Source organism: Arachis stenosperma, chromosome 5, assembly GCF_014773155.1.
Source record: "Arachis stenosperma cultivar V10309 chromosome 5, arast.V10309.gnm1.PFL2, whole genome shotgun sequence".
Taxonomy (NCBI): domain Eukaryota; kingdom Viridiplantae; phylum Streptophyta; class Magnoliopsida; order Fabales; family Fabaceae; genus Arachis; species Arachis stenosperma.
In genome coordinates, this window is record NC_080381.1 from 965,848 (window position 1) to 1,037,936 (window position 72,089).

The 72,089-nt window shown below is 30.9% G+C and overlaps 7 protein-coding genes across 13 annotated transcripts in view; all 7 read left to right on the top strand.

Moving 5' to 3' along the window:
• LOC130982465 (uncharacterized) overlaps positions 1-545 on the top strand; it is a 2,127-nt gene extending 1,582 nt beyond the window's left edge. For both annotated transcript variants that reach the window (XM_057906480.1, XM_057906479.1), the window contains exons 5-6: positions 1-20; positions 202-545. The exon at positions 1-20 is cut by the window's left edge and continues 109 nt beyond it. In XM_057906480.1, the coding sequence (XP_057762463.1) occupies positions 1-20; positions 202-410 (229 nt within the window). In that variant the 3' untranslated portion in view covers positions 411-545. The remainder of the gene's footprint in view (positions 21-201) is intronic.
• Positions 546-11,712: 11,167 nt separating this feature from the next.
• Positions 11,713-18,621, top strand: LOC130982865 (probable starch synthase 4, chloroplastic/amyloplastic). Of its 4 annotated transcripts, none has more exons than XM_057906985.1 (20): positions 11,713-11,909; positions 12,111-12,146; positions 12,231-12,270; positions 12,400-12,463; positions 12,555-12,683; positions 12,865-13,069; positions 13,195-13,329; positions 13,498-13,602; positions 13,780-13,878; positions 14,327-14,456; positions 14,716-14,766; positions 15,011-15,121; positions 15,613-15,722; positions 15,862-16,030; positions 16,610-16,696; positions 17,051-17,122; positions 17,380-17,493; positions 17,757-17,818; positions 18,180-18,276; positions 18,378-18,621. In XM_057906985.1, exons 1-20 carry the CDS (start codon positions 11,815-11,817, stop codon positions 18,495-18,497), a joined length of 2,031 nt encoding a protein of 676 aa, XP_057762968.1. In that variant the 5' UTR covers positions 11,713-11,814; the 3' UTR covers positions 18,498-18,621. The 4 variants fall into 4 exon arrangements, with proteins under 4 accessions (XP_057762968.1, XP_057762969.1, XP_057762970.1 ...); XM_057906986.1 differs by having other exon boundaries at positions 12,400-12,439; XM_057906987.1 differs by having other exon boundaries at positions 11,797-11,909; positions 12,363-12,463.
• An 857-nt stretch (positions 18,622-19,478) lies between these two features.
• LOC130982864 (TMV resistance protein N-like) lies at positions 19,479-25,837 on the top strand. Of its 3 annotated transcripts, XM_057906982.1 has the most exons (8): positions 19,479-20,094; positions 20,353-21,478; positions 21,652-21,936; positions 22,031-22,813; positions 23,000-23,603; positions 23,976-24,116; positions 24,383-24,520; positions 24,836-25,837. In XM_057906982.1, exons 1-8 carry the CDS (start codon positions 19,607-19,609, stop codon positions 25,822-25,824), a joined length of 4,554 nt encoding a protein of 1,517 aa, XP_057762965.1. In that variant the 5' UTR covers positions 19,479-19,606; the 3' UTR covers positions 25,825-25,837. The 3 variants fall into 3 exon arrangements, with proteins under 3 accessions (XP_057762965.1, XP_057762966.1, XP_057762967.1); XM_057906983.1 differs by lacking the exon at positions 23,976-24,116; XM_057906984.1 differs by lacking the exon at positions 21,652-21,936 and having other exon boundaries at positions 20,353-20,543; positions 22,461-22,813.
• Positions 25,838-28,791: 2,954 nt separating this feature from the next.
• Positions 28,792-35,469, top strand: LOC130982246 (probable sphingolipid transporter spinster homolog 2). Its single transcript, XM_057906160.1, has 16 exons — positions 28,792-28,969; positions 29,213-29,344; positions 29,439-29,540; positions 29,670-29,774; positions 29,877-29,952; positions 30,050-30,124; positions 30,408-30,510; positions 30,602-30,652; positions 31,617-31,662; positions 31,900-31,991; positions 32,160-32,236; positions 32,481-32,594; positions 33,242-33,361; positions 33,582-33,710; positions 34,410-34,488; positions 35,029-35,469. Exons 1-16 carry the CDS (start codon positions 28,920-28,922, stop codon positions 35,136-35,138), a joined length of 1,461 nt encoding a protein of 486 aa, XP_057762143.1. The 5' UTR covers positions 28,792-28,919; the 3' UTR covers positions 35,139-35,469.
• A 3,270-nt stretch (positions 35,470-38,739) lies between these two features.
• On the top strand, positions 38,740-41,521 carry LOC130983174 (mitochondrial carnitine/acylcarnitine carrier-like protein). The gene is made up of 3 exons (XM_057907361.1): positions 38,740-39,120; positions 40,011-40,402; positions 40,817-41,521. Exons 2-3 carry the CDS (start codon positions 40,011-40,013, stop codon positions 41,316-41,318), a joined length of 894 nt encoding a protein of 297 aa, XP_057763344.1. The 5' UTR covers positions 38,740-39,120; the 3' UTR covers positions 41,319-41,521.
• A 2,820-nt stretch (positions 41,522-44,341) lies between these two features.
• LOC130979487 (uncharacterized) lies at positions 44,342-47,064 on the top strand. The gene is made up of 4 exons (XM_057902944.1): positions 44,342-44,422; positions 44,528-44,695; positions 45,668-45,862; positions 46,903-47,064. Exons 1-4 carry the CDS (start codon positions 44,342-44,344, stop codon positions 47,062-47,064), a joined length of 606 nt encoding a protein of 201 aa, XP_057758927.1.
• An 8,788-nt stretch (positions 47,065-55,852) lies between these two features.
• Positions 55,853-57,027, top strand: LOC130979666 (abscisic acid receptor PYR1-like). The gene has a single exon (XM_057903153.1). It carries the CDS (start codon positions 55,933-55,935, stop codon positions 56,587-56,589), a length of 657 nt encoding a protein of 218 aa, XP_057759136.1. The 5' UTR covers positions 55,853-55,932; the 3' UTR covers positions 56,590-57,027.
• Positions 57,028-72,089: the final 15,062 nt, after the last annotated feature.

Below are 72,089 nucleotides of genomic sequence, written 5' to 3' on the forward strand. Positions count from 1 at the left end.
GATGGCTGGTGCTGGTAGAGGTGATTGCATCGTGGCATTTGCTTTTGTGGCTCATGCAATATATTTGGTCAATTGTTAATTCATTCATGTCATGGAACCATTTTCTGATGTCATGTCATATTTCATATCTCTGCTAACTAAGTTATATTATGATTCTGATTTTAGCAATAATATATGTCTTGGTTGCATTTTGTAAACCAGATAACCAATCAGGTTGTTCGGATTTGCTGCTTCGGATAGGCTCAATGGTCCTTAACAATGTGATTAGCCCCGGGGAAGCATCTGAATTAAGAAGATTGGTGATAAGCCACATGGTGGGTGTATATGATGATTTTAATGTTACTGCAAACAAAGGAGATTCTGAACTTCTTGAGGAACTTCGTCAGTTTTCATATGGAAGCAAAAAGTAAATCCTGCCATCATTTGGCGATTTTCTTCTTTCTTCTTTGATCCTCACAACAATTTTCTACCGTTTCCCTTTGTCAAAGATATTTTAAATCTGATTGATCTCTTTGTATCAACTTTATTCAGGAGTGGTTTTCATATTGTTCACATTTTCATATTGTATCACTAAACTATCACTCAAATTTTAGAATTTGGGATTTTTAACTTTTTTTTTTGAAACCTTAAATCCATAGCCACCGGAAATTCTTACGTTCAGATCTTATCACCTTCATGAACATCGTCAAATTAGTCTTACTGTCTAATTTCTACCATCCCTTTAAGTGATAAGATTAAACAGCCTGTACTTCTAAATTTAAAGCATTGTTTCATATGTACAGAATATAAGAACATGAATAATAGATTAGATAGTAAATTTCCAGATCCATGAACCTCAGAGATAGTTTAATGATAATAATAATATTCATACTTCCCCATCAAGCTCTGATACTAGATGGCCTGAAGCGGATCAAAGAGGGAAAGGGGAAGAAGGCGTAAACGAAAATAACAGTTATATGGGATATAGATAATTGGGAAATACCCAAAATCCCTCAAGATGAGTTATATGTTCCTGATGACAACAAAAGAAAATCAGACTATATTATCAAAACCGCGGAAAATAATATTCCTCTAGGACCAGACTCCGGTGAGGAATTCCATCTCTTAACCAAATAATCTGTCAGAGAACGTACCCGTCACTGCAAATATCTTTACATAGGGTGTGTCCAGGTCACTACAAATATCTTCACATAGGATGTGTCCAGGTCACTGTCAAACCTCTCATCAGAGAAGGTCTTAATGCTTCCATCCTTATGTGTCTCAGAGACATTAGGCACAACGATTTCCAAGATTCCTTAATCGGGACAGTAAAAACAAGTCTAGGGCATGGTCCGGTTTATGTCAACTGTTTTCCAAACAAAACAGTCAGTTTGTTAGATATTAACATCCTTGACTCTTTTTTTTTCTAAACATCCGAATTCATGGTCTTAACATGAAAGAAGGATCTATCCCAGTCGCTTTAATCTATAGGATTCAATACAAGGTCATGAACACTTGTAATTCTAGAGTCCTTCTTAAATCCAGTGATCGTGAAACTACTTTGTTTGTCACAGACATGACAAAAGCTAACGTCACAGTCCCAAGGCTCATAAAGTGGGATGAAATTGACCTCCCTCAGTCATGGTCAATTGATCGAGCTATTCCAACGTAACCTAGACAAACACCTCTCTTACGAGAAATAAAACAAGATGAGTCAGGAAGAGTAGAGATTTTCTTTGACAGACGGAACTCCTTTTCTTCAGATCTGAAGCAGGAACATCTAATGATTTTGCTTCAGCAAGAAAATCTTTTTCTGTGACTTCACAATCTCAGTTTTCAAAAATTTTTAGATCTGCAAATTCTGGAATTAATATTTCTGGCGTACAAAATAATTCAAACATTTCTCAACCATTTTATCAAACAGATGATGATGTTGATTTACAATCTATTGAATTTCCAACATATTCTTCTATGAATGATGATACCCATGGGTAGCACAGAATTTGTTATAAACAGAGAAGCCTTATGTAAAAATTTTTACTCTAAGGAGTACGATCTCCATAGAGAATGGTATTTACGTACATATACAGCTTCCCAAATTTCATCATTTAAAGAAAAATACTACAATTTTCTCAATGATATCAGAATGCATATTTCTTTCTTAGAATGGTTTCATGCTTATTCCATAAAAAATAATATTAATTATCCTTTTAAAAATAAAAAGATTTCACCATCTGCAAATGTTATTTCAACTTGAAAAATTAAAGATGGAAATTTGATCAGATCTGAGTTTCCTCCAAAAGGATCTTTTGTTATTTCAAATACGGAAGGACATAGTCCAGTTATGGCCTCTCCATTTAAAACAAAAAATGTAGATGAAGCTGTCGCCCCAAAAGATATTAAAAATCTCATTGAACAGTCAAATTACACTAATAGATTTTTACAATGTTTGGATGACAACCTTTCATCTCCAATATCTCTTTTGACTTTAAAAAATTTACCTGAAACCTCTACTTCTAAAACTATTGAAAAATCCCTTTTTAGACCTTTCAAAATGAGTAGCAAGGCGAAACAGAGTCTTAAAACTTCTATTTTAAAACAAGAATCCAGCGATTCTGAAGTCATGCAAAAGATCGACCAACTTTTAAATCATCTTAGTACTATCCCTGAAACTCCTACAAACTCTGGTGAATTCACATCTCGTATACAAACTCGCTCATCTAAGACCATTAATGCCCTCGGCCACGACTCTAATGAATCCTCTTCGGACCAAAGTGATGATTCCAACAAATCATCTCTCAAAGTTAGCCCCATCATGACCAATTCTATGACTAAGTGGGAGGGTTTAACCAAACCCTCTGCCTACAGTTATAATCGCTTATCTGCCCCTGATCTAGCTCTCAAAAAAAGAGAACTAGGTTTTGTCAGCTTCAATGCCAATAATGTCTATGAATGGAATATAGATGGCAAAACTGAATACAACATCATGAGCATGCTTTCACATATGACCATGGTAGGCACAGCCTATCAAGCTGCTCATGAAACCTCTGAGGAAGCAATAGCCAATGTTATTGTTTTTGGGTTCTCTGACCAGCTCAAAGGTTGGTGGGATAACTACCTTTTTTATGTCCAAAAACAGTCAATCTTTTCTGCTATAAAGGTTAATGATCAAAACGAACCCATCATTGGAGACGAGAGGGAACCTATCCCTGATGCCGTTAACACCTTAATCTTTACCATAGCTAGCCACTTCATAGGTGACCCATCTCTTTGGAAAGATCGTTCTGCTGAATTACTCTTGAATCTCAGATGTAAAATTTGTCTGATTTTAGGTGGTATAAGGATACCTTGCTTACTAGGGTCTATACCAGAGAAGACAGTCAACAGCCTTTCTGGAAGGAAAAATTCCTAGCAGGACTTTCCAAATCCCTTGGAGATAAAGTAAAGGACAAAATTCGTAGCTTAACTCCAGACGGGATAATACCCTATGACGAGTTAAGTTATGGCCAACTTTTTTCTTTCATCCAAAAGGTTGCTCTAAAGATTTGTCAAGATGATAAAATTCAATGGCAACTAGCTCGTGAGAAAACACAAAATCGTATCGATCTGGGAATTTTCTGTGAACAATTTGGTCTTCCTGCTTGCATCCAAGAAAATCTAAAAGACCATCCAATAGAAAAGTTTTTAAACCTAATCCTGAAAAGAATTTCAGAAGATCTAGAAAAGGTTTTCAAAACCCTAAAAATGAGAAAAGTTTTCAAAAGAACTTCCAAAATTATCCCCAGAAAAACTCCATTATTTGCTATACATGTAGAAAACCAGGACATGTTAGCAAATATTGTACGTTGAAAGGAAAGATTAATAATCTAAACCTTGATTCTCAGATTGAGGAGTAGATTAACAATCTTTTAATCGAAAGTTCAGATGATGATTCTGGACGAGAATCCTCGGATGATATCAATAATATCCAAGTTGATGATATTGGATCATCCTCAGATTTCGACGTCAAGCAAATTAATGTTTTATCCAAAGATCAAGATCTCTTATTTGATGCTATAGAGGCTATTGATGATCCAGAACAAAAGAAAGACTCTCTCTTGAAATTAAAAAAATCTTTACAAAAGGAAAAGAAGCCCAAAAACCTTGTCCTTAGTAATAAATATGATGTCAAACCCATTTTCAAAAAATTAGAAAAACAAGTTATTCGTCTTATAACCATTCAGGATCTCCATACTGAGGTTAACAACCTTAAAAAGGAAATCCGAGAAATCAAAAGAAATCAAGACAATCATCAACTCATTCTCTCGCAATTAATGCAAGAAGAAGAATCTGATGATGGAGAACTTGATTCTCTTGAAAATCAACCTGAGTTTTCTGTAAATCAAGAAAATGAAATTTCTAACGACAATAACGGGAAAGAAATCTTGAGAATAATAAATATATTCTCTTTTATGAAATGTCGTTTTAATATCCGAATTGTCGTTAAAGATTTTATTCTTGAAACCATCGCACTCTTTGACTCAGGTGCAGATTCAAATTGTATTAAAAAAGGTTTGATCCGCACAAAGTATTTTGAGAAATCTGCTGAACGTCTTAGCTCAAAAATGGGTGAAAGACTAAAAATCAAATATAAATTAACAAATGCTATTGTTGAAAAGGGTAATTTTAGGATTTCAACTAATTTCATCATAGCTAAAGACATAAAAAAATGATGTAGTTTTGGGGACACCTTTTATAATCCTTTTGTTTCCATACACGGCAGACTTTCCTGGAATTACCTCTTATGTGAGTGGACAGGAAACTTTCTTTGAATTTCTTGACTCACCAACCTAGAAATCTTTAAACCTAATAGAATCCAAAACCAAACAGATTTGTTTTTTAAAAGAAGAAATCTCTTTCAAAACCCTTGAATCCCAACTTTCCCAACCAAGGATTCAAGATAAAATCAAAAGTCTTTCAAACCAAATTGAAAAGTCTATCTGTTCAGATTTGTCTCATGCTTTCTGGAATAGGAAATAACACATTATTGATCTTCCCTATGAAAAGAATTTCAAAGAATCATAAATCTCTACAAAGGCTCACCCCATTCAAATGAATGAGCAGCTGCTGCAGCATTGTCAAAAAGAGATAAAGATCTTTTGGATAAAAGACTAATTAGTCCAAGTAAAAGTCCTTGGTCTTGTTCAGCTTTTTATGTCAACAATCAAGCTGAGATAGAAAGAAGAACTCCCATACTTGTCATCAATTACAAACCTTTAAATCAAACTTTACAATGGATTCGTTATCCTATTCCAAACAAAAAAGATTTGCTCAATAGGCTAAACTCGGCAAATATTTTTTCAAAATTTGATATGAAATCTGGTTTTTGGCAAATCCAAATCAAAGAGTCTGACAGATATAAAACTGCATTTACAGTTCCATTTGGTTAATATGAATGGAATGTAATGCCTTTTGACCTGAAAAATGCTCCTTCTGAATTTCAAAAAATTATGAATGATATTTTTAATCCATATTCAAACTTTGCAATCGTTTATATAGATGATGTTCTAATCTTTTCTCAAACTTTAGAAGAACATTTCAAACATGTTAAAACCTTTATGTACATCATCTAGAAAAACAGACTTGCAGTTTTCCAATAAAAAATTGTCCTTTTTCAAACAAAAATCCGTTTTCTTGGTCATATGATTTTCCAAGGAACAATAACTCCAATTGGGCGATCAATTTTATTTGCAGAAAAGTTCCCAGACTATATCCTTGACAAGCCTCAACTCCAGAGGTTCCTAGGATGTCTCAATTATGTCTCGGAATTCATCCCAAATCTTAACAATCTTATTAAGCCTCTTCATGATAGGCTTAAGAAAAATTCTCCACCATGGACAGACAAGCATTCTGAGATCATCAGATTTCTTAAAACCAAAGTTCGCAATCATCCTTGTCTGTACCTACCTATTCCTCATGCATTCAAAATCATTGAAACAGATGCATCTGATTTAGGATATTGATAAACGAATTTTTGCCGGTATAGAAATTATCAAGTAATCAATCGTAGTATAGTCTAAACCGACGCAAAATCCATCATCAAACAATTCTACAATCTATAACCGAGAGTATTAGTCCCGAGTCGTTCTTCCCTAGGAATGCTACAAGGATGCATACTATTGGTTAAGTGATCTTTCGTGGTTTGAAGAGTGTGGTATAAAAGTGCTAATAAAAGGAAACAACAATCAATCAATATCAAAAGCCTTGGCCAAGGTTGAACATTGGAAGTTTCATCACTATAGCTTCCTTCAATTGTGATAACAAAAGAGTGTTGCTTCACTTAGTTAACCCCTAATCATAGAGGAAAGTCAAGTAAAAGTAATTAACTCAAGTCACAAGTCCTAGTCTTACCCTAGGGAAGTCTAGCTTTAGTGCACTCTAAGTCAATTAGCAATTCTCAATTCTCAATCAACAATTGACATCCACTATTCAAGTGTCTCCAATGACTCAACTACTAGGCCAAGTGAAGGGATACTACTCCATTTCTAAAGTTGGCATTTTCTCAAACATGTGGAGAGCAAGAATGTAAGACATAGTAAAATTGAGAAAAAAGTTTAGAAGCAAAGTAATTCAACACAAGATATTAACAACAATTAAGAATGAACAACAATGAAAATGAGATCTTCAATGAATTAATAGAATCCAAAACAACAAAGTTAAACCTAAGATCTATGAGAATTGAACAATTACAAACACTAATGGAGATTAGAGAAGAGGATCTACAACATGAACAAAGTAAATTGAGAGTTGCAATAGATCTCACCAAGGAATGGTTGAGAATTGACAAAATGAAGATGAATCCTAGAGAGAGGTTGGAGTCTCTCTCTCTACAAATGTAACTAACTAAAAATATCTACAAAAGATGTAAAAATGAGTCTATGGATGTGAATGTGTGTCAATCCCCTTCAATCCTTGGCTCTTATATGCATTTTGGCGCCAAAGTTGGTTGCTGAATCCTTCCAAAATCGCCAGGCACGTGTAGCAATAACAGAATCACGTGCGGACTACGACACGTGCGCGCACGGTGCGCGTGCGCGTCCCTGGCTAATTTTGCGATGTTCGCGTGCGCGTGCTTGGCCGAGATTAATTCTTTGGCTTTTTGTGCTTCTCTCCACTTGCATGCTTCCTTCCTTGCTCCTTTGATCCATGCCTAGCCTATTTCATCCTGAGATTACTAGCAAACACATCAAGGCATCTTATGGAATCAAAGAAGAACTAGAATTCATCAAAATAAGGCTTAAAAAGCATGTTTTTACAATTAAGCATAAATATGGGAGAGATTACAAAACCATGCCAATTCATAGGTTAAATGCGAGAAAAGGTTATCAAAATACTCTAAATTCAATACAAGATAAACCCTAAAAATGGGGTTTATCAGATATGGTGGTATCTTGAAACAAAAATTGCATGATAAAGAGTATATCATTGCATTCACATCAAAGCATTGGAATAGTACTCAACAAGTCTATTCCACCATCAAAAAGGAGATTTTAGCCATACTTTTATGTATCACAAAGTTTCAGTCTGATTTACTCAATAAAAATTTTTTAGTCCGAGTTGATTACAAATCGGCTAAAGAAGTTTTACAAAAAGATGTTAAGAACCTTGCATCAAAACAAATTTTTGCCAGATGGCAAACCATATTAAGCATTTTTTATTTTGATATTGAGCACATCAAGGGTAACTTAAACTCTCTCCCTAACTTTCTCACACGTGAATATTTGCAAGGAGACAAGCAAGGACAAGATGCCTAAAAAGGCAACATTAGCCTCTGTAAGAGGCAGAGGCGTTCGCCTAGCCCTACCAGGGCCAACAAAAAAATTAGGGTCTAGCACCCCAACTGGGTCATTTACCCAACAACCTACCCAACAATCCTCTAAAGATCCAGCCCAACAATCCATTGAACCAGCAATCAATCAAGCCAAACAGACTAAGACAGACTATGCCTTCCCAATCGAAACCTTCTTGGCCTTACAAGACCAAGGTCTCACTAAAATTAACAAAAAATCTTGGGCTAACATTTGCAGTGAGTCAGATGAAGAAATTGACTTAACTCAGCTAATATCCCAAGTAGCCAACCAAAAAATAGTTGTACAGAAACCAAAAGAAAAGGCCATTGTCCAAACACCACAAACATCCTCAATCACTACCAAAAAACAAAAAAGCCCAAACCAACTACATATCAACAAACAAATACTCAAACATTATCCAAATGGAGCCTGAATTTTGGGATAACTCACCAAACAAAGTCATCCCAAAAATATTTCCTACTGGATTCCATTTCAAGTCATTTGCACCCAATAAAACTTGCCAATTTTATGAATTTATTTTAATAGATACTGACTCAGTATCTATTAAACACTACAAGGACAAAACCAATCCCAATTTCATAACCCATTCAACAATCCAAATTCTCAAAGTTTTGACCCCAAAGCAATTTGGGAACAATCTAAACAAAACTAAAAAATTTTCTCAAAACTATGACCCAATAGGTTTTAATTATTGGGACTACATGGAAGCCTGGACTAAAGTATTTTGGTTTCAAAATACTCAGTACAAACATTCATGGTTAATCTATTTTAAAAGAAAATCAAATTATGTTTTTCCAAATTGGTTCTACCAATGGTGGGACTTCTTTGGGCCAATCCCAGAAATCCTACCCTCACCTACCGATGAAGGGTATAAACTTTTTCAATCAAAATTTGACAATCAGGAACCATGTGTTCCTATAATGTTAAAATTTTTCTCAATCTTTTCACTGGCATGGATATTCTCCTGGCAGTACAAATATACGAAACCAGACCACCCTAAATCATTTCTAATCTTACAAAGGCATAGTTACGTGAAATGGTGATCTCAATTTGATTCTTCAATGGCCTATCCAGAAAAGGTCAGAGAATGGTTCAAAACCAATCCCAATAGTCAGAAGATCTCGGATCCAAAAACGGCTTTGTTTCTCAATCAAAAGGCTCAAATCCAGGCAGCCCTTGCAGCCTCATAATCAAAAGAGTCCATCAAAGGAAAGTTTCAACAAATCATTCGCTTACTTCAAGAAGATGAAGAGTCCGCATCTAAAGAAGAATGCGATGAACACGATCAAGATACACAAACTGAAGAAGATTGTTTCGAAGTTTGCCTCGGTGATGATTAAAACCCAAAAAATGTAACTACCAAGACAATATTTGAAACTGTTTGAAACCGGTACTGTAGCTATAGTTCAGGTCATACTTACCTACACTGTAGAAACAGTAGATTCTTCAATTATAAAAGGAGGCCTCGTTCTCATTGTGAGGCACCCTTCAATTTTACACAATCATAGAGAGAGGTTAGAGAGAGAAGCTCTGAGAGTTCCCTTGCAAGCTCTCCAGCTATTCTTCTTTCCCCTTCTTCCTTTCAATATAATCTAATAAAGTTTTATTCAATTTCTCAATTCCTTGTCTTTCATTTTTAGGCTTTCTGCATCTGCATATGTGTGCGGACTACCGCCACATCTAACTTCATACTAACTTGCACATGCATGCGGACTACCGCCGCATCTAACTTCATATTTACTTCCTTGTCTTTGCATCTGCATTCATATAATTGGCATTTTCGTTTATGCCTTCTTCCCCTTTCCCTCTTTGATCCGCTTCGAGCCATCTAGTATCAAAGCCTGATGGAAAAGTAGGATTATTATTATTATTATTATCATTAAACTATCTCTGAGGTTCATGGATCTGAAAATTTACTATCTACTATTCATGTTCTTATATTCTGTAAATATGAAACAATGCTTTAAATCTGGAAGTACAGGCTGTTTAATCTTATCACTTAAAGGGACTGTAGTAGTAAGACCCTTGAGATTGGGCAGTAAAACTAATTTGACGATGTTCTTGAATGTGATAAGATCTGAACGTAAGAATTTCTGGTGGCTATGGATTTAAGGTTTAAAAAACAAGAGTTAAAAACCCCAGATTAAAAAATTTGAGTGATAGTTTAGTGATAATATATATGTTTTTCTGAACCAAAGGAGGGCAATGATATCAGATTTTTGAAAATATGTTTAATCTATTCCGGTCACTCTCTAGACGTCTCTCCATTAGGGGATCTTCTTCGTCTTCTTCCTCCACCTCTTCACCCTATTCTCCCTCCAATCCTCTTACTGAGAAAGTAACTCAGTCCGAGGAACTTTCTCCCAAACACAATATCTTCGAAGAAGAAGTTTGATTTGAAGATATCAATCAAGCCATAAATGATTGGGAAATACCCAAAATCCCTAAAGATGAGTTATATGTCCCTGATGACAACAGAAAAAATCAGACTATATTATCAAAACCGCTGAAAACAATATTCCTCTAGGACCAGACTCCGATGAGGAATTCCATCTCTTAACCAAACAATCTTCTTCAGTTCATGTATCTTGATCTTGTTCATCGCATTTTTCTTTAGATGAGGACTCTTCATCTTCTTGAAGTAAGCGAAGGATTTGTTGAAACTTTCCTTTGATTGACTCTTTTGATTATGAGGCTGCAAGAACTACCTGGATTTGAGCCTTTTGATTGAGAAATGAAGCCGTTTCTGGATCCGAGATCTTCTGACTATTGGAATTGGTATATAGTAATTTTTATCGATCGACAACATATAAAATAAAATCAACCGTCAATATTTTTTTAAGAGAATGCGAAATTATGGTGAAAATTTGTGTGAATGAATAATTATTTATTTTAGAATGATTTGATATTTTTGTCGGTTGAAACTTGAAAGTGCAATGTAAATTATAGAAATGAAATTCTTGTAATAAATTTTTATTTGGCAGTAAAATAAATAAAAGATATTATTTATTTTGTATTGGCAAATAGTTTCCATTAAATTTTATTATTTATGAAATAAAAAAAAAATCGTCCCACCAAATTCATTAAAATAAAAAGATGAATTTATTTCTAACGAAGTCGTAAAACTAAAAATAAAAGTTAATTTGTTCCCAATTAATTGTACAATAGAATTTTTCTCCAATAATTTTTTAGAATTCCATGTTCCAAAGAATCACCTCTAGAATCTACTTTTTAATAACACAAAATTCTGTCATATAAAATTTAAAAATATTAAACAACCAAGATTTTCTCTTATAAACCTTCCATTTAAGCTAACCTAATCAACTCTTATTTTTAATTTTTTTTCCCTCTTGGAATTTGTCATAACAAATTTTTATGTTTGTTTGAGTGGAAAATGGAAGGAAAGAAAAGAGAGGAAAAAAATGGGAAGAAAAATGATTATTTTTTATTGTTTGGTTGAAGAGGAAAATTGAGGGGAAAGAAAATGAATGGAAAAAAAAGTGGTGGAGCCTACCAATTTTTTTTCTCTCTAACATTGGAAAGAAAATGGTTTCTCTCTACTTCCAATACTATCTCTTTACTTTTTTCAATATATATTATAATATAGGGGTAAATTTGTCTTTTTATAACCTTTTTTTCCTTCTTATTTTCCTTCTAACCAAACACATCTAAAGAAAATAAAAATTCACTCAATTTCTTTCCTTTCCTTTCTTTTCTTTCTATTTTTTTCTTCTCTATTTCTTTCCTTTCAACCAAACATAGCCGTAGGCAAAAATCGAGGCTTGAATTTTTGTTACGAAAATACAATTTTTACGGCTGAGAAAATTCAGAGCTGATGACATGTGAATGTGATGATGCTTTGTCTTTGTCGTTTGTGGTGGTGACTTCAACGAGGCACACATTATACGCCATGATCATTTATATATCATGTTACTGCAAGGCAATTTTTCTATGAAATAGTGGATGTGAATCAGTGATTGTGATTATGGCAACACTCTTCAACGCAGCTCTTGGGATTCCTTCATCTCCTTGCTTCTCATTTTCAAAACAAACCACTCTTTCACCTCTCCGTTGTTTGAGGTAACTACTCACAGTTCATGCGTTGTTGTTACTTCTTGTACCATAATTCTTGTGTCTTTTAATGATAATCTTAGTGGGTTGTCTTCAAAATCCCACTTTGAAGCCTCATTGAGTACAAAGTTGTCATTTTTCTTGTTTTGCATTGATTGATTGATCATAATTGAAGCATTTCATCTCACAAGCCTGTTTGATTCTTCTTAGGAACAATCAGGATGTCAATGGCTTTCATGAACATAGGTAAGTGTTATCTCTCAACATTTGCTACTTTTCTCAACATAGGTGAGTGTTAGTTGGAATTAATTTTGGTGATGTGTGTCTTAGGTTAGAGATTGAGGGTGATAAAAATGTGGAGAAATCTAAGGTATGTTGCTGTAGTTCCAATTATGTTGCATTCTTCACATTCCTTTCAGTTTCTCCTTTTCTTATTTTGCAAGCGTTCCACTGCCTTGCTAGTCTTGATATTTCCCTTATCAATCAACAATCTTTATAGTCAATAACCGGTGATGACCATGCAAAGCCAGATTTTTCGGGTATGTTCGAAGAAGCTCAGCAGAGTTAGTTCCTTCACTAGCTAGTATACCTATCTGTGCTCCGTCCAAGTGTTTAACAACTTATAGCCATTTTGTTTATTCTTATGGCATGCAGACATACTATACCTGAACAAGGAGCGGCTCAAGGCCATAGACGAACTTAACAAAACAAAAAGAGAAAAACAGTCTCTACTCAGTATGGTAAAGAAATTAACAGTGGAAAAGATGGCTGGTGCTTGTAGAGGTGATTGCATCGTGGCATTTGCTTTTGTGGCTCATGCAATACATTTGGTCAATTGTTAATTCATTCATGTCATGTAACCATTTTCTGATGTCATGTCATATTTCATATCTGTGCTAACTAAGTTATATTATGATTCTGATTTTAGCAATAATATATGTCTTGGTTGCATTTTGTAAACCAGATAACCAATCAGTCTGTTCGGATTTGCTGCTTCGGATAGACTCAATGGTCCTTAACAATGTGATTAGCCCCGGGGAAGCATCTGAATTAAGAAGATTGGTGATAAGCCACAAAGTGGGTGTATATGATGTTTTTAATGTTACTGCAAACAAAGGAGATTCTGAACTTCTTGGGGAACTTCGTCAGTTTTCATATGGAAGCAAAAAGTAAATCCTGCCATCATTTGGCAATTTTCTTCTTTCTTCTTTGATCCTCACAACAATTTTCTACTGTTTCCCTTTGTCAAAGATATTTTAAATCTGATTGATCTCTTTGTATCAACTTTATTCAGGAGTGGTTTTCATATTGTTCACATTTGCACAGAAATGGCACCTTTGGTCCCTAATAGATCTATAGCATCATATGTGACTGGAATATCCCGTGCACTTCAAAGAAAGGGGCATCTGGTTGAGGTTATAATGCCAAAGTAATGAAGAAATTTGTTCCTTTGATTTTCCTTTTTGCTTCTGTTACTTATTATTTATCCAAGTAATTGTAGCTTAATTCAGCATGAGGCTTTTGAAACTATTTTGTTGCATGTCCGTTATTCTATTTATAACGCTGATGTTTTTGGCTATAACTGATGCCCTTGTAGGTATGCTTCTTTGAACCTAGATGAAGTGCAAGGTTTGCGTAAACTTACCATAGAGGCTTACTCATATTTTAATGGTCAATTACATGAGAACAGAATTTGGACTGGGTTAGTTTGACTTTCTTCGTATACTCAATTACCTTCTATTTCATATAAAGTAAATTTCATAATATTTATGGTTGGGGACAGAAGAGTTACTAAAAGATATTTGAATTGAAGTTTTACGCCGCGTTTCTTCTTTAGGAGATACTGTTTTTCCTTTCATCTATGTTCTCTGTGTGACAGTGTTGTTCATGGCATTGGAGTCACGTTGATTGAGCCATTGCGCTACTCATCGTTTTTCAGTCGTGAGATGATAAATGGCTATCCAGACGATTTCGAAAGGTGAGTGGCCTCACATGTTACTTTTCATCTATTAAAGTTGCAAGTAACATTATAGGAATCAATGTCAAATTTACGCAGAAGTTTTAAATAGTTAAGAAGTAAAAAATTGGAACGATGATAGTTTGTTCAAATTTGATTTTTTCTAATTTTTTAGTTTTGAAAATATATATTTTACATTGTGCCACCACTAGCATACAAATGGATAATTAAATCCGAAAGATCAAAATAATGGTAGGTGAATGGAGTGAGGCCATTTAATATTTTTCCTTGTCAACATATTTTGCTTGTCACCATCTGAGAAAGAGATTGAATGGGCATAGCTAGTCTCTATTTGGTATTTTACTTTTTGGTTGAGAGAGGAAAGTGAAAATTATCAAAACAAAGAATTTTGGCCTCTCTAATTGTCAAGAATCATGGAATAGTATCTTATTGTTTCTTCGCTCTTCAGGTTCTCTTATTTTTCTCGCGCCTCACTGGATTATATAGTAAAATGTGGGAAGCAGCCTGATGTATTGCATCTGCATAACTGGGAGACTGCTATTGTTGGGCCTCTTTTCTGGGATATATTCGCTAATCAGGTTTCTGATTTTTAGTTAATTGTATCTTTTGAATATTTTCAACTGTGCCAAGAAAAGTATTTGGATAGTGATGAAACTTTTTTTCCCCTCAAGATTCAATAAAATTTTCACTTCAAGGACAGATCAGTTTTCTTGATTCTTGGAATATAACTCAAAAAATAAAAACTTAAGTCTTGAAAGCTGAAGATGGTTTTTTTTCCTGGGAACATCTTGAGATCATGCCATTTGACCCTAATGAGATTTCAATAATCTTTTTTAGGGACTTGAGAATACCAGAATTTTACTGACATGCCACGGCTTCAATTCACAGGCTAGTAGGTTATCTTAATCTTGACATTTCTTCCGTCTGAAATTTGCATTTAATTTGCAGGAAATTTACACACTATGATAATATATCCACCATGATGTCTTCTTACTTTCCATATTTCTATTGACTAGTGTAAAGTTGTTTTACATTGTCAATGCGAAGAAATTATTCTCTTTTGCTTATGGAGTTATGTTTTCTTTGGTACATGTCAATCTTATAGTTACTTGATGTACCATATATGTTATAGTGTACTGAGCAACCAGATAAATTGGCCTTATGTGGTCTTGATCCTGAAAGACTTAATCTTCCTGATCGTTTGCAAGACAACATCAACATGGAACGTGTCAATATTTTGAAGGTAAAGTTACTTAGTCTTCTCCTACTCTTGATCTTTTCAAACAATTGCAAGATTCTTATTGAAAAACTCATCAGGCTTTTCTTTTCTAGCTCTAGAATCAGATGAATCACTTTGATACCAAAAGTAGAAGGTGTACACATAAAGTTGTGCGTATAACATTCCTCCTTTTCCCATTTCACGAGGATTCATAAGAAGCCTAGAACTTTCTCTTCTACCTTAGTATTAAATTGTGAATTTAAAGAATCATTTTAGTTTGTATCTCATAGCAAGGCAGGGTCATTATTCTCTTGTAAGTGGGACAGAATAAATGCTTCTGCTTGCAGGTTAATTTATGCGTACAATCAACTTGTTTGCTAGATTAATACCCCGTCAAGTTGCGGTCATTAATTGTTGAATGATATCATATGATAAACCAAAAAACATTTTAGAAACTTGAAGCGTATATCCACTTTATGACTTGTCCATCACTGAGTATTCTGTCAAATTTGCAGGGGGGAGTCGTCTATTCGAATAGAGTTTTAATAATGTCATCTGTCCATCCGAAACACACAATGGTTCATAATCTGAGTCATGGTCTAGAACCTACTTTAAATATTCATTGGTAAGTATCTTGTTGTCACACTTCTCCTCTCTTGTATAATGATGAGGTGGGAATGTTCAGTATCCTTGCAAATCAGTATGAAATTGACAGTTATCTTAGCAGAGAGAACTGGTTGAAGGAAAGTTGTGTTTGGTTGCAGGGACAAGTTGGCCATTGCTCCCTATGGATTTGACAAATCAACTTGGGATCCTTCATCAGACTCTTTTCTACCAGAAAATTTTAATGCTGAAAATATGAATGGAAAAGTTGTTTGCAAAGTTAGATTGCAGCAGCAGCTGGGGTTATCTGAACGTGCTTCTAATATTCTTGCAAGTGTCTTGCCCCTTGTTGCTTTTAACCTTGCTTGTTTGTGTGCTATACCATATGCTAGCAGGGTTATACAAGACCTAGTTTCATGGAATACATCAAGCCATTTGTTTCATGCTAATTAAAGCTCAAACACACTGCAAATATTTAGTTTGTGGACAATGATATATTCTATGCTTTACTGTTAAAGTTGTATATGTGTTGATTTTTCACTGTTTAACACCTTGTGACATTGGCTCTTCACTAGGAATCGGAATTATGGAATTAACATTTCCATCAAATAGTAGTGCGGTTTGCTGCTTAGGTTAACTGCAAACAAGATCTACTTGTATGTAATTTGAAGAATTTGGAGATAAAATGGGAAAAATATGAAAATAGAATACAACTCATGCCTCTATTCACTCCCTAAGCCGTTTTTATGGAAATTTTCATTGATTTGTTTGTGACCAAATTAAGTTTAGGGTGGACTTATTCGAGTATTGTTTTCTTAATAGTAACTTTTATAATTAGCACATGCTGTATTAATAGATTTTGCACACATGGTTTTACTTGGCTTGTTTGTTCCAAATTTTCTTTCTCAGGTTGCATGCATTTTTCCAAAAGGAGCTGAACTTGATGTGCATAAAATGAAGGGCATCATCTTGCATGCTAGGCAGCAGAACATCCAGGTTGCTACTTCTATAGAACATTAGAACTTGTACTTTCTCAGTAGTGGTGATACGAGGAAGGTCATAACAGCACAGAATGCATATGAATTTTCTGTTGGCTCATCAAACAAACATAAGATTTATTGGTCGACATTTTTTTGGTCATAACATAGCACAGAATGCATATGAATTTTCTGTTGGCTCATCAAACAAACATAAGATTTATTGGTGGACATTTTTTTTTCAATAATGAAATATACCACAAAGCAAAGAGGTTCTGTATGAAATGGTTCTGGCAATGGAAAATCCTTCTCCGGGAGGATTTACCATTGAGGATCAGTTTTTTGTTTATTGATATATTTCAATTCTGTGCAGTTTATATTCATGGGGACTAATGAAGGATCAGTGATGAACCAGACACTGGAAGGGCTTAAGAAGGAGATCAAGGTAGCTTCTAGATTACCCTCATTTTCTTGTGTGTATTTCTTGATTACCATGGCAAAGCACTGAATCTCGGTTCTCAGTCTAGCTCCCTTGTCAAATTGCTGGGGCATATCTTGAATGAAAATTTAAATGCCATTTATGTGGTGTTTTAATTTCCTTAATTTTGATATTACGTTGTCGAAATGCTCTATGAATAATATATTAATATTTATTATGTCACGCCATGCGATGTCTTCTATTAATTATTTGGTGATATGCAGGATAATAAAATTCGAATCGTGGTCAAATACAATGAAGCTCTGTTGCATTTAGTCTTTGCAGGATCTGACATCATCTTGTGCCAATCTTTTCTTGATCCTACTGATGAAATCCCAGTAAGAGCTTCTTCTCCTGTCATCCATTTAACTTTGATGACAAACTACACATAAAGTATTTCTAGAAGGTTCTTATTGCAAGTTATTTTCCCTCTGGTGAATGTTTAGCATTTGATTGTTATGAATTTTACACATTTTGATGTAGCATTAAAAGCATAATCTAGGAAGAGAGTATAGTTTGAAGTGGAAATTTTCATGTATTGTTATTTGGTGAGTAATATGATAGCTCAATGATAGGATTTTCATATTTTGCATGTGTGAAGCTCAAAGCGTTAAGATATGGAGCAGCTCCAATAACACATCTTTGTGAAGCTACTATAAACAGGTAATCATTGTCCCATAATAGTAATTTCGAAAAATCTATCGCGATCGCTTTTTGTACCTTCATAGATCAATGTATTTCGATTTAATTATATCCAAATACATTAATCTAAAGATCTACAGAAAAAGAATGACAATAATAGATAAAAGTAAAGTATGTAAAAACTCAGGTGCAGTCGATTTTACGTGAAGTTGATAGTTGAGAGTCGTTAGATAAAAATTTAGTCAAATCAGTCAAATCATCTAGCGGCACTCAGTTATCAACTTCACATGTAATTGACTGCACCTGAGTTTCCACTTTTTTTGTATATATATTTTGTGATACTTGCATAATTTATTTATACAAGAGCTATACTTTTTGATAGGAACTTCATGCACCATGACCAAGAGGCCACCAAGTATTCACAGTTAATCAACTCAAGCTTTGGAAACATGTCTCTTAACCTTGCCGTTGATGAAATTGTATGTAGTTTCTCATCATCATTTTATCTTTCTAAGTTTATGTTGTATAGTTAAATATTAAAGAACACTGATCAATTGTTTTCACTTTCATGTGTCCATAGAGGAATAACCCATCAAAGTGGAGACAAAGAATGATAGAAGCAATGACACAAGACTTTTCATGGGATGGTGAATGCTATGATGCTCATGTTGAATCATACTCGGCTATTAAGAACTTGTGAACTAGGTCTCATATTTATGTAATTTTTTTATTTTATTTTATTTTTGGTGTTTATTTATCATCAAGTTACAATGATTGAAAATAAGAAATATTGATATATTCTTTTTAAAAATTAATAAAGATATGTGTGTTAAAGTTTATAGTCATGTATTAAAAACAATCATTTACGTTTGAAATTGTTATAATTAATCATAAATTTGTTATACATGATATCATAGAACTTGCAAAGCAATATCAACTTGATCTCAAGATATATTTCCTTTAATTTTTTTGTATAAGTGAGTATCACTTTCCATTATGATTTTTGGATCGATGAAAAATAATCTCTATTTTACTTATGCTTTATTGATAACACATTTTAATCTAAGTAACTTTCAAGGAAAGGAAAAATATATATGCCAACGGCTTAAAACTTGAAGTTTATTAGTATGATTATCATATGATATAAATAAAAAACAAATTAATTTTCTCTTCAGTGCAAGTCAATTGATGGTCAACTCAACCATGTTAGAAAACACATAGGGAAACTTCTTGGTAATACTAATACTAGTTACCTAGTAACTACCAACAATCTGTAACCTTTACGTGATGTAAAAGATAAGACATTAATTATTGGTTTAAGTTAGTGGCATCTTTTTTCAACAAAAAAAATTAAAAAAATAAAAAAGATAAGATAGAGGACACTTTTTAATTTAGATGCGAGAGGGAGAATAGTGTAGAACACAGATATAGAGTGTATACTGTAGTGTCAAAATAAAAAATCGGATCATTCTATTTTTAAATATACAAATCGAACTGTATTCCAAATTTTTTTAATTTTTTAAATGTAAATTAAAAGATCCGATAATTTAAATTTTTTCTTCCACACTAATCGAACTGTCTCGATTAGTAAGCTTATTTTTTTTACGAAGAAATCGGATTCTTCATCCCTGTTTAAAAAAAAAACTGTTTCCACATTCATATCTAACATCCACATTTTTTACAATAACAGCATAATACACACATGTTTCTCATATCCAAAAAAATGAGCGGACAGAGGAAGTGGAGTTTATTTGCAAGATTAAACCTTTGCTTGTAGTTGGTGTTTGTAGCGAGCTAATATGTAATATCATGGCATGTGTAGCATCAGCAACCACCTCCTCCTCCTACTTTCCTTTCACCTATGATGCTTTTCTCAGCTTCAGAGGTGAGGATACCCGTTCTGGCTTCACTGGCTATCTCTATTACTCTCTCACAAATAGGGGAATCAACACTTTCATTGATGATGAGGAGCTTGGGAGAGGGAAGGAGATCGCATCCTCACTTTTCACTGCAATCCAACAGTCCAGGGCCGCAATCGTTGTGCTCTCTAAGAATTATGCTTCTTCTTCATTTTGTTTGGATGAACTTGTCAAGATTCTTGACTGTGTTAAGGGAAAGGGCAGGTTGATTATTCCTGTTTTCTATGACGTGGATCCTTCTGATGTGCGGAAGCAGACAGGGACTTATGGAGAAGCATTGGCTGTGCATGAGAACAAGTTCAAGTTCGAGAGGCTTAAGAGATGGAAAATGGCTTTGGAGAAAATAGCAGACTTGTCTGGTTATCATTTCAAACACGGGTACCCTCCTTCTTAAATTATTTTCTTTACTTCTCTGCTATCCTTTTTAAGAGAGCTCCAAGAAAAAAGATCAGCATATAAAATAAAATTCCTAATTCAAAACAAACTATGTATGAATCCTGGGAAAAAGATTGCAAAAGGGTCTATTTTTTAAAGATGATGGGCTATTACTAATAACATGAGGATAAAACAAAACTAATGATACTTGGAGAACAATCTATATATGAATCTAATTAACAACTAAATCTTATTGGGCAGGGATGGATATGAGCACAAGTTTGTTGCCAAGATTGTTGGACATGTATCAATAGAGATTAAACGTGCTACTTTACCTATTGTAGATCACCCAGTTGGATTGGATTCCCAAGTGGAAAATGTAATTTCTCTTTTGAATGTTGGGTCTAGTGATGGAGTTTGCGTGCTCGGGATTCATGGAATTGGTGGAATAGGTAAAACAACACTTGCTGTGGCAGTGTATAATTGGCTTGTCAATCATTTTGCAGTTTTATGTTTTGAAAATATATGTTTCCATGAAAATACAAGAGAGAATTCAAATAAATATGGATTAAAACATCTGCAGAAGACCCTTCTGTTTGAACTAGTTGGAGAAAATAAAGTTACATTGATGAGTGTTAGAGAAGGAATATCAATGTTAAAGCAAAAACTCCAACGAAAGAAAATTCTTTTGATTCTAGATGACATTGACCAACAAGAGCAATTAGATGCTCTAGCTGGAAATCTTGATTGGTTTAGTCCTGGTAGTAGAGTTATCATCACAACTCGGGACACGAGTTTGCTATCAAGGTACGAGGACAGAATAACATATGAGTTAGATAAGTTGAATGATAAGGATTCTCTAGAATTGCTCAGTTTCAAAGCTTTAAAAACTAACAAAGTTGATCGAAGTTACTTAGACATCTTGAGCAGTGTGGTAACTTATGCTTCTGGCCTACCATTAGCTTTGGAAGTTATGGGATCAAACTTTCTGGGCAAAAGTATAGAACAGTGGAAGTCTGCATTAGATCAATACCGAAGAATTCCCAATAAAAAGATACAAAATGTGCTTAAGGTAAGCTTTGATGGATTGGAGGAATTTGAGAAGGAAATTTTTCTTGATATTGCTTGTTGTTTCAAAGGATGTGAATTGACAGATGTCAAAAGGATACTTTGTGCTCATCATAATGTCGACTCCTTGGAATATGGACTTAAAGTGTTGGTTGAAAAATCACTAATAAAAATGGATGCATATCATGGAATAATCTTGCATGCCCTCATTCAAGACATGGGTAGAGAAATTGTGCGTCAAGAATCACCAAAAAAGCCTGGGAAGCGTAGTCGATTATGGCTCCTTGAAGATATAGTTCAAGTTTTTGAAATGAATATGGTAAGATAAGTATGAATGGTTTAGTTAAGTGCTCTTATTATCCCTTGAAAATTTTCAGCTCTCTGACTTCTTTGGATAGAATTAGTAGGATATTATATTTTTCTAAATGTGTGTAATAAAGTCCTGAAACATATATAATTTATACACGTAATGATGTTGTTTTGTGTTAACAGGGATCTGACAAAATTGAAATGATACATATGGATTTTCCCAAGTTTGAAAAAGTAATAAGATGGGATGGAGAGGCTTTCAAGAAAATGAGAAATCTCAAAACACTTTTTATTAGACATACTTATTTTTCCCAAGGTCCCAAGTATCTTCCAAATTGTTTAAGAGTGTTGAATTGGGAGGAATATCCTTCACCTTGTTTACCACTTGATTTTCATCCGGAGGGACTTGTCATATTCCAATTATCCGGCAAGAGTATACAGTCAGTTAGGTTTCTTGAAAAGCAAAAGGCAAGTCTAAAATTCTTTCATCCAAAACCTTTACATATGACAATAAAAATCTTTAAGGTTTTTCATCATTTGACATCCTTTTTTTTTGTTGCAGTACATGAGCTTGACGGTCATAAATCTTGATCATTCTAATGTAGAAGAGATACCTGATATATCCGGAGTCCCAAATTTAGTAAACCTATCATTGAATATGTGCTTGAATTTAATTAAAATTCACGAATCAATTGTATTCTTAGATAGATTTAGCGTATTGAGTGCTCAAGGTTGCAGGAGGCTTAAGAGATTTCCATCTATCAAGTTGACCAATCTTGTACATCTCTGTCTTTCAGGGTGCTCTAGTCTTGAACATTTTCCAAAAATGTTAGGAAAATTAAAGAATATACTAACAATTTATTCGGATGGTACTCTGATAAAAGAATTGCCATCTGCTATTAAAAGGTTTTGTTTGATTAGCCATTCAAGTATGATAAAACATGGAGCAAGTTCCCCACCAGCACTAAGTTCCCCAATTGTCATGTCTCCAGATGAAGAGAAAGTGACTTCTGAGAAGTCTGAAGTAGATGTTGAAGAAGAACAAGGGAGTCCAATGGCACCTTTGGAGGCAAAACATTCTGCCTGCAAACTACCAGATTTGCTCCATGAATCTTTTACAACTTATCTTACCTGGTTTCGCAATGTGGAAGATTTAGACCTGTCAGAGCATAATTTCACAGTTCTTGATGAAAGCCTCAAAGAACTTTGCTCCTTGAGGTCACTTAGTTTGAATGGCTGCAGAGAACTTCGAGAAATTAAAGGGATTCCACCAAACATAAAGTATTTCTCTGCAAGAAACTGCATATCCTTGACTTACGCCAGCAAAAACATGTTACTTAACAAGGTTCCTCTATCCTTATGTATTGGACTTGATCATTTAAAATTGATATTCTTAATATTATCTCCAGTTTCAAATAACTATCTATTGTACAGACTAGTAATTCTAGTAATCAATTTGTTTCAAATGAAAACTTCTTTGGAACCAAAGCAGTACATATTGTTAAAAGCATGAAATATATTTGACCAACAGGAATTGCATGAGGATGGAGCCAAGGATTTTGTTCTTCCAAGTAGTAGCATCCCAAATTGGGTGGAGCATAGTAGCAACAATGATTCAATTTCTTTCTGGTTTCGCAACAAGCTTCCTGAAATCTCTTTATGTGTTCTTGTTGGACCTGCGGTTGATTTTTCGTGTACACACATTTGTCCGCAGTTTATCATCAACAGCAGCAGAGATCAAGCGGAACATCTTGAATCAGTGGAGACATCCAATCAATTAGTGGATCATATATTTATTACTGATCCAAAATTGATGAAGTCCAAAGTGAATGAAGTGATTTTAGAAAATGAATGGAATCATGTTGTGTGTACAATTAAATCTTGTGGCCAAAGGGGACCAGCTATCAAGAAACTTGGAATCTATTTTCACAAAGATAGAAGTAGCATGGAGAATATTCAATTTATTGATCCTCTGTTGCATAAAGAAGAGTTGATCATGGGAAATTTTCAGGTAAATATGCAACAACAGAAGTATATGGCATCACATGAAAGGAGGCTTTCATTGGATCTTCCTTTAGGAATGAGTTTTTCATTGAATGATCATGTGAGTAGGGAACCAAATTCCTGTGTGCAAGGTAATTTACATTGATGCCATTTCATTTATGAGTTCATTTTCATTTTCATGGGTCCACCTAAGATTACTCTTTTTTAAATGGTTATTTGTGAGTTCCGTGTAAATCCATAAAACTTGGAATAGCTATACTTCTTATCAAGTAGTAGCTTATTTCTTACTAGGTAGAGAAAATTCAAAGTAACATCTAATTTGGAACCAAAAAATAATAATTTGTAAAGATAAGCGAAGGTTATATATGTAGTAATTAATTACCTTTTTTTCTTGACCGGCATAGCCAAGGTGCTTGATCAGTTTTGTCATTTTCTTACTCAACCAGGTTTATTCTGCTTGTAGCATATATAAACTGTGACTATTCATGTGCTTTGCATTATAGGCTCATGTGTTGATGATTTATGTACACTAAGGTTGGGCTTAGACTACATTGACCTGCCTTGTCATGCATCTTCAGAAAGGGATTATGGTTCAGATTCAACATTGTTAAGCTTAGCAAGTAATGATACTGCTAATGATGGGGGTAAACAATTAAAATTTTTATTTTAAACATTCAAAAACAAGACATCTCAATCCCTCTCTATCTTTTGCTCTTTTTCTGGTCTTGATTGTGTGCTCATGTGTTGACAGCCTTTTTTATTTTTAAGATGTTCATATAACTAATTTCTAATAAAGAGATTTGTAAAGAGAGAAAGTGAAGAGTTAATTGACTCTTGATTATTCTTCCCAAACTTTGTCTTACATGTAGTTTATATATTTGGGCATTTCATAAAGCTTGAATCCCTGCAGAAAGTAATGATGATTTATGGATGTATAGCAAGGAGTTATCCCTGCGCCAATGTTGGCAAGAACCTTTGGACTCTCACCTGAGATCAAATTTAATGCAATTAACATCCACAAGCTACAACATTAGAGATGAAGAGACAGGTTTCTTTCCTTTGACTTATATATAATTTCTGTTCTTCACTTGGCAAAAGTTGGTTTGCACTTTACACTCCTCAACTATGACTATATTTTCTTTCCTGCTGCCCATGTCTTAATTGAAAAAAAAAAAAAACTGTATTAAGAAGTTGGTAAGAGTTGACAAGCTCCTATTACTCTGATTGATAGTGTCATTCATCAAACAAGTATATAAACTCCTAACTCTTAATAAGTAAAATATTCTATTTAAATGCATTGAATTTTTTAAAATAAACTATTTGACTTCGCTTTACCTTTTTCATCTTGTATATTGTGTATTAGCCCAAGCAGTGCTGGATCACCCTGCTAATATACTGGCAGAATATTCTCAATCCCCATTTTTGGCTGAGACACAAAACCTTCAAGCTCCATTATTTCCCTCTTCATTAAGTGGAATGGCTATTAGAGAAGAATTTCATCACAAAACATGTTGCACTGTGTTGCCAACGACGACAGATGAATCTTTTGGGAATCAAGTTGATGCGAGCCAAGATGATGATGCTGATGATCTAGAAATGGAAGGATTCTATGCTTCTCTTGATGCTGAGACCAATGTTATTTCATTTTCTCCAAATGAAGAGACCATGGAAGCACTGAAAATAGCACTAGACTTCATCACCAATAATAATGATGCCTCAGTGTTCTTGGATGCTCAACATTGCTGCATCATGAAAACCAGCTTAGATTATCTCTCCAGTTTGTCTGCTAATGATGGTTTATCAGGTGCACTGAGAGCATTGATATCTGAAGCTTCAACTGTGTTTGCACATTGTAGTAGTAGCTACATTGAAGCAAATATGAAAGTTGAGTCCACTGCTTCAGAGCTGTTGAGGGCTGATAACTTAAAATCTGACCTTGAAAATAACAAGAATCAGTTCAATGATACGGTGGCGTCAGAAAAAGAACTGCGGCAAAAGTTGGCACGTTTGGAGGAAATGAAAGAGGAGCTAGAAAAGCAAATCAGAACTACTAATGCTAACATCATGGCTTCTCGAAAAGAACAGAACACGACTCGAAAGAGAAAGAGATATGTCTATGTGGAAGGAAAGGCACTCAAAGCTCAAATGGATGTGATGAAGGAGAAAGTACCACGTTTGCAACATGAGCATGACTTGGCAAAGGAAAACCAGGAAAAAATCAAAGCTGAATGGTCAGAGTTTGGAGAAAAATTTAAAAAGATTGTTGTAAAGTCAGCTGTACAAGATTACCAAGAGGAGTTTGGTTTTGTCCTTAAGCAACAAATGCATGACAAAAATTTGAATTTCTATTAAGTCCACTATATCATATGTTTTCCTTTCAGATAGTGTCAAGCCTGTAGGATAATAATTTCACAATCCTTGCTGACTGCTGCATGGATCACAGATTGTTGTCTTCTTTGGAGACTATCTAAATCAGTGCATTGAATCTCAGAAATTAAGGATATTCTGCTATAGAGAACAATGTAATTACCATATAGAGGTTGCTCTTCACATAAAATAATGCAAGTTTTGTTTTGTTGGTTGAAATCGATCATTATTTAATTTGTTATGTATAGTAGGAGAATAATGTCGAGTTAATAGTAAGAAATCATCATTCTCATCATTGTAAAATCTTATAAAACAGCTGCACTAACTGCACTGAACCTCTGCTGCATTGACTTACAATTGTCAACCAACTCAACACCTTGTTTAACCAACTTGCCAACAGTAGAAACTGTCATTTTGTTGCTTCAAGGCTTCCCTTCCCGCTAGGGAGATTATGGAAACTAATTATAACGTTACCAAAGGCATATTTTAGTGCAAAATCTTAGTATTGTCTGTAGGGCAATAACTTGTTTATTAAGCTTAGCAAGATGTAAGTTTTTATTGTGTGACAACCCTGTATAAGAAAACTCTTTACATTAATGGATGGAAAGATAAGCACTGATAGGAGCAAAGAGAAAATATAAGCAAACAAAACAAAACTGCATAGAAACTCACTCTTCAAATGAGAGGGTATATGAATCTGTATATCATTTCTCTGTAATCTCTATAGTATGTCTGTGTCATATAATTTGTTAATCAACAATTAAATGAATCTTCTATCTATGTTACCCTGTGGATTTGTAACTCCATGGGAATGCATTAACAGTCATTTCTGTCACTTAGGAAGGTATACATCTAGTTAAATTAGATCTTCTAAGAACCTATAAGATGTACAATTCATCAATCAAAAGATTCTTTAAGAACTAGAATAAGACTTATCGCGCGGGACAGTAAATTAATGATAGTATATAATAAATATTAGAAATTGCTACGTTTTATAGAATTAAATTAAATATGTGTAAACTAAAGTTAAATTTGAAAAGTGTTTTATTTAAAATAATTTGTAATATAAAAGATTTGGATGTTAGAATTGTACAAAGTGATATTTTTATTTGGTGGTTTGATTTTTGCATTTGCTTTTGTTGATGGACTTAGTCTTCTTATATAGTGCTCGTCCTCCTTTTTTTTATTGGTTGTTGTTAGAGTTGTTGTTTTCTTCTTTCTGTCGTAAATTCTTGTGAAGGCATATTCTTTATGAATTGTTGAGTTGTATGCCATTTCTATTGTGTTGTTTATTCCATCTCTGCATGTATGTTTTTCTTCCAAAGATGTGTCTTGAATTTGTATGATTTTCTTTCTCCTTAATCTCTTGATGGGTATGTGATCTTCATTTGATGCTTAGTGTTGGCAAAGTTGGTTCCTATAATCAATGAATAATTTAAATTATAAACAAAAATGATGTCTTGAAGAAGTGAATTTTTTTCTGGAGTATTACCTGTTTTATTTGCTATAATGGGTGTTGAGGTTTAGTGTTTTTGGTTGAAACAAATGTCTTGGTAACAGTGTATTATTGACAATCTTTGTTGAGATTAAAATCATTTACTTTAACTTCAAATATAAGTGTAAGGTTGCACAAATTTTTTAATTGGGATTGTGTTTCAATGTCATTATTTGTCTGGTCATTAGATTTGAAGCAGTTGTGCCCAATTTTTTTTTCTTCGCTATCAAATAGTACAAAAATTGTTGTAGCACTTTGATCTGAAATAAGTATTGAGTTGGTAACTAATAATTTGATATATGAGATTATGAAAAGTATATAAGGTTACCTTATTGTTGGATATTGTAGTTTTTGATTACATGTGCCACAAATGTAGTTGTCTCATTTTCATCTAATATAATCATTTCTAAACAAAGAGGCTCATCTTCCTTTGTGGTTGTTAATGTTTTTCATAAACGAACCATGCAAACTTTGATAAACCAATTGTCTGTTTTGTTTGATAATATTGTCCAAAGAATTATACTTCATTAAGTAAGTTTGAGACGTTATGTAGTTCGGAAATAAATTTTTTGTGCTAAATTTGATGTTATTTGAAGGAATAGTGATAAGAGATTTATATAAATAGGTTAAATAGTATAAAATTTGAATATTTATAACGTAAAATTTATTATGATTAATAATATTATTATGACATTTGTAATATGAATGTTTATTATATTTAATGAGTTATTTATAGAAATTAATTATTGGGGATTATAAACTTATTATATAGTTTGTTACATTTAATGAGTTATTTTTTTTTTGTATAGTTTGTTTTTTTTTTTTTTGTTGATTTGGAAATAATAGGTGATTTGACAAAAATTGAGTGGTTAATTCTAAAATTTTGCCAAATAAATAATGTTGCTAACATAGGAGAAAAAATATGTCTTAAAAATAATATGAGTAAACTTATCTATTTACTTTTATATATTAAAATTAGATGATATCATAGAATTTGCAAAGCAATATCAACTTGATCTTCAAGATATATTTCTTTTATTTTTTTTATTTTTTTATTTTATTTTTTTTTTTTTTGTATAAGTGAGTATCACTTTCCATTATGATTTTTGGATTGATGAAAAATCATCTCTATTTTACTTGCGCTTTATTGATAACACATTTTAATCTAAGTAGCTTTCAAGGAAAGGGAAAATATATATGCCAACGGCTTAAAACTTGAAGTTTATTAGTATGATTATCTTATGATATAAATAAAAAACAAATTAATTTCCCGAGAATAATTTTATCATAAAGTTGAAAAAAAATGTAATAAGAGCAATAGTTTTTATTTAACATATATAAAACAAAGCTGTTTTCAAAATAAGAGCTGTTTGAATTTTCATATATATAAGTGATAAATAATTAAATATTATATTTAACAAATAAAACGGAAAAATGAGTATTTGTTTTTCTTTTTAAAAAAAAAAAACAAAAAGAGCTATTTTTGAAAAATTGACCGATAGAAGGAAGAAGAAACTGAAACAGGGAGGCACTTGCGTATGTTAGTCGAAGAATTCATCATCCGAAGACTGAATGTGCAGAAAAAATGGCAACTTCAGCTCAAGACCCCACTCCTTCTTGGTTTACGCCCAAAAGGTACTACCTTCACAATTCTTCTTTCCTATTTCTTTGGGTTTTGTTTTTCCCCCTGCATAATTCCATGTTTTTCTTTCGAAAATTGAGAAACAATTGTTACTCCAGAATTTCCGAGTTCCTAATTTTGTTGTAGTGGATGAATTAATGCTATTGATGTGGGAGGCTGATGAGTTGACTTATTGAATTGCTTAATTCATTGACTTGATTTAATTGAATTAAGAAGGTGAGTGTCGTGATTTTCAGGCTTTTGATGATATTCTGTGTGATTAATACGTTAAACTATGTGGATCGTGGAGCTATTGCTAGCAACGGTGTTAATGGAAACCTTGAGATTTGCGACGATTCTGGTATTTGCACTGCCGCTACTGGAATTCAGTAAGTTCCAATTTTGCTGTTTTTCTTCCCTAATTATTTTTGTTATTGTTAGCATCATCTTCTCGTGGTTGATGTAATTGTATTTTCATCTCAGGGGGGATTTTCACTTGAGCAATTTTCAAGATGGAGTTCTCTCATCTGCATTTATGGTTGGACTTCTAATTGCTTCTCCAATATTTGCTTCTCTTGCTAAAAGGTGATACTAACTCCGTGTTGTTGCTAAATTGAAGTAGCTTAGAGTAGGAAGAGTTAACTATATGAGACCGGGCCTACATGATTCCCTTTCAATTGCATGGTTTTTTTAATGCATTTTCATGTTTTGCAGTCACAATCCTTTTCGTCTTATTGGTGTTGGATTGTCAGTTTGGACGTTCGCCATAGCTGGATGTGGTAGTTCATTTGATTTTTGGTCTATTGCAATATGCCGAATGTGAGGGAATATGTTTTCAACTTGTCAAGGCCTTAATACTTTGCCATTTGCTAGTATTATGTATTGAGTCAAGAGTCAAGACTGATGCCATGGTTTTGGCAGGCTAGTTGGTGTAGGCGAAGCATCCTTCATAAGTCTTGCAGCACCTTTCATAGATGACAATGCTCCTGCTGAACAGGTTAGTCTTATTTCTTTCATTCCCATCAGAATTAGGTGAACTGAATGTCTCCACCAATGCAGAGTTGCAGCTTTACTTGTATTTTTATTGATGGCAGAAAACAGCATGGCTTGCTACCTTCTATATGTGCATACCAGCTGGGACAGCTTTGGGCTATGTTTATGGTGGACTTGTAAGATTAATACTCATAAAATCTAGCTTTTTAGATGGTTCTCTTATTGTTTCCTTAGTTTGCTGGTTTAAATAATCATTTTATTCGTCATGAACTGATGTTGTTTGAGTATTAGTATAGACTATAGCTGCTTATGAGTTCATTTACTGTACATATATGGGCATGTGTAATGCTAACTTAAAGAACTGTTCATTGGAAAATTTTCTACACACTTCGCATCCATTATTTTTTTTAATGTGTTATCTGCGAATGAGTCGGCTTCAAAAATTCAAATAATGTGTAGGTTGGAGGCCAGTTTAATTGGCGTATTGCATTTTGGGGTGAGGCAATTTTGATGCTTCCTTTTCCCATTTTGGGTTTTATAATGAAACCTTTGCAGTTGAAGGGTAACCATTTCTCCTGAATGACTTGTTTCTAGAAGTTAGTCAATTTTCTGCTCCTTCTAATTGTATCAGAATATTTGATTTGTCACCATAGGTTTCACTCCCATGGAATCCAAACTGATACCGACATCTAACGAATGTGGAGGTACTGTCAACTCTTGACAATTATGTTGGTAAAATTATTTTCTGCTGTAATCTTTGTTGTCTTTAAAATTCCAAAGGATAAAATGAAATTTATTTTCTGATCTTCTCAACATCTCATTGATTCATATGAAAATGGATTAATATATTTCTCATTTGGAGATTGCAAATTAGCTTGTTTGGGTGCCATTAAGTTGTTAGAAAAATATATTTTTTCAATGAACAAAGATCTTTTCTTTTAGTGTGTTTGGCAAAATTTTAATGGTAAAAGTAAAAATACTAGAATATAAAAAATATCTTTTTTTAAAAGCTACAATTTGCATCTTTTTTTTAAAAGATCTTTTTTACTTAAAAAAAGAAGATGTTTTTAATATTATAAATAAATAAAAAAGTACTTTATATTCTCTTACCCAGTCCCAATCATAATTGTTAGATAAAAAGATATTTTTACATGAAATATCCAAACATAAAATTACTTTTACTTTTCTAAAAGATCTTTTAGGAAAATATTACTAAAAAAAATCTTTTCGTAGAAGCTCACCCAAACAAGTCTTAGGTGATGATCAATAAATTACTCTCACATTATTTTGCAGGTGCCAATCTATACATGATATTTTGTCATTGGTTGAAAAAAAATTGTTGAATGTAGCCTCAAGTCAAAGTTATGTTATATGTGTGGATTTCACTAAAAGCTATGATGTGATGATTCAGATAAAAGAAAATTGCATTATATTCTAATTAGTGTATTGCTTTTATAGGAATTATATTTTGAACATCTGAGCCTAAACCAATCCTGTTTTTGTGCTATGTGCTATTTTGCATGCTAGGCTATCACTCGAATGATGACTATAATACGTATCTTATTTTCATCTAGAAGCCTTTTCTTGGTTCTGGTGATAACATTCTTTGCCGTAAATTTATTTCCTTTTACTTATTTCGATGCTCAAAGTTAGAGGTTTTCCTTATAGATGGTGAGATGCTTGCTGGAGATCAAGGCTTTATCAGAGGATCCAAGTGAGTTAAAACTGAAAATCTAATAAATTTAGAGGAAGAAATTTATTAATAGAGTGGATAATATTAACTTTAAGGAAATTTTCTATAAAATTTTTATGTTATAGTTTTATTTTACACTCACTGTGTGTAACCCATAAAAAGTTATTGCAAGTTTGAGACAACAATGACGATTATGTTGCAGATAGACCAGCTAAAATATTATATTTCACCTTTATGATTGATATTTATGTTTCTCAGGTCACCATCCATACTGAGGAATCACATCACCAGGTTCTCAAAAGATATGTTGGAGCTTTTGCGTGACCAAGTGTATGTCATAAATGTTCTAGGTATTTACTTTTTTACTAACTGGGAGATAATTAATTTTCTTCATGAAAGTTTTATTGACAATATTGCCTGAGGAATCAAAACAGATTTTCAATTGAGGATTTGATAATTGAATTGTCAATTCAGAACAATTTCAAATATTCTGACTTAAAGAGTTTAATCATTGCTAGGTTATATATCATACAATTTTGTTATTGGGGCCTACTCGTATTGGGGACCGAAGGCAGGATACAGCATTTACCATATGGTATGATAATGCGCTTAAATATCATTTGCTTCATATCAAATATTAGGAGTATTCATTACAAAAAGAGCTTAGTCAAAGCGGTTCTATTGAAGACTTGGTCATTGATAGAGCCGAGTTGGGTTCTGATTATATGAAATCAACCTCTTCTAGTAGGTTAAAGCTTGATTGTGTAGTTGTGCATTTATTAATATTTATAGAAATTTTTGCTTCTTTGACAATTCTGTTATTTATTATTTTTGGACAGAGTAATGCTGACTTGTTGTTTGGAGGTATTACAATTGTTTGTGGGATTTGTGGTACGTTAGCTGGAGGCTTGATTCTTGATAAAATGACTTCAACAATCTCCAATGCCTTCAAGGTAGGCTAGTTAATTTCCATTTATATATAATATCAGTTATCAAATGAGTAAAAGGGATCATGCACTATTCTTTTACTACTATTTTGTTACCGGCAAATCCATGCTAGTTAGAATGCTCAAGGACTGAGTTTTTATGGTGGGAAAAAATACGTCTATATAATTAGTCTAACATGTTGATGCCTATTGGTTACTGGCCCACTAACTAAAATGCACAGGGAACACTTTTGCCTTTCAGTGATAAATGACTTCATGAATTCATGTAAATGATTCTAGGCCTTTAGCATTTTCAAAGTTGTACAGGAATAGTTGAAACCTGCTTTTGGTGAGCATAATCACATGTAATAATAACCATCACCCCTCCCCTCCAACCCAAAAAAGAAAGTTCTCCCAAAGAAAAGGAGGACAAAATATTTAAAACTAAAACTGGAACCGAGATGACTAATAATTTTGTTATATTATTGTATTTCTGTGGCCTTAATTCTATTTGGTATGACTGGTTACGTTCATATCACTGAAGTTCTAGAATTATTTTTCCCTTAAAGTTCCTTTATCATGAATTTTACATCTTTCATTTGGAAGTTCTACTCTTCATGATCTTTTATCATATTTTGTTTCTTTTCTTCTTTGGTTCCCTTTCTTCATGGCAGCTTCTTTCTGGAGCAACATTTTTAGGTGCCATCTTCTGCTTGATTGCATTCTGTTTCAGGAGCTTATCTGGTTTCATAGTACTCTTCTCTATTGGTGAACTGCTGATTTTTGCCACACAGGTAACTTTATGAGACACTTGAAGGGTTTTTCTTTTTCTTTTGGGTCAACCTACTATTTTACTTGCATAATAATTGCAATCAATTACTTTATATTGGACTGGCTGTTCTAGATTCAGATGGTTGGTATTTCATCTTCTTGCATGCTACTGCATGTTCATAAGAACCTGATAATGATATATAACATAAAACTCTAGTCTTAAATTTGTGTCTCCTTTTGTAGGCTCCTGTAAATTATGTCTCTCTTCATTGTGTAAAACCAAATTTGAGGGCGCTGTCTATGGCAATATCTACAGTTTCAATCCATATCTTTGGTGATGTGCCTTCCTCACCACTTGTTGGCATCCTGCAGGTTACACCTCATTTTTCCTGATATTGTCTGTTTTGGTTACTTTCATTATTGGATATATATCAGTCATTGGATTCTGCATTTTACACGGCTTTTCCTAATATTTTGATTATTTTTATAACTGGATATTATCAGCCAACATAAGACACAGATTTGTACTAGAAGTAAAGTGCTTAATTGATTTTCACCTTATCCATGTTTGTTGGATTTCATTTGCAGCTTCTAAACCACGTTTTAGTAGTTTTGACCAAACCATGATATGTAGTTAGTTGCTCAAACAAAAAAAACCAAACATATGATTAGCCAGTGGGTTTGATCTATAGTAGACGTTTCAAAACTTAATTTTATCCCTTCTCTTTTAGTTATTATATCTATCTCCAGAAAATTGTTAAAATAAATGTCAAACCTGGTTTTATTTGTTATAAACTGCTCTCTTTCTCATCTCTCCCTTTGATGTAAAGGGGTTTCACATCTTAGTTTGTTTAGGCAACTTTCAACATCCCTCTTGAATTAACATATATGGAAAAGAAGTTGACAAAACTAGTAACAAGAACTGTGCTGCCTTATGTTTTACATTTTGATGCAGTCATACTCATGATTTACTGACCTGCTTTACATTGTTGGCTGTTTCAGCCTTTTGCTTGTATTTGTTCCTGTTTTAACATTTGTTTTTATTCTAAGCAAAACAGTTTTCCTGCACAGGATCATATTAATGACTGGAGGAAAACAGCACTTTGTTTAACATCCATTTTCTTTCTTGCCGCTATAATATGGTTCATAGGTAAGTGGCATACCACCATGCAGCTTTGGTATTATAGTAGCTATTCTTAATTTTTAAACCAGATATGCATTAGAATTAATTGTTTTTTAAGAATGTGCCTGTAAACTCTGATTTCAAAACACGTACTGAAGAAATTGCTGGATGTTGCGCATGGGTTTTAATTTTCAAATGCTAATAGATTTTTATTTGGCAGTTAATATTTTACACTTCAAAAGTAGTCTCATACTCATCTATAAGACTGCAACTACGTTGACTAGCCCTTTTCTCATGAGAACAATTTAAGTCACGTTTTTCCATTTGGGGAACCATAAATCATTAAAGAAAAGAAGTTACCAAATTGCAGTTACTCTTTGTTACTTGAACTGAGGTGTTAAATCTGTGCTACAAATTTGATGTGCATGTTATCGCTATAGAGATCAAAGGTGCAAGTTGTTCTGGTTATTGTATATCCATTGACATCATCATGGATACTACTACTAATTGCTTGAAGAATGTTCTAAATATTTGCTTGACTATGGTTAATGGTAATCAATACTACAGGAATCTTTTTGAGAAGCGTTGATCTTTTCAACGAACTTGATGATGATCAATCTTCAATAAGAAGAGAGCAAAGGAGGCCATTGCTTGAAGACACTTCATATGAAGCCTAGTTTCTGATCCATTTTATAGTGTTAGTAATACCGTGCTGAAACAGTTGCATATCCCATATATGTGTATTATCTTGGAACATCCACATTGTTCCTTGAAGAGGGAAAAATCGGTGGCATCCACGTTTGATACTCTGTTGCTGAAGAGCAGGGTGCTGATGGCTTCACCGTTGTATCAAATCAGGTTGAATGGAGTTACTAGATCAAGTCACCCTGTTCAAATGTTTTTCCATGTAAATTACTGTGCAAAGTTCCAACTATTATAATTGTAAGATGTTCGAATGTAAAGATGTGATAACTCAGTAATTTAATCCAATCGTGTTTTCTTTTTTCCCCTCTTTTTGCCGACAAAGGTAAATTGTGAGAGTTGCTTTTAATCATTTACTGAAATAGCAAAGATGTTCCCAAGAATACAAAGTACAAGGATGACTCGATAGGCCAATACTTTACAAAGCAGATGCATTAATCATTTTCCGACAGAGGATAAATTTGGTGTTTAAAATCCAGTAAAAATTCAGATGAAGTCGACTTCACGTGAAATTGATATATGAGAGATGTTAGATGAAAATTTAGTCAAATCAGTCAAATCATTTAACGACTCTCAAGTATCAACTTTACATTAAGTCGACTGCACCTGATTTTCCACCTTAAAATCTGGTGTTGTAATCAATTTGTTTAAAACAGAGCAATATTACGAGCCTTCCACACGCACCAAAGGATAATTGTAACTTTGATTGTCATGTTATTGTTATTTCATTTCTTAGGTTTCGAATAAATAAGTAAATTACATAATTAAACTCATTTTTTTTAGAACGTTAATGAAAATAGATTGAACTATTGGAATGGTAATACTAACCATATTTGCGGGTATTCAATCCAACTCAATTCATTCGGGTAGGATTGATGACCTAACCCATTTAAAAGCGAAGCATGTTGATATGCGGATAGGATCGGATGCAGATTTAAACCTAATTCTATTCAACTAACTCATATTCCTGATATATTTTAATATAAAGTTAAAAATTATTATACATATATTGAAGTTGATGGAGATTGAATTTACATTTTCTCTTTTTTATTATGATTTTATATATTGATATTGATTTATTTAAAGTTATATATTCATGATAATATATAATTTTCTCTTAAAAAAATAATGAATATAAGATTTTGAATTCGATTCCTCACAACAACCATTTTAAAATTATTCCAACTCGTTTGACCCTAGATTGACCGTAAGTTTTAACATGTTTAATACACTCTTAAAATAAATACATAAAAATATAAAAATTATTCTTTGGGTCCTTAACAAGTGTCCTAATAATATATATTAGCTAATAAAATGTGTGACAATTCTACTCTCAAAATACCTTTTAATCAAGGGCGTTTAAGGTTTAGTCCAGCCTGTATTTTATTGAGTTTAAATTTATTATTTTTATCTGATATTTTTTTTAGGTTGACGAGTTATACTTTGGGTCTCGGTTGATCTGAAGTTTTTTTATAATAAAAATATATATTTTAGAACAAAATTAGTAATGTTATATTATATTTTTAATATTTTAATTAATATTTTTTATATTATATAATAAATAAAATAATTTATTTTGATATAAATATGATATAATATTTTTTAAATTTAATTTTTAAAAATAAATTTTTATTATTTTAGTATATACTAATTTTACATTAAATTAATTTTTATTTAATTCGATTTATTTCGAATCGTTTTTGAGTTAGGTCAAAATAAACTCTGATAATTTTTTAAAACCGAATCTAAATATGATTAAATTCGCTCTAGACCATGAACGCTCCTAATTTCAAAAAGTCTGTAAATTCCAAAATAAAGTTTTAGATAATAAGAAGTTTATTTATTTAGATTTTTTTTATATACAATAAATGCTTATGAAAATTTAAAAGAGGCTTGCTACACATACAAGTCTTTTTGACTTACAAGTTTTACAAGTTGCTACACATTAGAATCTTTTAATGCGTTATTTAGTTTCCAAAGCGCTACACTCACCGTGAATTATGAACGACTCTTCTTCCTCTTCCTCTTCCTCTTCCTCTTCCTCTTCTTCTTTCTTCTTCTTCTTCTTCACTCACCGTGAATTATGAAAAACTCATCTTCCTCTTCATCTTCCTCTTCCTCTTCCTCTTCTTCACTCACCGTGGATTATGAACAACTCATCTTCCTCTTCCTCTTCCTCTTCTTCTTCTTCTTCTTCTTCTTCTTCACTCACCGTGGATTATGAACAACTCATCTTCCTCTTCCTCTTCCTCTTCCTCTTCTTCTCCTTCTTCTTCTTCTTCCTCCTCCTCCATGTATTTCTTCGTTATTCTCTTTGCCTTTTCATTAGTTGTTTTATTTGCGTTTATTACTGGTATTCTTGCTTCGTTTTTTTTCGATTTTCATGGTTTCTGAAATCAAGCTTTGAAATCGTTTTGAAGATAATGGAACTTCAGAAATACACCCAAACGATTATAGAAAATACACCCAAACGATTATAGAAAATACACCCAAAGGACACTTTATGCATAATTCAGAACTCTTTCTCTTTCTTCTCCTCATATTCTGCTGCTTCTTCTTCTTCAAAAATGATTTCAGAGCTTGATATCAAAAAATAATGGAAATCAAGAATAACGAAAAAAGAAAACAAAGAGAAAAGCACGTAAATGAAGAAAGAGAAAGAGAAGGCAAAAAACGAAAGAAAAGAAGAAGAAGAAGAGGAGGAAGAGGAAGAAGAATGTGCAGCAAGAAGAAGAAGACGGTGCAGTGAAATTGTGCAGTAACGGTTGAAGAAGGAGAAAGAGAAAGTAAGAAACGAAAGAAAAGAAGAAGAAGAGGAAGAGGAAGAAGAACGTGTTGCAGTAACGTTCAAGAGCGCTAATATAATAACTTGTAAAGACTTGTATAAAAAAATGCTTGTATATGGAGAATTTCTCAATTTAAAAATCTTCTTTTACAATACATATTTTTATATTTAATACAAGTACCTTCTTCATTTTCCATAAAAATTCCCATCATCAAATTATACCAAATATTATATTTTTAAGGATCAATTTATGATTCTTTCAAAATTTAAATTGAGATAATTGAAAATATGTGAGCTTTTAAGAAAAGATCTTTTTTCGACTTATCTTTTTTTAGAAGATTTTATGTAAAAATAAAAGTAATTTTATGTTTAGATATCTCATACAAAAAGATTTTTTTATCTATCAATTATGTTTAGGTATAACAATATAAAAGTACCTTTTTGTTTATTTATTATATGAAAAATATTTTTTTTTAAGAAAAAAAATCTTTTAAAAAAAATATAAATTACAATTTTTCAAAAAAAATATTTTTTATTTTTCTAAAATTTTTACTTTACTGTTAAAAATTTGCCAAACACACTAAGAAAAATTATTAAAAAAATATCTTCTTTATCAAAATAATTACGCCCAAACAAACACTAACATAACATGACATGTCCCGCACGTATGTTTGGGTGATGTGCTTCTAAAGCATCCAACAACCCCAACCTCAACCTCAACCTTTGGTTGGTCACAGTCGCACTCGCACACTTCCACTTTACTATAAGATATAAATTAAACTTTCTCATTCGCTTAAACACTCAGAGGGAGAGAGTGGGCTTCTGACAAATTATCTGTCGTCATCTCCAATTCTGTATCTTTTTTCGATCTCAGCCACGTCTCTCCTTTCATTGTTTCTGTTAAAAAACCTTTTTTTATTTCTTTCTCTTTATCACTTCATCGGTTCTTTATTATTATTGTTATTATTAACATATTGGATTCAACTTCAGATACCCAATATCCCAGATTCATCTAAAGCCCCTTCCTTTATAGACCCTTTCAATCAAAAAGCAACTGGGGCACGCATCATTCTTATTCCTGCTTTGACTGTTGATTTTATCTGACACAAAGAAACTGTTGGATTTTATTCCATTCTGCTTCTTCTGATTCTTCGGCTGCCAGCTAAACTACTGTACGATTCTAGCTTTCTTAAAAAGTTCCTTTTTTTTTTCCTCACTGTAAAAGGGGTTGTCACTTGTTGATTGTTATGATGATCAGATTCCCTTGCTTATTTTAGTTTCTAATTTTGATTGTAAAAAATATAGTGTTTGTTTTTTGTTTGTTTGTAGTCTAATTCAGCTAGATCATCCCTAATTTGCTTTTGCCATCAATTGTTTACTTCAAATCTGATTGAAATTGTTGTTATGGTGAAGGATTTGACTCGTGTCTATGAATTCATGGATGCCAGTTTGTTGAATGATCTAAAAACTTCAACTATTAGATTGGAGAATTGATACTTCCTCACCACTCATTCTGAAGTATAAATAAGGGTTTTTTTCAACGAATCTTTATCACTTCAAGAGTCTTTATATTTCAAATCTTAATATTTTAAGATGTTTGTGTTTCAATTGTGATAACAATATTTTGATATCAACGTGAACATGTGCTAATACCTTGTACATCCAGTGAGTTGACTCTCAAGAACATTGAATTGAGTTTATGCATTCCCCTTGCAATTTCTGGTGCATTGTTATATAGAAGGGAGTTGGAAGGAAAGAATGGCACTGGATGTATCTGATTAAGCAATGGTCCAGCTATATGCGGCATTTTCCATGACCTTCAAATCTTCTTACTTTACCAAGCAATGTCATTATCTGAATAGGAAGTTTAGAAGCATACAAATTTATGAGCCAAAGAACAAGGCATTGTATCTTTGAAACAACAATCTAGTTTTTCTGCTTCAAAGATAAAGATTAAAGCAATGAATGTACATTTATTGTAATAGTAGTATTACTGCACATCTTCAAGTCAGTTTGTGTTAACCCTCTATTCTTTTTGTTTGCTGGAATTTCGATTTTTCAGATGGGAGACGTGGCTAAGGACCTAACAGCAGGAACTATTGGAGGGGCAGCACAATTGATATGTGGCCACCCCTTTGACACTATCAAGGTCAAGCTCCAAAGCCAGCCTACACCACTCCCTGGCCAGGTTCCCAAGTATGCTGGTGCAATTGATGCTGTGAAGCAGACAATAGCAGCCGAAGGACCAAGGGGTTTGTACAAAGGTATGGGAGCCCCACTTGCTACTGTAGCTGCCTTCAATGCTGTCCTGTTTTCAGTAAGGGGACAACTGGAGGCATTATTGAGGTCCGAACCTGGTGCTCCTCTCACAGTAAACCAGCAGATTGTTTGTGGCGCCGGAGCCGGAGTTGCGGTTTCTATTCTAGCTTGCCCCACTGAATTGGTCAAATGCAGGTAAGAGGACACTCACTGTGTTTTAATTGTGTCATGGTTAATCTTCTTGTTTGTGTTTCTCTCTCTTTTTTTTCTTACTCTTGACTTCAATACTTAATAATTTTTTGACCTTTTTTTCTACCTGCTTCTATTGTAAAATTTTCCAAGGATTTACCTTCATGCAAATATCAGTTTTTCCAAGCAAGAACTGAATGTAATTGTTCCAATGTTGTGTGAATTTATGCATGATGTTTTCCCACTTTTTTGGCTGTGAAATTCAGGAAGTGTCAACTTTTAAGAGCTCAGTTTTAGGAAGTGTCAACTTTTAAGATACTCATAATATAATGACATGAAAATCATGACATTTTATAGCACACACTCAAAGTACGTGGTTACCTTGTAACTCACTATGCTTTGTTTCATTGCCGCGATCAGGTTGCAAGCACAAAGTGCTCTTGCTGGTTCTGGAGTTGCTACTCTGGCCGTGAAATATGGAGGACCTATGGATGTGGCCAGACAAGTTCTTCGGTCAGAAGGAGGCGTAAAAGGTCTTTTCAAGGGATTGGTTCCTACAATGGCGCGTGAAATACCTGGAAATGCTGCAATGTTTGGAGTATATGAAGCAACTAAGCAATTACTCGCAGGAGGACGTGATACCTCTGGACTAGGTAGAGGTTCTCTGGTGGTTGCTGGAGGCTTGGCTGGAGCTTCCTTCTGGTTCATGGTATACCCAACCGACGTTGTTAAGAGTGTGATTCAAGTAGATGATTACAAAAATCCAAAGTTTTCTGGTACAATTGATGCTTTCAGAAAGATTCGCGCCACCGAAGGAGTCAAAGGACTGTATAAGGGTTTTGGTCCGGCGATGGCCCGAAGTGTTCCTGCAAATGCAGCTTGTTTCTTGGCATATGAGATGACACGATCAGCTCTAGGATGATTAGTTCATACAGCAGACTTGATTGGGGGTAACATTGATTGGCATTTTTCTTTTCTTTACTTATTTTCTTAGTTTTACCTTATTCCCAAAACATTTATTTCAGGCATTGCAAGATGGCCATAAAGTTTTATCTTTCTGTTATTGCTTCAAGTTTCAGCAGTAGTAATTCATACATCCTTTCCTTTTAGAATTTTGGTTTCTTCCCTCATGCTTGTTCTATTACTTATGGAAATTGTATATGTTTGGGAAACTATGTCAATTTACACAAAATGCAGCATTAAATGAGATATGAACCCGTCTTGGATTGGATCCATATCCCATCTAATGGTGGATGCGATATGAGTTGACACAATGTTTCAAGCGCCGCGCCGCACCTAAGTTTGGATACTATCTTGGAGATAGAAATACGGAGACACAATTTTCCATCTGTCTCTTGCTTTTCATGTTTTTGTCCTAGAGACAGAATCCAAACGTGATGCAAGTTTATGAGCAATGTTAGGATAGAATGGAATCATTATGACTGCAAGAATCGTATTTCACCTATCTTAACTAAGAGAACTTAGCTTCAACTTTTTCAAAAGACAAGATTCTGAATTCTCAAGTTAATGACCATAATTCATGTCCATCAAAATTGTTGGCGTGCATTCGGTTTTAGATTCCATCATGCATATTAGTCCTTGTTTTTTGGCATAAATGTTAGAAATTGTGGCAAGAAAAATTTGTACAACTGATTTGATGCCTCCATTTTTCCAACTTCCATTATTTCAGAAAATTGAGATAATATGCCTCAAATTTGGTGCAAAACAGATATTCAAAACAATGAAATGACCCTTCTCTAAATGTAAAACAATCCTATTGTATTCTATAGAAAGTGATCAGTATATGCTGATGGAATAACCTTTCTAACCATGGATTAAATCATTAGAATAAGAGTGAATATTATATCCGACCCTGGCTAGGCCTGGCAGCATGGACCCTATCCGCGGGTATCCAACCTGACCCAACCCGGTCGGGTAGGGTTGCCAACCCGATCCGCTGCGGGTAGGGTGCGGGTTGAGTCTCAACCCTACCCGCACCCTCCATAATATGTGTTATATATGTTTAAAAATGTTACATAAAGGAGTTGAACCAAAGACCTTAAGCATGTGCAAAAGGTTCCTAGCCACTGAATCAAGGATACTTGTATTATTTATGAGATCTTTGTGTCATTATAATATTTTTTTTGTCAACCCGCGGGTAGGGTCGGATACCCGCGGGTTGAGCGCGGATAGGGTTAGGGTTGGGTATTTCTCAACCCGCGGGTAGGGTTAGGGTTGGGTTCAAACCCTACCCTACCCTACCCATTGCCACCCCTAACCCTGACAATTATCTCAAAAGGACAACGAGGTTCCTAAGAAATAAAAAATTCAACTCGGCCCCTGATATTTGTTTTAGGACTGATTAGTCCTTATGTAAAAAAAACATTGACTTTTTTTGGCACAGGGGCTAATCCGTCCCATAAAAATAAAACTCAGGGGTCGAGTTGGTATCTTTTTTTGTCAAGGATCTCGTTGTCTTTTGAAGTAATTGTCAGGTGCTGTTTTGAGTTTTTCTCTTAGAGAACCACTTTCTCCGAAAACATGACAAATTCTAAAAGAGCAATATTTCGAGGTTAGTAAAATTTATTATTTTTGACTAATAATTAACTAGTAATATTTAAAAGTATTGACTAAAAATATATTATTAGGCTACTAAACTGAAGATTTTGGACTATTAGCTAATATAAATTAAAATGGTTGGTCCTCTAGCTTTTCTGATTTTAAAATAAGCCGTGTCTTTAAAATAAACATAACAATTATATTAAAATATAACCAATAAAAGTAAAACCAAGGGCAAAAATCACCTTAAACCATTTACCCCTTAACTTTTTAAGTGTGTGTTTGGACTATCGTTTATATTGGGGAGATTGTATAAAATTGATTTTACAAATTTAATTTTAATGAAAAGTAAGTTTGCGTGAAAATTATTTATGTTTGATAATTTTTATATCAAAATGGATTATAGTAAAGTAAATGTTGTTTGGATTACACTACTTAAAATTATTTTTAAATAAAAAATTACTAAAATAGACATCAACTTAAATAAATTTTTTAAATTATCCTATCATTTTAATTTTTTTGGTAACTTCCTATCATTTTAATTTAAATATTTAAATAGATCTTATTAATTAATTTTATAATAAAAATAACATAAAATTTGACAAAATATATTTTTATATCAAAAACAAAAATAATATATGAAAAATATATTAAAATATACTTTATTAAATTATATTACTTATAATTTTTTTAGTATTCTCAGTACTCTTTTATTTAATACTATTTTAAACTATAAATTTTAATTATTTATGATTTTATTATTAGTTATAATTAATTTTTTATTTATTTTGTTCTTTTTAATGGGATCAATAATTTATATTATAACAAAATTATAATAATAATAAATTAATATACAAGAATTACATTTAAAAATTTTAACTGAGCCAAACAAAAAATAATTTTTTTATACAAAACCAAAAATAAAAATTTTATAAAAAAATATAATTATATATTTGAAATATTTGAGTACTAAAAAGACTACAAACAAAAAAATAAAGGATAGAATTGATAAGAAAAAAATAAATTTAATCCTATCGTGAGTTTCTAAATGCAGAAACTGCAATTTCTAATTTCTTGTAAACATAAGGAGAAAACATTTAATACACTTAAACATGCTTCTCTTCTTTCTAATACTAAACCTAGAAGTAAAAAAAAATATGTGACTGACACGTAACATAACAAACTAGCGTTTGACTAGTGAGGGTTACTCAAAATCTCGCTCCAAAAGAAGCGAGGGAATGAGTAACTGTGAAAAAATCTGTTGATTTTCTTCACTTCTTTATTGAGTGTTGAAACAAATAAACAACTACTACTTCTTCTATAACATATATAGAATTGTATACATAGCATTTCACCAACACAAAAACCATCATAAAACTTGGAAAAATGGAAGACACAAAGACAAAACTACCTTCACATGAATCCACTATCCCTCTCATTGCTAGGTTGGATCATCTTGAATTCATTGTGAGAACCTCCCTTTTTTTTCATCATTATATATATTATATTCTATATTATATATCCAATTTTGTCTTTTTATTTGTTTGTAACGTTTTTGTGGTTGGTCCGTAGATGAAATATTTGGAAAGAAAGCAAAGAAGTGGAAACAATAATAACAATAATAGTAATGTTAATCTTGGTGCTGAGAAACAATATGGGGAATTGGTGGCCAAGAAAGAGGCATTTTTCAAAGGAACATTGCTGGATAGGGTGGCCTCTCTTGAACACAGACTTTATCAGGTGAAATTATATATTATTATTATTAAATATATATTAAATTCATGCATTCAACGGAGACTTAATTACATGATGATTAATCATTGTGTTTCATTATGATTTAATTGACATTGTTTATTTTAACTTGAAAGCAAATCTTTTTACATAATTAGACACCTGACTTCAACTACTTATATTGATTAATAAAATAACTGGCCAACAAACAAATTGATTATTAGTTATTTTGAGAGAATAAATCCAAGTAGTTCATGAAAGCTTTGCTTAAATTACTGAGATATATGTTTCTTCAATTTTTGTGTCATCATGTTCACTCATCATTCTTAGATTTTGTTGTAACCCCTTATTTCAATACTCCGACTTCTTGTTTTTAAATTTTTTATAGGTTTAACTAACGTGTGTTCTAAGAACATAAAATAAGTGTGAAAGTTTAAAATATTTTTATTTAATAAATACAAAATAAATACATTAAAAAATTAAATTTTTTTATATTTTTAATAAAAAAAAACTTTATTTGTAAACTTAATAATATGCATAAATCTTTTTTTTATTATATTAGATATCTAATTAACATTCATTTTATAAGTATAAATAATATCATTCAATTACTGAGAAACTATTATTGAAAAAAATTAATGATATATAAGATAATTATATAAAAGTTCCAGTAATAAGATGAGATTTATTTATTTCAGTAACTCAATTTAGAGTTCAATTAGGAAGCTAATAAGTTAATTTTTTTATTCAATCAATCACTTAATTTTTTAAAATTATTTTTATATTAAATTCTAAATTTTAAACACTATATCTTAAATTTTAAATTCTAAATCCTAAAAAAATTATAAAAATATTTTATAATAAAAAAATTAATTAATATTGACTAATTAAAATTTTATTTCTTATAGTTATTCTTTAAATTAATTTAAGAATATGAATATGTGTTTTGAACCTTTTTTTTCTTCTTCTTTTAATTTCCAGCTTTGCATGGAAAGGGATTCAAGTGGCAGCTCTTATCCTTTGTCCATAACTTCAACACAAAATTCTGGAGAATCTTCTTCAAGCCAGGAATCCAAAGGAGAAATATGTTACTCATTTCCAACCTTCAACAATCTCCCAAATCATGGACACAAAGCCATGCCTCACAACCACACTAGGACACTTCTTGAATTGCAGGTTAGAAAAATAAACAAAATAAAATATTCAAATGATTATTTAAATTGTAATTGTTTCTATTTTTGGATCCCTTGATCTTAGCTTTTGTCCTTTTATGAAAATAAAATACTCATAAGGTAACCTAAATTAGAAAGTTAGCAAAATGTCTCTTTCAGGCTCAACAAGATAATACTCAATTTCACACATCATTAGTCAATTAAATAATCACTATTTTTTTTTCTCAATTGAATTTAAACTATAGCTAGTTCTAGAAAGATTCAGAACACTCTCGAAACCAATAAAATATTGTTTTTCAAAAAAATCCAATTCAAGTTGGAATAGAATAATAACTTTATGTTCTCTAAAAATCTATGATATAAAGACAGGATACGACACGACACAAAACACACAACATATAAATTTTAAAATTTTATAACATACAGAGATACATATATATATAATATAAAATATATTTTGGATAAATTATAATAATATTTTGATATTTTATTAATATTAAAATATAAATTAATTTTAATTATTTTTAAAATCTTATTTTAATTATATAAAATATTTAAAATATGTTTTGCTTTAATAAATAATCATATATACTATTTTTTTGTATTCATGTGTGTTTGACAAAATTTTTTTTTATTAAGACACGATTAGACATAGCAGTCAACAGACACGTGTTGTACAAGTATTAATGAGTATTATATCCAAAATATATTTAACACGTGAATACTGTAATTAAGCAAACCAGCAAAGTATCTATACTTCATAGTTAAAAACCATAAGTAGCTTGGAAAATTCACAAGAAAGATAGGTCAAAAGTCCACTGTCCACGTACAATGAACCTTTTTGCCAAAAGCATGTATTCACATACAAATACTAGAAACTTAGAAATTAAAGTAGAAACATATCATAGGCATCATGATTCACCAAGTGAGCCTCTAGTGTGTTCTCCTTTCCCTTTCTCAAATTTGTTGTTTGCATGTTTATAAATTATGAATTAACCAGTCAAGATCATTGTTTATTGACAACATATATATTGGTGCATGCAGGAACAATGTGAGGGCATTAAGAATCCAATGAAAAATTCAAGCAAGCAGCAGGTGGTGAAGAATAATAAAGCCAAGAATAAGGAAAAGAAAGGCACTGTCTCTATGGCAAAGAAACGGAATCCACCAATTAGTTGGCCACATTTAAAGCTATTAGGCTGCTAATGCTCCCAAAATCATTGTTTAATTCTATAATTAACGGGAACAAGTACCTTATTATTATATTCTAGAAACAACAAGAATCATTAGGAATGGTCAGTTGACTACTTAATTAAAATATACTTAATTAACTGGTCCCCTCATTATTAATTTTGTGCTATTACCAATTCCCGTTAATTCTCCCCACAACTTTTATTTACCTGTTTGTTGTTATTATTAGACACATTTTGTTCGTAGTATTACTATTACATACTATTATATATATTTCATGCATGGTACATTATTATTATATTTTTATTGTTGTGTTTTTGAAAATTTGTGGTCCATTCCTCTATGATAATAAAATAAATGTGAGCTTAGATTTGAGACTAGATTCAACTATTTGTAAATTTCTATTGATACAATATTGCTTAGAGGGCTTGGGAAATGAACCCTAACTGTTTTTTAGGGTCAGAAAGCCATGTGAAATCAATAATATTATGCACCCACATCACACTCCAGATTCAGGCAACCCAATATTTTTTCTTAGAAAAATGATTTATTATTTAAGTTGTGAATTATTGGAAGAAGAATGCCATCGATCGCATCATTTGGACGAACAAAACTGCTTTATATTATTGTTTAATTTGTCCTATCTATATATACTACATACATGCAAGCAACGATGCATACTATAATTTTCATATTAATAATACAGAAATATTAAAGATCCATATTTTTTTATATTTTGGTTAATATTATATTTTTTATATATATAATTTTCTTACCTAAAAAGAAACAAAAATCGACAGATCATTCAATTAAGAGAGTAAATAAGATAGAAGATAAATAGAAAATAAATGATAAAGAAAGATTTAAAAATATTATATATCACTACAATAATATAGATTATTTTTTAAAGTTATATGTGTAAAAAAAATTGTCAAAAAATAAATTTTGACACTATTTTAACTATTAAAATATGTTAATAAAAGTTGTCAAAAATAGTATTTTTAACATATAAGTAATTGTGAAAAAAGTTTAAATCTTATTTTGATAAATATTGGCTATCAAAAATATTTTGTTAGAAAAATTTGAGAATATATTTTCTGTGATATTTATTAACCATCAAAAATACTATTTATTTTGACACTTATTGACCATAAAATATTCTCAACAAAAATTTTTAACAAAGAATGAGATGAGATCTTGAAACTGAAGAATAAATTGAGATTTTGAAAATAAAAAATGAGTAGTATAATCCTAAACTGAGAGCAGTGTGATGTCAAAATTGACAAAGCCTAGGGAAGAAGAAAAATAGTGGAGTAAATTGAAAACAAATAAGTGTCAGAATTGAGAAGTAATTTTCTACGATCAAATTATTCATAAAAAAAATAGAAAATTTGACATTTGTAATATTTGTCAAAAATATATATTAATTTTGACATTTAATTATAGTGTTAAAAAATAAAATATTAAAATAGCTCTCTTTTTTTGTAATATATATATATAAGTTAGTCAAACATTAAAAGAGATTTATACATAAATAATTTTATTATAAATATGATACATGATAAAATTTAATAATATCATTTGATTTGATCTATATAATCCACCTTACTTAATGGAATAAGTGGAATAAGAAGTTGTTATTGTTACTAAAAACAACAATGCAAAGGCATAATGGGTCACTCTAACGAGGACTAATTAGACCCATATATCCATGGTAAGCCAATTTTATATGATAGTGAATAAAGTGTGCGTACAATATTATTAAAGAAGTAAGAAGAATCAGATACACCCCACTAATAATGAAAAGGCCTAAAGACAACTACACATTATTATTGCTATTAATTAAGAATGGGTTAGCAATGCATGGCTCATATAATTAAATAACTCAAGATATATGACATTTTGCTAATTACTTTACATGATGTATCAATGAAAAAGGAGCATGAAGTCGTAGCAAAGCTTCTTGTTCGATCTTGTGCTACTTGCTGCCTATGAGATCGTTTCATGGCCACAAAATTTAAAAATGCCCATTACTTTTTCCTAGTCATCATGATTCGTGAATCTTCCGCAATTTCTTTTTCTCTCTATTTAACAACAAGTAAAACATTAACCTAATCATTTATACGTCTCTTTTTATAAATTTTTTAAGAAATAAATTTATAACATAATTGATATTTTCTTAAAATAGTTTTGTCTTTTACTTTTGAAGACTTTGACAAACTCAATATCTCAGTTTAAAAAGTTTTAACATTTTTTGTGCTAATAAATATAGCTCTAAAAATTAGACTCCTCATATTCTAAATCTTTATAAGTTAGATCACATGCAAAAAAAAAAAATTGTCAATTGCAGAAACATCTACTTAAATAAATTATAACTTAAAAAAAAAACTAAAAAAGTGTCCGGAGGCTATAAGGAAAGAGAGAGGAGAAAAAAAAGGGTGCTTAGCTGGAAAATTCGTGAGATGATGTGGACGCCCATGAGTTTTTATTTTAAAAAAATTTTAAGAAATCAGTAGATTTTGTAATTTATAATCATTAATTAGTTATTATTAATATTTTTAATAAGATGATTATATTTAATAGTATAAAATTATTCACTTTTTTACTAGTTTAGTATTGACCAAACTTTAATAAAAGTACTGATGGTCTAAATTTTCTCTTTATTTTGAACGAGGAATTTAAACCACATTATTAGCTCCTAGGGGTGTTATTGATTCGGTTTGGTTCGATTTTAGACCAAAACCCAACTAAATCGATATGTTCGGTTTTAATAGACACACAATCGTTCGATTTACTGTTTTTACAACAACCGAATCGAACCAACAGCGGTTTGGTTCGGTCGATTTTTCGGTTTTTAATTTTTAATAAGCAAAATATGAATCACAATAATTAGAGACTTAAAATAGTCAATAAACTAAAATAATAAGAGTAAAACATTGAAATGGTTAGGGATTGAAAATTTTTGTTATTAAATTAAAGATTAAAATGGATAAAACATTAAAATGGATACATATGTTCAGTTCGGTTTCTATTGAGCCAACCAAAAATCGAACCGAACCAATCGATTTTGTCAGAAATAAAATAAAATAAAATAAAAAACAATTTTTTTCAGTTTTTAAATCGATTGTTATAATTTTCGGTTCGATTTACGATAATTTTCTGTCCGATTTATAACTTACACCCCTATTAGCTCCAAACACTTTTTCTTAATTTTTTGAGTAACTTGGAGAACTAATTCATCTAATTCAGCTGACATCATAACACAACAGCCACAAGAAAATATTTTTAGTGTTAATCTGTTTAAGAAAAAGAAAATTTTAAAAGGAAATGTTCACTTCATAACGTAGTTAATTATGGTGGCTACAAACAGACAAATTTTTTGGTTATGCCATGACCATCATCTTTCATTATCTTTAGGAAACACTAATCAAACGGGATCATTTCGCTAGCCTCCAAAAGTTAATTATCTGAAAACGAATATTAATTGATGATGTCGATCATAATAATAATCCTAAACTTGCCCAACTCATCCAATTATATGTCCACTTAAATTATTTCAGCGTGTGCATTTAATAATAATATCTATCTCAATTCTTTTTTTTTTTAAGTGACGTTATTAATTATTACTACATATATAAATCGATTTTGTTCCAAATAATTGAGTAGAATCAATTAGTTGATTTCGCCGAATTGTTTTAGTAATTTGTATTGATAGGATGTCTTTGCAATCCATGTCATAATGCATGATATATATTGAAAAGAGAAATAGTTAATTAATTAATTAATTAAATGTTATAAGTTATGCAAGTTGCTATTGACATAACGAAGAAACACTGTGTATCGTTGAAAGCCACAAGCATCTTAGCAATGTCACGTACTCTTGTGGGGCCATTTTGCTCTAAACATATGTCATATTTTAATCATGAGCCTACATTAGGCACGGCACCAAATAAAGGAAAAAGAAGGGGAAAAGATACATATATACCATTATTATTGGCTGATTTTTTTTTATATAAAAAAAATATTGGTATTTTTTTCTGTAAATGGAATTATTTAGTGTAAATGGAATTATTTAGTGAGAAATCAATATATAAAGAGAGTGTTGGACATAACATTTTGATCAATATGTGGAGAGTGTATTAAACACATAACAATATATTGGCCAACATAAAAGCCTGCTAAATGATTTTTACAAAACTATAATATACTTTAAATATTAATATTTAATTAAAATATTATCTTTATTTTTATATTAAAAATAATTTTTGATTATTATTAACATACCATAAAATTTTTTTTAAATATATTAGTATACCGATATTTCAATAATTTTTAATTGTTAATCTTAATTATATTATATATATTTTATAATTAAAATTAACTATTAAAAATTACTGAAATGTATTGGTACACTTGAAAATTTATCCCTACTATAATATATGCATGAGTTCCTCAAGAATTATTCTCCTACATACATAACACTGTGTCTAAAGTTTCATTTCTAGTTGAGCAGATTTAATTTGTCTTGTATTAAATGCTGATATGATAGAACTATCATAATAATAATAATAATTCATAACCATATGAGTGAGTTGAAATAGTGATTATTATAGGCATTCAAAAATTCCAAGCAGGTGAAGACGAAAGATATACAAATAATAAATGATGATGGTGGTAGATAAATAAAAAAGATGATGGTGGTCACGTATAAGCATAGGAACTTCCTTCGCCTTTGCTTATTTTTATTATTAATTATTATTATCTTGTCATTAACGAATCCGATTGGCTCATTGACCCGAGACCTTCGAATGAATTCTTCAAATGTATTCTTTTTGCGCTTTGTTTGTTGTAACAGGAAATTATGTATTTGATTGGGATTTGTTATTTTCTTATATGAATAGAGTGTTTCTATTTTCTAAATTATATATATATATATATATGTTATTTGAGATATTTTTAAGATTTTAATTTTCATTAAAATCATTCAATTATGTTTTTCTTTTAGATAACTTAAAAAATAGAGCTACTTTCATAATATATGCTTTGATATTTGTATAAAATATATTTATATTGATAGTACATACAAATTGTATAATATATATATAATTCAAAGTGAACTATAATGAAATTAAATATTTTGATGATTTCAGTTTCCATTACGTTATTTCTGTTATTAGCTCCATTACATAATTTATATCGTGTTAAATGTTAATTCTATAAAAAGAAAAAAAGGGTTCAATTTCATGGTTATGACTTATGAGAGAGTGCTATGCCAAATCATTATTCAGATTTTTTTTTTTTAAATAAAATAAAAAAAATTTAATAATTTTCGAAACAAAATATTTTAGCTTTATTTTTAGAAATACGATTTTTTTTTAGTAATTAAGACAAGTTTGCCATACTCCCAAAACTCTATAATTTATACAAAATTCGGCGCACTATTATATTAGTGGGGATATTTGTTTTTGTCACTTTCTTTTCCAAACTCTCTTCCAAATTTATTCTGTTCCTCCTCTTATTTTGTTTTTTCGACGCCCTTTAAAATTTATTGTGGATAGTATTCTCAATTCCAGGTCAGTAAATAATAGATTAATTAGTGTTAATTTTTTTAGCTTAATTAGAGTTATTGTTTACATGTTGAATAAAATTATTACTTATAGCTTGCATGTTAGTTATTACATATTTACTATTTTTATGTTAGTTAAATTTTTTATGTTATTGTTTTGAAGTATAGTTGTTGCTTATTGTCTATAACATATTAAGTAGTATAACAAAAATAAATTGTTAGTTAGCTTAGTCAGAAAACTAGTTTAAATTGTGAATCGAAAGGTAGTTAGTGGAATAATTAATTAGTTATTTATTGATTAACTAGTTAGTTGATGGCGTCAGTTAGCAGGGCAGAAGTAGAGTTACTAAGTTTATAAACTGTTTTGGATTTACATATATAATTTTTTAATAATTTAATTAACGTAAAAGGAACGGAGTTCAATGTGTGTGATTTCATTTTACTAGATTGTGTTTAGATGGAAGAGCAATTATTAGGTTATGAGGGTGAGATGTACCGATGAGATCACGCAGAACACATTACTAGCAGGTTTGATCGAGTGGTACACATTTTTAACAAGTTTTTTTATTTTATTGTAATTAATAAGCAGTGAACTTGTTATTTTTTATGTGTTCACCGTCCTCTTTTTTTATTTTTTGTTTCGGTTTGGTAGGCGCCTCAAATCTTGCGCACTAGGAGAAATTTGATGACACGGCCGCTAGAGTATATTAGGCCATATCTCAGACGAGTCGGGTTTGAGTATGCGGTCTATATGGTCGAGTTCAAGCACGATTAACCGTTTGCCTCGTCTTTGATAGAGAGGTGGAGGCCTGAGTCCTGCACATTTCATCTATCGTGCGGGGAGATGACTATCACCCTACAGGACGTGGCCTATCAGCTGGGACTCAGAATCGACGGTGATCCTGTGAGTAGATGTATTGGTGGGTGGGAGCACCACCATCAGGGACGCATCATCGAGGAGTTATGTGAGCAGATTTTGGGTGTTGTTCCCGGCCCAGACGACAAACAATTACAGACGAAGTAGACTGTGAAACTCACTTGGTTCCACAACACGGTTTGTGGAGAGTTGGAGCAGGACGCCACAGAGGAGCGCCTGATGAGGTACACGAGAGGGTACATCATGCAGTTGATAGGGAGCTTCCTATTCCCAGATGCATCTGACTCTTGGGTGCATATCAGGTGGCTCCCCTACTGGAGGATCTTGATACGTGTGACTGGTTATTGTGGGGCTCGGCTGTGCTGGCATGACTATACCGCCAGATACATCGGACCATGGAGCATGGTCAGCGTAATTTGGGTGGATGCGTCAACTTGCTGCTGTCGTGGGCTTATCACCATATTCCGCTGCTACAGTCCAACGACTTTGATACTCGTCGATTTTTCCTGATGGAGAGGTATTATAAATACTTATAATAACCTTTCGTATTATTATTACTTAGTTAATTAAATTGAACGATAAAACAATATTGTAGTTAGTATTGTAGGTGGATTCAGCACCGGCCGGACAATGCCAGAGGCGAGCAAGAGCAGGCTTAGACATTATAGGCGTACCTTGAACGGGATTGGGATGTTGAATGTAAGTGATAAATATCTACGTTTTACATATTTAAACCTATTTTACTTTAATAACTTTTCATTTGAAATTTGAATGTCGTCATTTATATGTGTTCTGTGAACAGGTTGAGTGGACGCCGTATACTGACCCACAGCTGATTGGTCTAGTTCCATCAGCAATAATTGAGGCAGAGGCATCGGCGGCGGTTGTATGTCTGCTGATTTGCTTCGCTATCATTAAGTGGCATCAGGTGGATCGGGTGGTACAACAAAAAGAACGACCACACCTCATTTGTCTCACCCTCAACAACGACAAATGCAATAGGCAGAATGTTTGCGTTGCCATCTTGAGTTATGGCCATCAACAAGGTCCCACCGTATTTACCATATAAGTGAGTGTCATCAATGGAAATAAGTGGCTTGCAATGATTGAAAGGCTCAATACACGGTGGGAACGTCCAAAAGACCCGATGAAATATGACCGTGTCGGTGAAACCAGGCCAGGACTGAGTCACTAGTTGCACTTAAGTACCCAAAGAGACATAATTAGTTGGTTTATTGTACATGTCTGAATTTTTTAACAGTGAATAACCAAACTTGAAATAAATCTTACCAGACAAGTACATCTGCATAGCGAATAACCAATGAGAAAGCTCGTTATATGACTCTTCCCAATCATCATATATTCTAGCAATAACTTTCTGTTTTACAAGCCAATTATTTATGTAGGACGCCTTGTAACCAAAGATAGTAAAAATTAGGTACAAAAATGTAAAATCGTATTTGACAGATAAAACATGAATATAAAATTGTGTCTTAAGACACTAAAATTAATATATTTTATATTTTGTTGGAAAAAAATCGCAGAAATACTGAGCAAAAACATAGTTTATTGTTTCTATTTTATTTCTATTGTCATTATCAAATTTTTATAATTATACTTTTTATTATTTTATTTTTTAATTTAATATGAAGAAAAAAATAAAGTTAAATTATTTTTTTTATTATTTATTCTATTTTATATTATTTTATCACCAAAAAATATAAAAAATTACTTTTTATATATCTATATTTTTTGTCATGTTCTCATATTCTATCTTATTTTATTTTTAAAATCAAATACAACAAGATTACCAACAATCTCCATTTTTTGAGATTTCATCTCTTTATTGTAAGATTTATTTTAGAGGGAAAAAGATATAGAAGAGTAAAACATGAGAGAAAAATATATTTTTGTTTTTTATTTTTTTATTTTTTTCATATTTACTCATCAATAAATGTGACTAGTTATTGATACCTTTTATTGAAGTTTCCTACTTGTAGTAAGAGTACATTTATTTTAGCACTATCCTTTCTTTTGTTAACAATTTAACATTGATTTACACATCCTTATTATCTCAACATTTTAATTTCTAACAACCAGAAATAATTAGTCACATTATATAAGTGGCTTATTAGTACTTGAATTTTTTTTACATATAATATAGTTAATGTTTTTCTGTGTTTAAAAAAGCTTAATTCCTTAACAAAATCAATATAATTAACCTTGTAATTTTGTATTGTGTATACTTTATATCCAATTTTTCTCTATATATTCTTTAAAACGGAGTAATGATGTGAATTTCCACATTCACCCCTTCCCTTCCCTCAAAATATCCCTTCCCTCTCTCTCATTCTCAAATCAAGTATCAACCCCATTCCCTCTCCCTCTCTCTCAAGAAACCCACACACACTCTCTCTTCCTCTCTTTCTCTCATCGACAGATGGAGAAAGGTGAGGGCAGCCCTTCCTCCGCCGCCGCCGGTGAAAACTCCACCGACAAGAACCCGACGCGCCACAACCTCACCCTCCCCTCAGGACTCACAGCTGACGAATTCGAATCCCTAAAGCACTCCATCTCCGACCACCACACGTACCTACTCGGACCAGGCCAATGCTCCTCCCTCCTCGCGCAGCGCATCCACGCGCCGCCCTCCGTCGTCTGGTCCATCGTTCGCCGCTTCGACAAGCCCCAAACCTACAAGCACTTCATCAAGAGCTGCGCCGTCAAGGAACCCTTCCACATGGCCGTCGGTTGCACCCGCGACGTCAATGTCATCTCCGGCCTCCCAGCCGCCACCTCCACCGAGCGCCTCGACCTCCTCGACGACGACAAACACGTCACTGGCTTCAGCATCATCGGCGGTGAGCACAGACTCCGCAATTACCGCTCCGTCACCACCGTCCACGGCTTCGAGGATCGCGATGGCGGCGGAGGAGGAGGGAAGATCTATTCCGTTGTTCTTGAATCGTACATCGTTGACGTGCCGGAAGGGAACACCGAGGAGGACACTCGTCTCTTTGCGGACACCGTCGTGAAGCTCAACCTCCAGAAACTCGCGTCCGTCACGGAAGGCATGAACCGTGACGGCGACGGTTAACAGGAACGGTAAGTCATCACACAGTTCCTTCGGCGGAAAAAGAAAAAAAAAAACAAAACTGAAAGTTCAGAACCCCGATTTTATTGAAAAAAGAGAGAAAAAAAAAAGAAATTGGAATACATAAAAAAAAAAAGGAGAAAAGCAACTCCGAATTCAGAAGTTTTTCTCCTTATTTCCTTTTGTTCATTTCTTCTTCTTTTGAGGAATTTTGTTGTTGACGGTGGTGGTGGTGATGGTGGAAGCTGTGATCATCACTGAGTCACCAGCGTTGCGTCCTCGTCTGTGTTTGTTTTTACGTTGAGAGTCATTGTTACAAATGGGCGAGGGCATTTTGGTCAATGCACTTTTGTACAGGAAATGTTGACTTGTGGATCAGTTTCATCATGTTTCCCTTTTAATCATTCCCTCTGAATATATGAATGATCATTTGCTCTTTCATTTTGTAATTCACATTAGACTAGTAGGATTTGTCAACGAAGAAATTGCTAGAAATGTTAGTAAATGGTTACTATTTCTTAACTAATTTTCAAAATAAAAATTTCAGCTACCAATGAGCTTCTAGTTCAATTATCATGTGACTGAGCTGAGTTATCTTCACAAAGATGAGAGGGTAAATAATGTGGGTATGGCGGTCGCTTTTATACTGTATACAGAACGAAGTGTCAGGAGTGGTGGTGCCTAGAATCCAATTCTTTTTGTCTTTTTCCCATTGAGGTTGGACTCGCTTGCATTCTTACGATGGATATTTATGTGATAGGAACAACCAGTGCTATACAAAGCTTTTTCATGGAATTGGGACAAAAAATTGGACACCGTTTCAAGTGTATCATAAAATTAGCTATTTCACTCGTTTTAGTCCTTGATTTTAATTTAATTTCCGTACTACACTTAAAATATAGGAAAACTTTTAAGTGTGTCGTCGTAGTGATTTATCAGTAATTTTTAATCGTTGATCTTAATTATGAAAAATATATATAATATATATAATGAAGATTAACGGTATATTTGAAAATCTTCCCAAAATATATCAAGTAGTATTTACTTTATGCCACTACTACAAGTTTCTTTCTCCAAGATTCATACTCACTTTTAGACATCTACTTTAGGAATCCACCCATAATCATTTTATTTTATATTGACAAGAATCAAATTAAACAGCAATTAATGTAGCTAATAATGTAAATTAGAAAGTATGATGATCAATATTCAATAGTGGTACGGCAAGTAAAACCTAGAGTGATAACATAACAAGGTCATAAAGGAGGGAGGGGAGGGATAAGGTAAGTTATTAAATGATATAGGTAGGATCAGAAATAGGCAGAAACCATGTCAGAGGTATGAAGGATCACATCAGTGATGCATGCCAAAATTAAACGACTTCGAATGCAACATTATAGCCAAAAATGACATGGTAAATGGGTCGGGTTCTAGAACCCGAATGAACAAGGCAGAGGTAGATCAACCTACCACTCACGCAGCTTAGCTAATAGCTATAACAAGTCTTCATTAACGGATAGACCCACTTACCATTCCCTTAGCTTTTTCATTTTTGTTTCTCATACAAAACAAGGGTGTGACACTGCTAATAAAAACAATTTTCTTATCCTCGTCAAAAATAAAATAATATAACACTACCAAATCTAGAAGCGGTAATATTTATGTCAACATCACTTTCCTAGAATATTGCAGCATGAGATTAATTTACAGTACTTTACTTTTTTATTTGTTATTTATAATTTACTTCAGCTATAAGAGATACTTATACTGCTTTTTAATTTGATTATCTAGGCAAACTTGGATATGGAGAGGAGTGGTGCTTAACATTAGTGTGGTGTCAAGCACAATTCGAATTTAGCAATTTCTTAAACTTAATTCAAAAAGTAAATTAACAGAGAAAATGGACTATTCGATTTCATGTAAATCATCAAAAAAAATTTTTGATCATGAAAAAATCGCAAGGTCCGATTTACTTTATGTGAATTTCAGATCATCCCTCCATGTAAAACGGACCTTCCGATTTGCTTCCAAAAACTTAAAAACAAAGAACTTGGAATGTCCAATTTCTTAACATCAAATCTGAGTAAAAAGTTGTCCTACAAATTGGTGTAACACCTCCATCATCCATAACCCGACACAACACCTTCACCTCTTCCATAACAAAAAAAAATCAGCCTACTTATACAATGCATTATGAAATACAAAATATTTAGAAAATAATAAAAAATTAATCTAAGGTGATTCAAAATTATTTTATTCTTTTTGGATATAGTACTATAGTATTTAAAAAAGGTTCCTCAATTTTTTTTGAAACCAGAAAATATTAATTAGCATATTTTCATTTTAAAATTGTTGATTTTATTCAATGTTAAATGAAGTATAAATATATTTTAAATAGTGTTTATATTTGTAGAGTAATAATGTATGAGTAGGGACATTATTTCAGTGATATATGGATAGCATCTTTTATATGTAATAATATGAGTGAAGAGCAGAGGGAATTTCTAGGGAAGCAGCTAAAATATTAAAAAGGACCCCATTTGTGGCAAGTTGTTATAGCCTTCAATTCCACTTCGAGCTTGTGGTTAAAATGTGGCTGTTATTCCCAATTGAAGGCAAACCAGTCCCCATTCTCATATAGTTAGTTGTATCCTACTTAACAGTCTCCTTCACAGTCCTAAGGGCCCGGGCCCCCAATAAGGTTTATCTCCACCTCTAGTCGCTGTTATGATTTGATTTTGATGCCTCTCTCATTCTTGTAACCAACACTATATCTATAATTATGTGGGCCTCTTTTTTTCTTTTCAAATAATGTTTTTTTCTAATCAATTACCTATCATATACAGCATTAATTGAACAAATTACATGTATCGAATAATATACAATATCTCCATTCACATACATATGCTCATATTAATGTACAATAATATTTGATTAACCTATTCGGGGCTCTGTCTTCCTGTCTTCCACTATATGTAACTACAATAATATTGTGATACATATCTACTACATTGTAGATAGTATATATTGAATTGAATTGCAATTTAAAACCATAATGATGAGATATATAGATAGGGTTGGTGGGTATGTATGTGTGTATATATGTTAATGTCAACGTCCCCATGTTATTGTAATGGTGGTTGATTTTCCTGATTGGAAGTATCAGGATGGATTCGTTATGGTGTGGTGTGACAGAGACAATCTCGCTCGTATATGAGATAGTGCCACTTACTACTGCTTATTATACGCTGCCCTTTTTGCTTAACAGGACCAGCCCCATTATTTACCCCTAATCCAAGGGCCATATTATCATGGATACTAATTCAAGTCAAACAACTTTCAGATTTAATAATAGTAGTTTGTTATTATCTTTGTGAATAGTTGCCACACTATTAATCAATACAAATTTAGAAAGGTATACAGATCAGGAATAGTTTTCTTTAAAACTTCTTTGATGACAAATGATGGTGTGAGGATTAGTTTAATAGCTTAAGGGTGACCAAAATGATTAAGAACTCCATCACCAAAATATGTTACACACCTAGCTCAACATAACCATAATATATGGGATAATTAAGAGGGTGGAAACTGAAGCTAAATTTTCATCTCACAGTTCTCAACTGTTGGATAATTTAACTGATTTGACTAAATTTTCATCTGACAGCTCTGACAATTCATACCACGACCCGCTACGGGTAGGGTAAAATACGGTCCGGGTATGCCTGTGGGTAGGGTAGAATACTGGTTTAGGGTGTACCCTATCCTACCCGCATTTCATATATAATACATATTTTATAAAAATTAGGTATATAAGGAAAGAAGTTAGAGTAGAATCCAAAACCTCCATTATGTAATGACTTACAATAAGTGAACAACCAATAAAATTAATTAGTTAATTTAGTAATTTAGAGCATTAGTTTTTTATTTTTTATGTTATTAATATATAAAAAATTTGAAATGATTGAATTTTATATTTATTTTGAAAAAATTTGATATTTCTGCAGGTATGATAGGATAAGATAAGGTAGGGTAGGGTTTAAAATTTTAGGATGTAGGTAGAGTTAGGGTTGAGAGATTCTTAACTCGCAAGTGGGATAAAGTAGAGTTTTAATAAAATTTTTAACTCGAGTAAAGTTAGGGTAAAGTACAAACTCTATCCTACCCTACCCATTGTCAATCCTAACTTTATGTAAAGTTGACTGAATCGGAATTTTTACTAATTAAGAGTATGCATGTATGATCACGTGCTTATAGACACTAACTACATGGTTGAAATTAAACGAGCTCATTTATCTATAACCAGATGAAGTCACTCTGCATGTGTATGATAATTGTTCAAATATATCTATACCAATATATAAAGCCAAAACCAGAGTTTGGTGTCCAATTTTCATAGACACCATTTACCCTCAAATAATTCATTTTACAAATTAAATTTATGGACAAAATAGTAATAATACATTTTTGTTTTTAAATTAAAAAAGTCACTAATCCACGAAAGAGTTAAATAACTACTGCAATCGTGAAGAAATTAAATAACTGCTCCACTTACGAACATCCTTCACTGTTCTCGATCTTTTTTCTGCGTCTTGCTATTTTTTTGGTTCTGACATGCATTTATTAAGAAGGGGAGAATTCAAAGAATCAATAATTATGTGCAAATCATGGCGAGATGATTTGATAAGGGAGTTGATATAATTTCTATGCCAACTCCATTGCCAAACACAGGTATCTATATTCTACCTTTTGAAAAATACAGGAATAGAAACACACGATAATGAAACTGGTCCAAATAATAGATGTCATGATAATATAAGTAATTGGTATTTTATATTCATGGTTTATTTTATGTTTGAGTACTAATTTTTAATTTTTAAAAGAAAATTCAAAGACAATTACTCTTTATCTTATTTCATTTTTAAATCTAAAGTTCGTATTTTATCTTATTTTTTTATAACCATAGATCGAGCACTACAGCTCGATAATATCGTCCTTCTCCTTCTTTCAATACCCTCAATTGTATCGCCTGCATCGTCTTCCATTACCTTTATTGACTGCAGACGCATAACTTCCACTTACATTTTTCCTTCTCTTCAATTTACTTATTTAATTTATATTTTTAATCTCTTCTGTCCTTTTAATTCATTCCCAATCTTTTAGGTAAAAAATAGTTCTATCTTTTCTCTTATCAATTTGATGTAAAAAATTATTTTTTTTATTTTATCAATTTGATGTAGAAAGAAAATATTTTTTTATCTGATATGTATTCTTATTTTTGTTTACATGTCTTTACCTATAAATGATGGAATGAAGAAGTTTCATAAATATTTTGTTAATTTATTATTTTTAGATTGCTTTGTAATAATATTTTTTAGTTTTTTAAATTATTGATTATGTAGAGTATTATATTTGAAATTTGAGTACATAAATAATTTTTCTAAAATAAAATAAAATAATTAATTTTGTCTACCATCATTTATCTTACGTATTGGCTAAGTTATTTAATTGGCATGTATAAAGGTTGTAAGAAAGTTCGCACCTATCAAAACTTTGTTAAAAAGCATTAATATGTTAATTTTCTAAATTATCTAAACTATTAATTATGTAAAGTATTGAATTTGACATTAAATTATAAAAAATACTAAAATTGACATTTATTAATTTTTAAATTATTATAAAAATATTAATTAATTTAATATTATTCGTTTGTCATATGAAAAAAATTTATACCTACCAATGGTAAAGTGAAAAATCTCTACGTATATTTTGTTAATTTTTTTATTTTTAATATGTTTTATATTTAAAAATATTATTTTTTATTAATTATTAGATTGACATATAACACAATAAATATAGGAAGATAAGAACTTTGTTAATTAATCTATAACAATATATAATGGGAATACAAAGGGTTTGCTGTCCAATATTTTTTTCCTATTTTACCCTTATTTTTATAATTTAAAACTACATACTCAATCACGTACTCACGTTCTGTAAATTTTGCATTAAGTCACAATAGAATTTAAAAAATTTTAAAAATTAAAAAATTGCTTACTCTCAATAGTAAGATTATAAAAAATGTCTCCACTTACAATATAGTTTAAACAAGGTAATTTTTTTAATTAAATATAAAAAAATAATTTTTCTCTTTAAATTATTATTATTATCATACTATTTTAATATATTCTTAATACTTATACAATATATAATAATAATTAGTGTCTAAATTTAAATTCTAATATTACTCTTAAAGAGAGGTTTATTATTAAAAAAATTCTTTTGTCAATTACGTTAAATAAAAAAATTTCTACCCATTTTTTTTATAGTAACATCATTAAGATATTTCTATTAGATGTAAATTATTGTTAGAAATATTTTTATTGAGATATGTTTATAAGGAATAAAAGTAAAATAGTTCAACAAGGATAATTTAAAAAAAAATAAATTTACACTAATAATTTTTCTCTTCAAATTATTAACGTACTTTTTTAATATACTCTAGCGTTAAAATTTAAGTTCCAATATTGTTATTAGCTAGAGGTTTATTATTTTTTTAAAAAAATTACACACAATAATTTTTGTATCGATTTTTGTATCAATATTTTATGGTTCACTTTGAAAATAATATTCATTCATCTAAGTTCATGGAGTGTCTTAAAAAAATCATATTTAAAATGATAATATAATGAATGTACTCCTATAAAAATATAAAAATGATTTCATAACTTTTTTTTGTTAGGAAAAAACATGACTTAATAAGCATAAAGTTTAAATTAAAAAACTATAGATAAGTAAAATAAATAACAAAAAAACGAACATAAAATTTAATTTTTTTTGTTATTTGGTATAAAAATAAATATAATAAAATAAATCATTGTTCTCATACATAATGGCATAAAATTTGACATTATCCTTTTCTAGAACTATTTATTTTTTTAGTTTTTATCCTTATTTTTGTGCTTTAATTAATTTTGTTAAACAAAAAAGTACTAATATTATTTAACTTTAATTTTTAACTTTTATCACAAATAAAAATATACGACTTTGTGTGTATTAAATAATAAAAAAAAACATAATTATAAAAAGTAAAGTTTACTCTTTCATTGTATTTATAGGAGTGTAAATGATGCACACAAGTGTTACAAGATCCCTTTTTTTTACTTTATTTTTTAAGTAGTATTCACTTTTGATTTTAATAATTATGAATTAATATATGGTGATAACTAATTGCTATTGTATAGAAGGTAGAACGAGAAGAAGAGATAACAAGTTAATATAAGAGTGGGGATGAGCCAATAATAAATATGTAGATAGATAATGATAAAAAAGAATAATAAAAATAAAAATAAAAAATTTTAAAAGAATAATAAAACTAAAGATAATTTAAGATATTGAATATAAAATTATTAGAAATAAAAATTTTTTAGCCATTAAAATTATATACGAAAGAAAAGAGTGATTTAAATATAAATTTTATATCTACTTTAGATTAAATAAAATTGATAAATAAATAAATTTATAAATATTTATAAATTTTTATCTTCATTGTTAAACATAATAACAAATTAATGATTTAAGTATTATACTTAAATTCATTTAAATTTAATTATTCTATATATTAAAAAATTAAATAACTTATAGATTTTTTTATTTTTTATTTAATTATTTTATACAAAATTTTTGAATGCTTAATATCTTAAATTTTTTCTTAAAATGATAAAGTATGATTTAACAAGTAAGTATGAAAAATAAATATCTATATAATAGTTATACATTTAAATATCTAAATCAAACAAAAAAATAATTCCTTTAACAAATTTTTAACAACTCAAAAGTTAACACATTGGATAGTTATGGCTCAAGGCGATGAACAAAAATGAGAGCTACTATAATGGTACGGTGGTAATTGATTGCGGTTGGAATTAATAGAAGAGAAAATAAGGAAAGGAAATAAAATAAGGTTAATAGTGACGAGACAATAATAGTTATTATACATGTAAAAAGAATGATTAGAAAAAATAGATATAATCTAAATAAAAATTAATAATTTTAAAACAATAATAAAATTAAAAATAATTAAAGATGTTGAATATAAGATTAAAGAAATAATTTTTTTATCTATTAAAATTATGCATAAAGATAAAGAGTGTTTTGAATATAAAATTTTAAATTTATTTTAAATTAAATAAGATTGAGAAAATAAATAAATTTAATATATGAATAACTAATTTGTAATCAATGTTTGTAAATTTTTATCTTAATTTTATTATATACATAATAATAAATAATATATATATTTTGTTTACTTTTTTCAATTTAAGTTTAATTATTTTATATTTTTTACATATATTAAATAATTTAAAATATTTTATTTTTTATAACTTATTTTTAATGATTGATATTAAATTTATAATTTTAAAATTAAAAATATAAAAATATTTTTTTAACTCAATACAAAATCGACTAAAAAAATTAAATTAAAAATATTATAAGTTAATAGACGATATTGAAAGCTTTTAAAGAAATACAATAGAAGTATTATCATTCTGAAAATACTCTTTGTATATTTAAGCATAATTGAGAATAAAAATCTCCTCCATCAAATATTTCACCTCATATATTATCTAGAACTTTAAATTATGACAATTTTTTATTATTTTTTATTGTGTACTTTTATAATTTAACATTTTAAAAATTTTTTAATGTAATTTTAATTTTAACAAAATACGATATAAATAACATCATGTTAATATTAAAATAAAAGAATACTTATCAAATAAATTTAAAAAATGAATAATATATTAACAAAAAAAATTAAAATTAATTTCTAAGCAATAGAAAAGCAGCTGAACAGGCACGTTAGTGCCTGTTGAGCCGCTAGTTATTATAATGAGACAATCAACCTTTTTTTTTTAATCAACAATCAGCTAATAAAATAATTTATAACAAAAGATTAAGAGGAAAAAATTTTAAAAATGATGAATTATAGTCAGAAAAATATTAATTCTCAATTTTCTTACAACCACCAGCTACGACCACCATCGGCCAGTCGTAGCAGCAAACATTCTTCCGACGACCACCGAGAAGGTCCAGAGAATCATCATCATGGTAAGAACAGCCTAAACAATTATTATGAGTAGGATAGTTTGTAATTATACATTATCTATTTATCGTTTTTTTGTGTATAAATAATATACTATATTATTATATAATAAATTTAAAATAATGTCATTTTTACTATGTATAATACACATTTAATTAAATATTGTGTTTTATAAATTGTTATTCGATAATATGTAACAAGAACTAAAAGATATAATAAAATACAAAATCAATTTAATTAAAATAAAAAATAATAAATTCAGTAAATTTTTAATTATACTCAAGATAAACAGTCAGTAATATTTAATAATAAAAAATTATTTTCTATTGACAATTTTAATATTAATAAATATATAATTTCTTTTTAAATTAAAAAGTTATTTTTTTAATTTATTGACGGTTTAGTTGTTAGTAAAATAAATTACCAACGTTGAAATCATCAGGAATATCAAAGTGTTGTAGTGCAATGGGTTTACTTAAGTTACTATACACATACACTGTCCATAAAATTAAATAAATTAAACTTTTGACAAGCTAGTTTAAATATAGTCGGTAATACTTTCTTCTATTTTAGGTTTCTTGCTGATTGAATATTTTCATGAATAATGGTTCATGCAAATTAAATGAAGATTTAAACCAATATTTCTATGTATGTGTCTATAATATACTTTAATTTGTAGGTATTAGTCATTGAAATTTGATTTTAAATTACAATTTATTTTTTTAACTATTCTCTTAATTTTTAATTAAAGAAATTTTCTAATTTTTATTTTTTAATATTTTTGGAAAATAATTTTTTATTTATTTAAATATTAAAAATAAATTAAGGCTCCTAAGTGCTAATAATTATTTGATTTGATTTGATTTAATTTGATTTAGAAACATGTTATGACACCAAAAAACCCAACAACTTGCATGCCTTGAAGTTAGTTATTGATAAAAAATACGGTGCATAAGTCAAAGTTCATTGGCGCAGCATGTTACTCGATTATCAATTATTAGTCACAGGAAATAATCATACCTTATATTTTGTTGCAGGACAAAATTTCTTCTAAGTTTTATGGTCTGAGGGCCATATCTATCTACAAAGGTGATGAATTTAGTGGGCCACGCAGGCCTCTCTTTGGCAGCGTTTTATATTTTAAAAAAAATTAATTATGTTTTTTCTGTATCATTTTTATGTGCATTTTGTATATATATATATTCTACTAGAAAATTAATCAAAAATAGAAGATAAAATATTTATTTTTATATAAAAAAATAAAAATATAAAAGTATAAATATTATTGCTTATTTTCTAAAAAAATATGGATACTATGAAAATACAAATTTTTCTATATAATTATATTAAGATTATATTAAAATCAGTTATCAGTATAAAATATAAAAAATATACATTAAAAATTAATTAAATTATACATAAATAATTTTTTATGTATATATAATATTTTTGAATTATTTTATAAATATCAAATTTAGTTATAAAATCAGACATTATATATATATATATATTATTTTTACTACTTTACATATTTTTTAAGAAATTAATTAATTATCAAAATTATTAAACTTAATAAGTAAATAACCAAATATGTAATAATAATAATAAAATAATCAGAACTTTTAATAATAATATAAATAATTTTTTATAAATATCAAATAATATATGACAGGTGAGATTATATATATATATATATATATATATATATATATATATATATATAAGTAGATAGCATTGGTAGATTGAAAGGGGATGGGAGTGGCCTTTTGGTAGAGTGGGTAATTAAAAATTAGGTGAATACCTCAAGCAATAATGATGATATTTTTATATAAAAATAATATTATAAATTATTAAATAATTTAATTAAATATATTTAATCAAACATATTAATTTTAGCATATCATATTATTGAAGTATCCAACTAAGAATTAAGATGTATTTGTACTAAAAGCCAATAATTAGTAAGGGGTTGGGTGAGTAAAACGAAGAATTTGTGTTCATGTGGGGCTGCTTCATCAGAAAAAGCAACCTTTGAAATCGCTGAGGATAGAGATGAACACATGAACAGTTATTTTCCTGAGAAACTTTTGTTTGTTTGGATGATTAAACTGCCATCCATGTTCTGACGTACGTAGTGTAAGACCTCCCTTTTTTATGAGATTTATTATCTTTAGAAATGCTTAACGAACATTTTATATATATATGGATTCTGCCTATTGTGATAACTATAATGATTTTGTAAATATTATTAAAAAATGAATAAAATATATTTTTTGTCCTTAAAATTTGATAAAAATTTTAAAAATATCTCAAAGTTTTATTTATTTTGTTTCAATTTTTTTAAAAAAATTTTCAATTTGTATCAAATATATTCCTAACAGTAATTTTTCAAAAAATTTAAGAATTAAGACCAATTCGACAATAATTTTATAAGAACAACCCTCAATGTAACACAAGCAAATCAAACATAGTTTTTATGCATTATTGTTAGATTAGTCTTAATTTTTTTGAAAATTTAGCCGGTAGGGATATATTTGATGCAAATCGAAAACTTTTGGGATAAAATTGAAACAAAATAAAACTTATGGATATTTTTAAAATTTTTGTTAAACTTCAAGGACAAAAAATATACTTTACCCTTAAAAAATTAAAATTATATTTCTTTTTTTATATCTTGATAATATTTTTTAAAATATCATAATCACTAAAAGTATTGTAACATAAATATATTAGAATAATATATATGGACACCAAATTAAAAGTAAAAAGTTGTGTATTTTTCACTTGTAATTAATTAAGATTTCATAATATACACATTTTTTTAATGTTTGGTGTAATTTAATTTTGTCAATAATATATATGATGTTTGTATATAACGTTGTAGAAGAAAAAAGGGGATCGAATTAGTTTTTCAATCAATAATTGATTAATATTTCACATTTTTCTTTAAATTTCTATTTTTTTTCTCTCTTAGCTTTTTGTCCCATTTATTACTTTATTAATTGATTGTTAATTAAAAAATTGTTCAGCTAGAAAAACTTTTGTATATTTGGATAAGTGAGGATGGATTGAAGTGGGGCTTTGGTTGATCATCCCTTGACAATGATCATGTGATTGCTATGTAGCTTTAAATCATGGCCGCATGTTGGAGGAGATTAATTATATAAACCCTTCTATATATATATATATATAATAAGCATTAATGGATTAATTAATTTATATTTTTATAAATTAAATATATTTAATAATGAACAAATTTAAAATTAATTAATTGAGAGTACAAGTATATTATATTAAAATTAAAAGATCATAAATTCAACTCTTAAAATTGATAAATATTTTTCTATAGATTATATATGATAAAAATGATTCTTTAGGAAAAAAAAAAACTTGTATATCAACTCTCTTTCATATCCTCATTATATATAACAAATGTGTATGTAGAAATTATCATTTATTTAAAAAAATAAAAAATATTAACAGATTAATATTTTTTGTTAAAAAAATAAATAATTGACTAATCTTTACTTAATTAACAGAAAAATAATATTTTTTCATTACCTTTCACATATATATTATATATGATATACATAATTAAAATTTACTAAGATATCACATAATTATTCTTCCATAAAAAACATTATATTAGCCTTCAATTAATACAAGATCTAACAACTTAAATTTATCGTTACTCGTTAGAAAAAGATTATTAGGTGACTAGTTTTTCTTTTTTGTTTTTTTGTTTGCACTAAAAGTATCGGTCCTTTAACATTTTCCAAATTATTCTTACTGTTTATATAAAGTATATTGTACATATATATAATAAACGCTCATATAAGTTATCATTTACTAGATTAATTATTTTGTGTTTATGTATATTCGAAATTTTATTTTATATATAAATTAAATTAAATTAATCAGATACAAGAATACTAAACTATTATTACATAACATAATATATTTTTATATGGATCCCGCTAGGGAGACAATAGATTATTTGTACAATGGACTATTGGGTTACAAAATGAACATCCCCCATACTATCTAGAATAACCATCAGAGTACTAGGGATAATAAACATCTTCCTAAAAGATTAAATTGATTTTGGGGTTCACCAATGATCATATTCTTGACCTTTCGAATCTAGCGCTCTAATACCATGTTATAATACCATTCATCCCAAAAGTTTCAACTGATGGAAAAAAGTAACATTAATGGTTATATCTCTAATACTCCATAAACCTCCGTTATACACATTGTACAAATTGATTAATTAGTGACTAATTTTTAGTATTAATGTAATATGATTGTAGGCTGCTCGTTGATGCATAAGAGAAATAAAGACAAGTGAGGGACAAAATACAGTGGAAATAAAAACATGTGGTTCTCTTGAAGTTTTCTTGGTTTGGATTGATGGGATATGTCCCAATGCAAACATAATTTAAATAACGTAACCATACATACACTAAACCATTTAGTTGTTGCAATTATATTATAAATGTGTAATGTCATTATTATTGTTATGATGTGTTTTTGATAGGCCAAAATTGCAATTGCAAGTAGTAAACATAGCACGTGCAGAGCACTAAACCGCACAATAATAAGAAAGGTTGAAGAAAGCGACACAGCAATACAAGTTGCCAAGTTGGTACTAAAGAGATTGAAAAAGTGCAAACACTTGAAAATGGAGAGGGACAAAGAATGAAGAAGGAATAGAAGCTACAAACACTAGCTTTATTAGAGGTGAGAAATGCTTCAAATGCTTTGTGTCAAAAGAATCTTTTATTTATAGTCCAAATTATTGTGAAGCATTTTCATTTCTTTTGATTTGGTTTAGTTCTTTATTATTGGCTCTTGTGCGTACTGTTGGGAAAAGTAGTGGCCACAATTTCAATTTGCAACCATAGGCCTCCCCAATAGGCCAATCAAATGAATATATGCATGGCCCAAAATGATTAAATTGACCACTCCTTTTTATTAGGAATTTTGTTGAGATTCTAATTATTGCATCACTCTCTATGGCAATCAATTTCACTACAGTCAAGTTTTGGTGTGCCATAGCAGCCGAGGCCCAGCACAGACGGTTTAACTGCCTCTTACAATGCTGCATCCGAATTCTAATTCCAGTTGAGGCTAGTTGTTGGTTTAAAAACCCATAATATCATGGTAGTGTGTGTGAGTGTGTTGTGTGTGTGTGTGAAACATGGGTGTAATGTTTAGGATTGGGCTGTCCAATCCACTTGAACCAAAAAAAAAAAAGTTTTGGTGTGCCATTTATTTATTGATAAACTATTATTTTAATTCTTAACATTTTAGTTAAATTTTAATTTTATTTTTAATCTTAAAAATATTTTATTTTTATTTTAAATATTTTATTTCATTCCATTTTTATTCTTCAGCTTAATTTTAACCCAATTTGGACATTAAATTTTCACTTTATAACTCATGTTAATTCCTCGAATAATTTTCGTTAATATTATACTAATATGGCATATTATGTAAATTATTAGTGTCACGTGTTTGATCACATAGAATGAAGTGATAAAGTACTTCTTAGGCAGTGTTTGAATAATGTTTTTTTAATACAGACAAAAATACAAATACACAATAAGATATAGACACAATAAATAATTTTTTTTTTAATTATGGTTGGTAATGATGTACAAGACACATTAATCTGCCATTAATTTTTCAACTTCAATCTAAATAACTATGAACTATCATAAAAACCTTTAATCCAATAATCAAATTAATAAATTTTTTATATATATAAAAATTAAAACAGGAATTCAGACAAAAAAAAAAGAAACTTGAACATAATATATCTGATGAGAAAGAATAATGGACAACAAAAAAATACAGAAAGCAAGCACAATCTGAAAAATAGATATAGAGACAGTGAAAATAGATCTATATGCAGAGAGAGGCGACAGAGGCGTCGGTGTGAGCTAAAGAGAAAGAAAGACGGGTAAAGGTAGATCTGAAGGTAAGGCGAGGTAACAAAGGCGTCAGCACGAACGACGGAGAAGAAAGGCGGGTCAAGGCAAATCTGGAGGTGGCATGACGACGATGGTGATGGCAGAGAGCAAGAGGGAGGCGGCACGACGATGTTGACGACAACAATGTTGAGAGAGAGATGGGACGCAACGGCGGAGGAAGAGAGAAAATGCAGAAGAGAGGAGGAGAGGCAGACAAAGAAGGGAGACAATGGCGACACCAGTAGTGATGGCGGCGACAATGATGGAAGGATAAGGCAGAGATAAAATGGAGGTACGAAGGTAGAATGAACTAGAGAAGAAGAGGGAGAGCAATGAGGGTTAAGGTAAAGGATAAAATTGAAATTTTAAAAGATAATCAGGGATAGAATTAAAAAAATTTGTGTTTCAATGTCACAAATTAA

Bases quoted from the DNA above. Each gene is read 5' to 3' on its own strand.
- LOC130982865 (XM_057906985.1), top strand. From the start codon at position 11,815: ATGGCAACACTCTTCAACGCAGCTCTTGGGATTCCTTCATCTCCTTGC. The intron at 12,271-12,399 runs GTATGTTGCTGT...CAATCTTTATAG, and splicing joins AAAATGTGGAGAAATCTAAG to TCAATAACCGGTGATGACCA. The intron at 12,684-12,864 runs GTGATTGCATCG...TTTGTAAACCAG, and splicing joins GATGGCTGGTGCTTGTAGAG to ATAACCAATCAGTCTGTTCG.
- LOC130982864 (XM_057906982.1), top strand. From the start codon at position 19,607: ATGGCATGTGTAGCATCAGCAACCACCTCCTCCTCCTACTTTCCTTTC. The intron at 21,479-21,651 runs GTAAGATAAGTA...TTGTGTTAACAG, and splicing joins AAGTTTTTGAAATGAATATG to GGATCTGACAAAATTGAAAT. The intron at 22,814-22,999 runs GTTCCTCTATCC...TTTGACCAACAG, and splicing joins AAAACATGTTACTTAACAAG to GAATTGCATGAGGATGGAGC.
- LOC130982246 (XM_057906160.1), top strand. From the start codon at position 28,920: ATGGCAACTTCAGCTCAAGACCCCACTCCTTCTTGGTTTACGCCCAAA. The intron at 31,663-31,899 runs GTGAGTTAAAAC...TATGTTTCTCAG, and splicing joins GGCTTTATCAGAGGATCCAA to GTCACCATCCATACTGAGGA. The intron at 33,362-33,581 runs GTAACTTTATGA...CTCCTTTTGTAG, and splicing joins TGCTGATTTTTGCCACACAG to GCTCCTGTAAATTATGTCTC.
- LOC130983174 (XM_057907361.1), top strand. From the start codon at position 40,011: ATGGGAGACGTGGCTAAGGACCTAACAGCAGGAACTATTGGAGGGGCA. The intron at 40,403-40,816 runs GTAAGAGGACAC...TGCCGCGATCAG, and splicing joins ACTGAATTGGTCAAATGCAG to GTTGCAAGCACAAAGTGCTC.
- LOC130979487 (XM_057902944.1), top strand. From the start codon at position 44,342: ATGGAAGACACAAAGACAAAACTACCTTCACATGAATCCACTATCCCT. The intron at 44,696-45,667 runs GTGAAATTATAT...TTTAATTTCCAG, and splicing joins TTGAACACAGACTTTATCAG to CTTTGCATGGAAAGGGATTC. The intron at 45,863-46,902 runs GTTAGAAAAATA...TGGTGCATGCAG, and splicing joins GGACACTTCTTGAATTGCAG to GAACAATGTGAGGGCATTAA.
- LOC130979666 (XM_057903153.1), top strand. From the start codon at position 55,933: ATGGAGAAAGGTGAGGGCAGCCCTTCCTCCGCCGCCGCCGGTGAAAAC.